Source organism: Zingiber officinale, chromosome 3A (assembly GCF_018446385.1).
Source record: "Zingiber officinale cultivar Zhangliang chromosome 3A, Zo_v1.1, whole genome shotgun sequence".
NCBI classification, from domain to species: domain Eukaryota; kingdom Viridiplantae; phylum Streptophyta; class Magnoliopsida; order Zingiberales; family Zingiberaceae; genus Zingiber; species Zingiber officinale.
Window position 1 is genome coordinate 31,704,457 of NC_055990.1, and position 72,089 is coordinate 31,776,545.

At 37.5% G+C, this 72,089-nt stretch overlaps 1 protein-coding gene across 1 annotated transcript; it reads right to left on the minus strand.

The window, feature by feature from the left end:
- Positions 1-33,129: 33,129 nt before the first annotated feature.
- Positions 33,130-37,498, minus strand: LOC122051656 (dr1-associated corepressor-like). Its single transcript, XM_042612873.1, has 6 exons — positions 37,191-37,498; positions 35,984-36,056; positions 34,717-34,810; positions 34,086-34,202; positions 33,920-33,980; positions 33,130-33,841 (listed from the first exon to the last, which is right to left on the minus strand). The coding sequence occupies exons 1-6, from the start codon at positions 37,221-37,223 to the stop codon at positions 33,458-33,460; spliced, it is 762 nt and encodes a 253-aa protein (XP_042468807.1). The 5' UTR covers positions 37,224-37,498; the 3' UTR covers positions 33,130-33,457.
- Between the last annotated feature and the right edge of the window lie 34,591 nt (positions 37,499-72,089).

Here is a 72,089-nt window from a genome sequence, read left to right on the forward strand (position 1 = left end):
AGAGCTCAAAAAATTGGCGCACTTAAAGAAATGGGAAAAGAAGAGGAGCACAAGTTAAGGAGGAGCTTCAAAGGTAAAAGGGAAGGTAATCCATATTTTGAAGTTTAATCCAAGATCTAATTCTTGTTGGGACCAAAATGTAGCTAGAGGGGGGGGGGGGGGGGGGGGGGAATAGCTCGTCACGTGCTCGTTGTCGGCGTTGCTTGTTTCTTCAAGGATGTGCAGCGGAAATACAAGAAACAACTACAACAACACTAACAAATGGATTTTACTTGGTATCCACCTCACAAGAGGTAGTCCAAGGATCCACGCACACACACACCTCCACTAATAAACACTCCTTTTCGGTAACTACCGAAGGCGGAGAAACCCTACAAGACTCTCAATACAAAAAGAAAGGAAAGAGAACAAAAGTATAAGTAAAGCTTACAATGAATACAAGAGACCCTAACCCTAGTTTTCTTCTTCTTGCTTTTGATCCGCCTCTTGACTTGGAAGAGCCTCTAAGAACCTTCAAGAACTGGCGATCTGGAGCTTAGAGAGAGCTGTGGAGTTGCTGTCGAGGATCTGGAGTGAACAGTGCAAAGTCTACCAAAGAAGACACATGCCAACGACCTTTATCTGCGCCAACGGTCGAATCCCGATCGATTGGATTGCTCCTAATCAATCGGGGAGGCTTTGGATCGATCAACCGATCGATCCAGAGCGCCTCTGTGCTCTCTGAAATAGCTTGGATCGATCGGCTGATCGATCCAGCCTTAATCGCGCAAAAACGCGATGCCCCAATCGATCCACTGATCGATTGAGGTCTCTGGATCGATCGACCGGTCGATCCAGAAGCGTTCTGTGCGCTCTATTACTTGCCCACTCGAGGCTTGCCATGGGGACCTTCCCAATCGATCGGCCGATCGATTGGGCATCAGCCAATCGATCGGCTGATCGATCCAGACATTTGTTTTTGCCCAAAACCAAATCCCAAGCCCCCAAACCAACATCCGGTCAATCCATGATCTGTTGGTTCATAAGACCTAGCATCCGGTCACCCTTGACCAGCTAGGACTCTCTCACCAAGTGTCTGGTCAATCCCTTTGATCCACTTGGACTTTTCTGCTCTTGCCAAGTATCCGGTCAATCCCTTTGACCTACTTGTACTTTTCTTCCTCGTGCCAAGTATCCGGTCAATTCCTTTGACCTACTTGGACTTTCACCAGATGTCTGGTCAACTTTGACCCATCTGGATTTCCCCGTGTCTGACTTCACTCACCAGGACTTCCCTTCTGCCTAGCTTCACTCACTAGGACTTCTCTTCTGCCTGACTTCACTCACTAGGACTTTCCAATTGCCTGACTTCACTCACCAAGACTTTCCAACTGCATGACTTCACTCACCAGGACTTTCCTTCTGCCTAGCTTCACTCACTAGGATTTCCAATCAAGTATCCAGTCAACCTTGACATACTTGACTCTCCTTCACAATCTCCCCACATGAACAATTGCACCTGCAATCTTCATGTGTTGTCTACATGTATTGTCAAACATTGAAACCCAAACATCATGACTCGAGCTTGACTCAATTCAAGCTCAATCAACCCGATCAACCTTGACCTAGGGAATATTGCACCAACAATCTCCTCCTTTTTGATGTTTGACAATACCTCCTTTAAGTTAGGCTAATCCCATAACCTCAACTTCCTTCATGCCAATATGTGAATGATGGTTCCCTTCATTCTCCTCCTTTTCTAGAGGGCAAACTCCCCCTTTAGGTAATGAAGGGCTAACTTAACCACACTCATTCTCCCCCTATTGGCACACATCAAAAACATTTCCCATCTTTGGGCACTCATCAAAAACAAACTCTCCCCCTGAAGAGTTACCCTTCGTTGTTCACAACTTCACTCGTTGCTCACAACACACTAACGAAGGTCCCATACCCTTCATTATTATCACATGCTCATCCATGAGCATGCACCACTTGAACAATGAAGATATCCACTCTCCATCATAGTCAAATGCCCAACCTTGAGCATTTTCACGACAGAAGGTTAACTACCTTCCAAGGTGTATGAAAATTGAATTTTCATGTCCTTAAAGAGTAACTCCCCCTAAAGACATGGTCATGACTTCTGTCATTGTACTAACAATGAATTGGAATCCCTAAACCTTTAGGAAACCCAAATTTGGAAGTTTTGAGGTTCGAAAGTTCAATATTGAAACCAAACCTCAACCTAACCTCTACTTAGTCTTCCTTAACCAATCCATCCTTATTTTCATCATGAAAACTCCCCCTAAATGTATACAAATATGTTTTGAGGGGTTAGGAATGGTTACCTAGACTAAAAATGGTCCAAAATGCTGAAATAAGGCTTTACCAGCCAAAATCAACATTCCCAATCGATTGGAGTTGGGTTCCGATCGATTGAACCCTTCTGAATCGATCCACTGATCGATTCAGGATGCATGGATCGATCGGTGGATCAATCCAGCGAGCTTCTGCTCGCAAGAAGTGCCTTCTCAATCGATCGCCCGATCGATTGAGGCACTCCAATCGATCGGGTGATCGATTGAAGCTCTGAAATTACTGAAATACCATTTCAGTCAATTTCAGAAACCCCTAGAAAAATCTACAAAATTCCAAAAATCGTGAAACTTGTTGTAGACATTATTTAGGGTATATATAATCATGGAAAAATAGTTTTCTAAGAAAATGTATCATATTTTCAAAGATTGACACAAACTTGAAAACTTGCAAAAACTTTAGTGTTTTCTTCAAGTTTGTGTTCAACTATTCAATGATGATTACTATAAAAAAGATAGCCTTCATCAAGGTTTTCCAAAATATATTTAAAATCATTTTCAAAACCAATATCCAACCATGTTCCTTGGGCTCAATGTACATGATTTGTACATTAGCTTTCCCAATGATTGGAAAACACATAACTATGTATTTTGATGAATCTAAAACTCGAAAGAATGCATTAAATCAACATCTTGAGTTTTGTTCATCATTCTAACACCTCATTTGTATCTAATGTGCACTAAAACACATACAAGTCACCTTATGGGTCTTTGTGGGATGTAAAGTTTGGTTTTACCCTAATCTAGGGATCATGCATATCTATCTAGGCATTTTTGAATTTTAGACATCTATCAAGGATGTTACTTGTTAATTAATTCCATTAGTCCTTAATAAACAAGGAATTAAAATGATGCATGATGATGTTATGACATACATCAAAAAGACATACTTTTCAAAAGAAAATTTCCTATAACTATATGATGTATGGATGACATGACATGATATTTTTATGTTTTTCATAATAAGGCATGAGTGCAAACACAAATAAATAAATATGATGTCATGGAATTTGATGAGCAAGCAAAGCATGACAAGTTAGCATAGATAAAATACCTAGATTACCTACCTAAGTATTCTTAACCCTTAGCTAACTTAAACATTTAAACCCTAGATTGCCCACTATTTCCCAAGAAAATGTCAAACACCAAATTTGACATTTCTTTTGCTTTTTCTAATTTGTGTCAATTTAAATTAAGCATATTTCTCAAATTTTGGCACAATTTACCCTTTTAAGAGTAATCAATTGAGTTAAGGCTTAAATTTGCCTTTAACTTCCTAAGATCATACCAAAATCCCAACTTGGTAGTTCTTATGATTTTCTCAAATTGTGTCATTTAAATTTCATCCAATTTCTCAAAATATGACACATTTTACTCTTTCCAAGAGTAAACCCTTCATCCTTTTCATTTTCAAAGGTTAATAATAACCTTGAAAATGCTCCTTGAGTGTCAACTTCATCATGATTGGATTAACTACCCTTTCACTTAGAGTTGACGCTCTCTAACCCATCTATGGGGTAGAGAAGATGCTCCTAGGAATCCAAAACCTATTGATGCTGTTTGGATGCTCTAGGTACTCACTAGGGATAACTTCCCTAGATACCTTCCTAGTGACCTTGTTTGGCTTCTTACAAGCCTTGGTCACATTTTCTAGGTCAACTCTAGGGATTGCTTCCCTTGTGACCTTCTTTGTGACTTTCTTGGACTTCTTAGAAGTCTTAGTCACATTTGTTGCAAAAATACTCTTAGGAATAATCTCCCTAGTATTCTTGACTTGACTACTAGACCTAGGGTTTGTTCCATAGCTATATGGAACCCTATGGTAAGAAATTATATTCTTCTTAGCCTTAAGCTTGTATCCCAAACCTCTATGGCCCTTGGATGACCCTTGTTGTACTCCTAGACCTAGGTTTTGCTCATTTTGCCCTTTTAGGATATTTTTCATCCTTTTTAGGGTCTTTTTCATTTTATCAAGCCTTGACCTTAAGACTTGATTTTCTATCATTAAGTCCTTAACCTTAGGTTTTTCAATGAATCCTTGAGCATTTTTTTTTCTAGGCTTATAACTATCATCCTTAGTGTTGTTGCCTAGATTTTTACCTACCTTCCTAACACTAGGTGTGGTAGTCTTCGCATGAAGAGCCATATGTTTTTCCTCAATACTACCATGCTTCCTATTTTCATGGTAAATAGCATTGAAATGATATAAGTTTGAACTAGCATGCTTTTTACCATTATTTGAGGGGATAGGTTCAATAAATGATACCTTTCTTTTTACCTTGGAGGCTCCCCCTTGACTAGTGCTTCCTCCAAGAGCCTTGACCGCTTTCTTCCCCTTGGGACATTGGCTCCTATAATGTCCCTTTTGGTTACACAAGAAGCACACAATGTGTTCCTTGCTCTTCTTTATTCCAGGAGCGGTCTCCATGAGCTTCTCCTTTCCCTTAAGTGCCACTTGACTCTCCTTCTTGGCCAATTTGTGGCACTTACTCTTGTAATGCCCATGTTCCCTACACTCAAAACATATAATATGATTTTTACTATTAATTGAACTAGTTATACCTTCTTGTGTAAGGATGGCACATGATCCTCTTTTTGATCCGGAGGTTAAGGCTTCCTCTTGATCCAAAAATGATTTTCCTCCCATTGATTTTGCTTGACTTGTGGAGGTGGAAGCTTCTTTATCCTCTTCTTCTCTTGACCTGGATGTGGAGACTTCTCCTTCTTCTTGATCCGGTGTCAATGGAAATTGCTCCCCCTCAATCCTAGAGGTGGAAGCTTCTTCATCTTTATCTTGTGTGTGAAATAAAGAGTATGCTCCCTCTTTGCCCTTTTCATTTAATTTCTTTGAGGATAAAGCTTGTTGGACTTCTTCTTCGAAAGTTGAGCATCTCTCAACTTCGGAGTCCTCTTCCTCTTGATCTTGCTCCAATGAGTCTCCCTCTTTGGATTCTTCATGAATTGGTACAGTGGAGGGGATCTCATGAAGTATTGCCAATTTGCTCCAAAGCTCCTTGGCATCTTTGAATTCTCCGATTTGCTCCAAAATGTGGCTAGGCAATAGATTGACCAAAAGCTTGGTCACTTTGTCATTGGCCTCACATCTTTGGATTTTTTCTTGGCTCCATTTGCTTTTCTTGAGGAATTTGCCCTTGGAATTTGTTGGAGCCTCGAAACCTTCCATTAGAGAAAACCATTGCTCTATTTCCACCATCAAGAAATTCTCGATCCTTGATCTCCAAAGATCGAAGCTCATCGTTGTGAATGGTGGAGGCACCCTTGTATCGAATCCAAGACCATCTTGGAATGCCATTTGAAGTTGAGCTTGATGATGAAGTCTTGACTTGATAGACTTTGCTCCAACTTCTACACCCTCTAGCTTTGTTGACCCTTCCGACGATGATTCCGGTGAAGAGAAACCTTGCTCTGACACCACTTGTTGGGACCAAAATGTAGCTAGAGGGGGGGGATGAATAGCTCATCGTGTGCTCGTGGTCGGCGTTGCTTGTTTCTTCAAGGATATGCAGCGGAAATACAAGAAACAACTACAACAACGCTAACAAATGGATTTTACTTGGTATCCACCTCACAAGAGGTGACTAGTCCAAGGATCCACGCACACACACACACCTCCACTAATAAACACTCCTTTTCGGTAACTATCGAAGGCGGAGAAGCCCTACAAGACTCTCAATACAGAAAGAAAGGAAAGGGAACAAAAGTATAAGCAAAGCTTACAATGAATACAAGAGACCCTAACCCTAGCTTTCTTCTTCTTACTTTTGATCCGCCTCTTGACTTGGAAGAGCCTCCAAGAACCTTCAAGAACTGGCGATCTAGAGCTTAGAGAGAGTTGTGGAGTTGCTGTTGAGGATCTGGAGTGAACAGTGCAAAGTCTACCGAAGAAGACGCACGCCAACGACCTTTATCTGCGCCAACGGTCGAATCCCGATCGATTAGATTGCTCCCAATTGATCGGGGAGGCTTTGGATCGATCAACCGATCGATCCAGAGCGCCTCTGTGCTCTCTAAAATAGCTTGGATCGATCGACTGATCGATCCAGCCTTTATCGCGCAAAAACGCGCCAGCCCAATCGATCCACTGATCGATTGAGGTCTATGGATCGATCGACCGATCGATCCAGAGGTGTTCTGTGTGCTCTGTGACTTGCCCACTCGAGGCTTATCGTGGGGACCTTCCCAATCGATCGGCCGATAGATTGGGCATCAGCCAATCGATTGGGCATCAGCCAATCGATCGGCTGATCGATCCAGACATTTGTTTTTACCCAAAACCAAGTCCCAAGCCCCCAAACCAACATCCGGTAAATCCATGATCTGTTGGTTCATAAGACCTAGCATCTGGTCACCCTTGACCAGCTAGGACTCTCTCACCAAGTGTCTGGTCAATCCCATTGACCCACTTGGACTTTTCTCCTCTTGCCAAGTATTCGGTCAATCCCTTTGACCTACTTGAACTTTTCTTCCTCGTGCCAAGTATCCGGTCAATCCCTTTGACCTACTTGGACTTTCACCAGATGTCTGGTCAACCTTGACCCATCTAGATTTCCCCGTGCCTGGCTTCACTCACCAGGACTTCCCTTCTGCCTAGCTTCAGTCACTAGGACTTCTCTTCTGCCTGGCTTCACTCACTAGGACTTTCTAACTGCCAGACTTCACTCACAGGACTTTCCAACTGCCTGACTTCACTCACCAGGACTTTCCTTCTGCCTAGCTTCACTCACTAGGATTTCCAATCAAGTATCCAGTCAACCTTGACCTACTTAACTCTCCTTCACAATCTCCCCACATGAACAATTGCACCTGCAATCTTCATGTGTTGTCTACATGTATTGTCAAACATTGAAACCCAAACATCATGACTCGAGCTTGACTCAATTCAAGCTCAGTCAATCCGGTCAACCTTGACCTAGGGAATATTGCACCAACAATTCTTATATGCTTGTTAGAAATAATGTAGATTATTTACCCAAGCATAATCATGGATTTAGGTATAATGATAGAAATAGGGTTAAAATGGTAGATAACCCTAGGAAATCATACACTAAGGTTAGATCTAATAAGACCCAAACTACTTTGCCTAAGGGAAGGAAAGTGAGTGAAAACCTAAGCATTAATCCCAAGAAAGGGATACATATGTCTAGGAAGGTTGGTGGGTCTAAGGATGCCCAAGGTGGACATGTTGACTCTAGGGTTAGAACCCTAGAGTTGGAAAATCAAGCCTTGAAGGTAAAGCTTGAGGAAATGGAGAAAGTCCTAGAGAGGTTCATTATTGGACCTAAAGGACTTGACATGTATTTGGGTGATCAAAGATCTAAAAATGTCAAATTTGATCCCTCCAAGATCAAAAGGAGGTCAAGTGCTAAAGTGACACATGACATTGGTAAGGGAGGTGCGACAAAGGACAGAGGAGAGTCATCCAAGGCCAATAAGAAGAAATATAGTAGGGTGTCATATAATTATGGCAAAGATGAGGTGTCCAAGGTGAAGGACAAGAAGAAATTAACCAAAGACAATATGTCTAAGGTTAAGAAAGTTAAGTTTGTAGGTCAAGTGTCATCTATGATACACCATGTGGGTGTAGATATAGTGGATGAGTCACCAAGGAAGGTGACTAAGGTTAGGAAGAGGCTCTGGGACCCATGGTAGATGGGTTATCAAATGTGTCAAGTGGTTAGGAGACGGATTTAAGTCTCTAACCTAATGGGTTGAGACAATTGAGATGTGTTTCATGCATGGAAATGTGAAGTGAGTTCATATTGCATGAAAATTAGTTTTTGATATATATATATATATATATAAACTAATGCTAGGGATGCATTATGGTTTAGTATGGGCAGATACATCAAGAGGAAGACAAAACTAGGACTTTAAGTCAAGGTTCAATTGAACCATTTAGATAGTTTTGAGTTTTATGTCAATCTTGGGATCCATTATAAATTTTTTTATATATATATTTTTCCCAAGTAGACATTGGTAAAGCAAATATCTCCATAAAATTTAAGAATTTTTGGAGGTTTGTGGAATTTCTAGTGCATTTCTGAAGTTGGGTTAGAAAGGTTGATTTTTATTGAAATAAAGTGTCAGTCAACTGGTGCAGTTACTAGTCGACTGGTGCAGTTACCAGTTGATTGGTAACAGTATTTTTAAGGACAGAATGTCTTTGTGAGCTCATTTTGATGAGGGCAGTCGACTGGGGCTTATACCAGTCTACTAGTAACATTATTTTTTAGCACAAAATGTCTCTGTAAGCTCGTTTTGATGAGGATAGTCGACTAGGCCTATGGCAGTCGACTGGTAACAGTAATTTTAAGCATATAATATCTCTGTAGGCTCATTTTAACGATGGAAGTCGACTGTGACTTATGGTTGTCAACTGATACGGTCTGGAAAAAGTTTTTCAACATTTGAAAATGCCCAAAAGAGTGGTGAACATGTATGTAATCTTGTGGGGGATTAATGCATGATGTTTATGGTCATTAGAGGTTAAATAATCCAATAATTGGGATATTGTTAGAGCTCTTTTTGATGTATGACAAAGGAGGAGAAGTGTTAGGTTTAAGTGGGAAATTTAAAATACCTTTGCAAGAAATCCTAACTCAAGAGGGAGCTTAGGTGAAGGGGGGAGCGATTGCTCATTTATTTGCAAAGGGGGAGAAGTTAGCCTTTGCGGGGGAGGTTAGGTGAAGGGGGAGCCTAGGGTTAGATTCCATGTTTATGCATGTGTGATTTGCATAGTTACTTTGCATTGTTATTGTATTTATGTTTCCTTAACTTAAACAGGTTGCAAACATCAAAAAGGGAGAGATTGTTGGAGCAATCTAGGTGCCCTAGGTTTTGATGTTTGGGCAAAGGTTTAAGTTAGGTTTATTGTTGTATTTGATATGCATAGTGAGTGTGCAGGATATAGGTACAATAATGTAAATCCAAGTGTGACTTGGTAATGGATGAAGTCCCGAAAGCATGACCTCTTGACAAAGGAAGACTCGACAACAATGACAAGGACAATGGAAGCTCCAGAAGGTAAGGCGTGAGGAGGCATCTGAGGGATGCGAGACTGATGAAGGAGGCTAGAAGGCTAGGTCTAGGTTGTGCGGACAAGGATGGGTGCATGAGAGATTCTACTCAAGGTAAAATTCCAGTGTATACTGTAACGTCACTGTAGCAGTCGAATGGTATTTTCATCAATCTACTGATAGATGACCGTTGACTTGTAACGATCGAATTTCACTTAGGACCAGTCGACTGGTGGTTGTACCAGTCGACTGATGGTTGTACCAGTCGACTGGTGGCAGGAAACACAGCTAGGTGTTTCCTCCCGATCTCTATTTAAGAGAGCTTGGGGTGCTTGGACATGGTTGATGAAATAGATGTGGTTAACCCCTATTAGAGTCTCCAAAGTGCTCTTGTGTGCCTAGCGTGCTTGTGCGAGTTTATGGTGAGGTTTCTCCACCCACAAGGAGCTACGTAAGCTAGCCGGAGATTTTTCGGGGAGTCATCCATCGATGGATCAGGATTGTCCACCTTACGGACAGCCATGGAGTAGGAGCTTTATCTTCGAATCACGTTAAATCAACGTGTTAGGTTTGCTTTCTCTTGTTAGTATTTGTTCTTATATTTCCGCTATGCATACTAACCATTATAGGAAGCAAACGTTGGGTGAGCCGCTATTCACCCCCCTCTAGCAAACGTCAAGGTTTCAACAAATTGTACGTCATAGAGCAGCCCATTCCTAAAGCAGCCCCCCACTACTGCCACTAGAGCTACCATGAACTCTGAGCTTCAGAAGAAACATGAGAACATGGATGCTTATGATATGGTTGAACATCTTAGACAACTATATCAAGGGCAAGCAAGGCATGAGAGATTTAAGATCTCCATGGCTCTATTTTAATGCAGAATGCAAGAAGGAAGTCTCGTAGGGCCTTATGTGTTCAAAATGATCGGGTATGTGGAGAATCTATAAAGGTTGGGATTCCCACTAGGCCAAGAATTGACCACTGACCTTATTCTACAGTCATTGCCCGAGAGCTACAGTTAATTTGCCATGAACTATAACATGAATAAAATTGACAAACCACTGATTGAGATGTTGAGCATGTTGAGAACTGCTGAACTCAACCTTAAGAAGACAAAGCCTTGTACCATTTTAATGGTGCCAAAGGGCAAAGGCAAGTGGAAGCCTAAGGGTAAGGATAAGACCCAAGCCAAAGGCAAGGGCAAGACTCATACACTAAAACCCAAAGATGGGGTAGCTAAGGAAGGAACTTGCTTCCACTGTGATGAGACCGGACATTAGAAGAGGAACTGTAAATTATACCTAGAGGAAGTGAAAAGGAAAAGAAGTGAAACTTCTACCTCAGGTATATATGTTATAGAAGTCAATATATCTATTTCTTCTTCATGATATTAGATACCGGGTGTGGATCTCACATTTGCACTAATGTACAGGGCTTGAGAAATAATAGAACATTGACAAAGGGCGAAGTTGACCTATGAGTAGCAATGACGCAAGAGTTGTTGCTGTCACTGTAGGAGCATATTCCTTATCTTTGCCCACTGGACTTGTTTTAGAACTTGAAGAATGATGTTATATATCTGCCTTAACTAAGAACATCATCTCTGTTTCTTATTTGGACAAGAAAGGATTCTCATTTATAATAAAGGACAAATGTTGTTCTGTTTATTTCAATGAAATGTTAATTGTAGTGCACATCTCATGAATGGACTCTATGTTCTAGGCTTTGACAACCCCAATCTATAATATGCATACCAAACGGTTAAAGTCTAATGATTTGAACCACACATATCTCTGGCATTGTCGCTTAGGTCACATAAATGAGAGTCACATATCCTAACTCCATAAGGATAGACTTTTGGACTCATTTGATTTTGAATCATATGAGGTTTATGTATCTTGTCTTCAAGAAAAGATGAGAAAGACTTCATTTAGTGGACATAACGTAAGAGCTAATGACTTGTTAGGACTCATACATACTAATGTATGTGACCCTTTCAAAATAGCAGTTAGAGGAGGTTATCATTATTTCATTACTTTCACTAATGATTTCAGTAGATACAACTATGTGTATTTGATGAGACACAAGTCTGAATCCTTTGAAAAGTTCAAAGAATTCAAGAATAAAGTACAAAATCAACTTGGTAAGAGTATTAAAATGCTTCGATCAGATCGAGGTGGGGAATACCTTAGCAAAGAGTTTCATAACCATCTCGTTGAGTGTGGGATCATTTCTCAACTCACTCCACCTGGAACACCATAATAGAATATTATATCAGAAAGGAGAAATAATATCTTATTAGATAAGGTATGATCGATGATGAGTCAAACAGATCTTCCTACTTTCTTCTGGGGACATGTTATAGAAACAGTCATTTTCACATTTAACCGTGTTCCATCTAAGGTTGTCATAAAGACACCATATATGATATGGACTGGGAAGAGTCCTAATATGTCTTTTATGAAGATTTGGGGTTTTGAGGCTTACATTCGACGACAAGTCTCAAATAAACTAGGACCCAAATCGGACAAGTCCTATTTTATAGGATATCCCAAGGAAACAAAGGGATACTACTTTTATAATCCCACACAAGGTAAAGTGTTTGTTATCAGAAATAGTGTCTTTCTAGAAAGAGAGTTTATTTCTAGAAAACTAGTAGGAGTCAAGTCGATCTTGAAGAAATTCAAGATACACAAACTAGCACTGACGCCTTGATGGAAACTGAACAGGTACCACAAGATGTTGTGGGTCATGATTTTGTTATACCATAAGATGTTATGGAGCAACAACCTGTTTAAGTAGAACAAGCTCTACGCAGATCTGATAAGACCCATCGTCAGCCTGAGAGATATTTTTTTTCTCTTGTCTAACAACGATGATGTAGTGCTAGTTGGTCTCAATGAACCTACATCTTATCAGGAAGCTATACAGGGCCCAGATTTTGAGAAATGGCTAGAGGACATGAGATCCGAAATGGAATCCATGTATACTAACCAAGTATGGACTTTGGTTGATCCACCTGAAGGGATCAAGTAAGTGGGTCTTCAAGGTGAAGACTGACATAGATGGACATATGCATACCTATAAAGGTAGATTGGTAGATAAAGTATTCAAGCAAATTCATGGTATAGACTATGATGAAACCTTTTCACCAGTTGTGATGCTCAAGTCCATTCGGATCATGCTTACTATTGCAGCTTACTATGATTATGAAATCTGACAGATGGATGTCAAAACTGTATTTCTTAATAGAAATCTCCTCGAGGATGTGTACATAACACAACCTAAGGGTTTTGTAGATCCAAAGAATACTAAAAAGGTTTGTAAGTTGTAAAGATCTATTTATGGATTGAAGCAAGCTTCTAGAAGCTGGAATCTTCAATTTGATGATGCAATCAAAGCGTTTGGTTTCATAAAGAATGAAAATGTACCTTGTGTCTACAAGAGGGTTAGTGGGAGTGTAGTTATCTTTCTCATATTGTATGTAGATGACATACTTCTCATTGAAAATGATATCCCTACTCTTTAGTCAATGAAGACGTGGCTTTGGAATTATTTCTCAATGAAGAACTTAAGTGAAGTAGCCTACATTTTAGTCATCAAAATCTATAGAGATAGATCTAAGAAATTGCTTAGTCTAAGTCAAAGTGCATACATTGATAAGGTGCTTAATCGTTTCGCCATACAGAATTCCAAGAAGGGATCCCTACCTATGTCACATGGTGTGAGTCTTTCAAAGACTCAATGCCCCTCTTCTAAGGAAGAAAGGGATCGCATGGATCAGATTCCTTATGCATCTATTATAGGGTCTATCATGTATGTCATGCTTTATACTCCCCCAGATGTCTCGTATGCATTAAGCATGAAGAAAGATACAAGTTAGATCCAGGTGAAGGTCACTGGACAACAATCAAGAATATTCTTAAGTACTTGAGAAGGACTCAAGATTATTTCTTGATCTTTGGAGGCGATGAAGAGCTTATTGTAAAGGGTTACACCGATGCTAGCTTCCAAACTGACAAGGATGATTACAGATCGCAGTTAGGGTATGTATTTTGATTAAATGGTAGTGTTGTGAGTTGGAAGAGTTCAAAGTAAGACACAGTCGCTGATTTTACAATAGAAGCCATGTACATTGCCGCTTCAACTACAACTAAAAAGGCTATTTGGATCAGGAAGTTCATTATAGAGCTTGGTGTTGTTCCTAGTATAGCGAACCCCATAGACCTCTATTGTGATAACAATAGGGCTATTACTAGGCTAAGGAACCTTGCTCTCATCAAAGATCCAAATATATACTATGGTGATTCCATCTCATTCGAGAGATCATCAATAGAGAAGATGTGAGGATATGTAGAGTAACGACCGATGTTAACATTGCGGATCCCTTGACCAAAGGCTTTGGCGCAAAGGAAGCATGATGATCATACTAGGTCACTGGATATTAGATATTTTAGTGATTGGCACTAGTTCTAGTGGGAGATTGTTAGTATTAGCCCTAGTACCAATTATGAGATGATTGTAAAGGGCTCCTTTTATATCATATTTTATTATTAATAAAGGCAAAGTTTGTTATTATATTTACTTCAATTCATTACCGAATGAATAAGTATAATAATGTCCTAGAGTGAAAGGTTCTAATCTACAACATATCAATTGGTTGAATTGATAGTGAGATATTGTATATATACATAGAACATTACTCTTAACTATTCCTAGTCAAGCATTAATATGCAAGGACAATATTAATGCATTGAGACTAGCATATAGGTCAACAGACGACTTAATCTCATAAGTCATGGATATGAGATATCAGGTTGACACATGAGTATATATTAGAGAATATATACTAAATGACCTGCCATAAGAATGTTTCATGGATCGTTATATGAGTGTCATAAATATTCTCATGTGATTATTAGTATAAATAGTCCTTATACCTGAAGTCACTACGATTTCCTACATAAGGAGTTGTATACTTTGGTATCGATAAATGTCACCCGTAACAAGGTGGACCATAAAGTCGATCACTGGGTATGTAATAAGTTATGTGGAGGGATGTGAGTGATGTAGATGGGATCTATTCCTTCTATATAACAGAAGTGATATCTATGGACGGCTTGATTAGACACAAGAATGCATGGTCATGCTTAAATGAGTCAATATGCGATATTGAGCTTATTTGATTGAGTGTGTCTACTTAGAGATCAAGAAAAATAAAGATTGATAAGAGGATGACATAATTTATGCCTCATTGATCAATCTAGATATCAAGAATAGAAGGATTGAGTCATACAAGATAATAGACATGGAAAGGCTAGGTAAGATCTCAACATTCTCATCACTTGGGTAGCAATGATGTCTTACTAGATGTCACTCATTGTTTATGCATCTAAAATAGTTTTAGAAATATTACCAATGTTACGAGAACCTATTGGGTCACACATAAAGAACAAGTCAATGGAGATGGATTCATATGATAGATCATTGGATTAAGTCTAATTCAAATTGGGCTCATTAAGTTAGACTCAATTAGATCCAACTATTAGATTGAGTCCAATTCGAATTAGACTCATTGAGTCAATTGGATTAATGATTAATGAGTTGGACTCATTAAGTGATTTCATGAATTTGAATTCATGAAGAAAGAGGAGTGTACAATTTGAATTACTCATGTATTGGATGCATTGGATGAAGAGCGAATAATTTGAATTGCTCATGCATTGGATTCATTGGATGAAGACAAATATTAATGTCAATTAAGGCAATTGACATTAAGGCATAAGACAATTGAGATTAAGGCATAAGGCAATTTCATGAATCTATAAAAAGGGATTTTTGGATTCATTTTCATGATGAGATTTTTGTGTTCTTGCTCTTCTTCCTCCTCCTCTCTTCACTTGGCTGAAACTTCCAAGAAGGGTTGCTAGCACAACCTTTGGTTGTTTCATTCTCCACTTTGTGAGTTTGTCAGACAAATGAGGCTTGTTCATGTGGATACTGATAACATATATTTTTGTGTATTATTTTGGCTCTTATTACTTAGCATTTTTATCTTCTCACATGCTAATTTTATGTTTATATTACATTTTGTGAGTTGAATATATTTTAGACTTAATTGTAAATTTTCTATGAATTATGGAATTTAATTTCATATTTTATGTGATTTTGTAGGAAATATAAAGAGTCATTGATTAGGGTTGAGGCGGATCGAATTAGGCTTGATTTGGAGCTAAACGGAGGAGATTAAGCTGAATTAATGTGGATCGTTGATCAAGATCCAGTGAGATCTTGCCCCTTCAGTTAGATCAAGTGATCCAGCCCTTCATCCTCATTTAAAGAGATCTGGACCATCCATAAAGATCATCCTCATCCAAGTCCAATTCATCTCCAATTTGGATCAAGAGAAGAGCCCAATTTGAGCCAACAATTCAACTCTTAAAGCCCACTCTTCAAGCCCAATTCCAAAAATCCAATTTCAATTTCTTATTGGATTCGGATCTAAGCTCTAATGGATATCCTTTCCTTAACCCAAACCCGAAACCATTAAGAAAGCTTACCTCTTCACGCGGATGCACAGTAGCCCCGACCCTTCTTCTGATCGCGCGATTCTTCTCCGCGCGACAACGCTAGGGTTCGCATAAACTTTCCCCACACCACCGCCCTTTCCTTCCCTCTTTCTTCCTCCAGCCGACGACTTTTCCCTTACCTTTACTGTCGCCGGCCGACCAACCAACCACAGCCCATCACTCCTCCTTCTTAGATTCCATCGGCAACGGCAGCTAGCAGCAACCGGCAGTGAGCTATGTCCACCGGCTTTCAGGGTTCGGAGTCGGGTCCTCGTGTGACGACGAGGGTAGTTGTTGGAATCGGTAGATGAAGTGTGAATTGTGGTTGGAATTCTTAGTTTATTTCATGTTCATAACTTAGTTTAATTCTGTTCATTGCTTAAGTTTGCTTGTGTTGAAGTTCTTTCATTGAATGTTTGTATTGAATATGATTTTCCATGTTTGAGTTGTACTTACTACGCTTAATTAGTTTCACGCATACAATGTGTTCGATCAATTGCTTCAACCAATAATTAGGTTTATTTTGATGCATTTTGGTTTGTTTAATTCTTACTTTACCTTGTTATTTCAATTTTGTTAAGTTCTAGCTTTGATTGAATGCAATTAGGATAGATTAGTTTAGGTTTCATTACATGTTTTAGATTTCGTTTTATGCTTTATTTCATATTGTCTTTTATTTCTGTAATGGTAGTTAGGTTAGACTTAATTTTAATTACTTGCATTGTCTTCATTTACTAGATTAGGTTTCATTTAATACTTTTCTATTTCGATCCTTAGTTTAATCGTGTTGATGATTAACCCATAGCGTAGAGTGACAATGCGTTGTGGATTAATTGTTGGCACCTAGTTAGATTTCATTCCAGCATTTGATTAGTTTCCTACTTGTCTTGCTTTTAATTTGTTAGATTTAGAATCAAAACCCCAAACCCCTATTTCCATATTAAAAATCTCAAAAAAGTAGAAATAATATACGACCCTAAGTTTACCATCCTATCGTTACTTTCGTTGGCGGACGACCCGAGTCATTCCTATGCTACATTAGCGTAGGAGGGGTTTGGTACTTCATTGTTTGATGCCCAATTCGTGACAAAATTAGGTCGAAATCAAATTAGCGTCATTGTCGGGGACAAGTAGTAGTGTTTGATGATCTTAGGAGTGTTTTTCTGTTTTCTCTCTTGTCTATTTTCTTCTGTGGTTGCAAAAATTCAAAAATATTGTTAGGGGCTTAATTATTTCATATCTTGTATGCATGTGTGTTATCTTGTCTATTTCCTATGTCTTTTGATGATATTTGCATGAGTGTTTCAAGTAAGACCAGGAAGTCTCTTGTATCAGTAGCAGTTTCAGAGTTTCAGTGTGTTCAGGATCTCAGACTTGATGAGCAACATGGAGAAGCACTCTGAAAAGACTCTCAGAGAGCTTTGGGCACCAGATTTGTCAGTTGATTCATTTTGCATCAGATATTTTTATTTGGAGGTAGACTTCGAGTTATAGACTATTGTACATCTTTTACCGAAGTTTCATGGACTTTCTGGTGAAGATCCTAACAGACATCTGCATGATTTGGAGATGGTTTGTTCTTCATGGAACCCACTTGGCATATCAGAAGAAGATGTTAGACTTAGATCATTTCCATTTTTAGTAGCAGATTCAACAAAAGATTGATTGTATTGTCTTCCACCCAATTCAATTTTCAGTTGGACCAAGATGAAGAAATTATTTCTGGCGAGGTTCTTTCCTGCTTCTAAGATTGTAGCTATTCGAAGGAGTATTTGTGGAATCCAACAATTCACAGGAGAACCATTTCAACAGTATTGGGATAGATTTAAAGGACTTGTTGCTAGTTGCCCTCAGCACCAGATAAGCGATCACCTACTGATTATGTACTTCTATGAGAGATTGTGTCCCATGGACAGGAGTATGGTTGATGCAGCTAGTGGAGGGGCTCTAGTAAACAAGACATCTACTCAAGCCAGAGAACTTATCGAGATTATGGCTGTAAATTATCAACAATATGAGACTAGACCAATGATTGCTTAAGATGTTCATTCATTTGCCAGTGTACTCCCGACTAGGATCCAATATTACCAGCCTGATCCTCAGTATTATCATATTCATCAGCAGGACAGGTCTAATTCAATTACAGGATTCGGGTATGGGAATACACAACAAGGGACTTCTGAGTGGCCCCAATCTTACCAGCCTTACTTTCAGCACCATCAGCCTGAGCAGCATTTTAGGGAGAAGTTACAACAACTTGTACAACATCAAGAAAAACAATTTCAGCTAAGGACACATTCATCGACACAGTTACAATTGCATTTAGATCAACCTACCGCATTAATTCTTGAGGAGATGGATTGTAGAGTTTGTGATATTCCTGACTTTGATTCTACAACTCTACATGCTTCTTTTAGTATTTTGTATCGTGATGTTGTAGTTGATTCTCATTATGTTGTTGTAGATGATATTGTTGTTTCAGATGTTCTTGATGGTGCAGGTGATATTGATGATGATGGAAGTGTAGGGGAGACCCAAGAATCACTTCCAATGATTATTCTACCACCGGGTAAGCCTTTTATTGTACCTAGTGATGATGGAAGTGTAGGGGAAACTCAAGAATCACTTCCGTTGATTGAACTTGATCCAGAGCCAGTACCTTTACATGATTAAGATGATGCCACATTCCCTGTTCTAGAGCCTCCAGGTACCTTTTAGGATGGTAAAGTTGATATTTCTTCTGAATCTTTAGGAAATTCCATGGAGGTAATTCAATTTGATTGTAGTGGATGTGATAGATCTCTTGATTCATGCTTTATTGATTTTGATATTGTTTATAGTTCATCTCACACAGTATGCATGCAGGAATTGCATCCTCTTTTTAGTGTGCAGGATTTCTACAGATATTTCATTGGCAGTCATTCACGCAAGGATGCATTCTATCACTTGAAGAAAGCCCTAACACTATATGCAATAATGAAGCTTCTGGAGTGGACACTCCAACTGAACCGTCTTCGGCCACCGGAGAAAATTTTTAAGGAGGCGAAGCTGGAGGAAGCATTCTTCACTTCATCTACAACCATTCCACTTCCAGAATGGCTTCTGGAACTGAATCGACTCTGACCGTCAGAATTTCAGGGGAGTCTGTTCCATCTCACTTTTCTTTTTCTTTTTGTTTGTACATATTGCCTTGCTTTATTTGCTTTTGCTTGGTAGTTCATTTTTAGTTTGTCTAGTCGGGTTTTACATAATAAATTCCCTACGCATTCTTTTTATCATCTTAGAAATTATGAAAGTCAGTTAAATTTGATTGTCGAATTTGATGATTTATTTTCATGATTGGATTCTTGGATTGCATGTGATTACAACTTGGTAATGGATTCTATGTTGATAGATTGAGATGATAATTTTTGATATACCTAGTGAGGATTTTTAAGCCTATTATTCATATTGATGTGTGATGCACTTGTGGTTAATGCTACTCTAGAACTTACTTAATTCTTTTGAGACCACATTATCATAGATTTGCATGATTTTAATGAAGGCTATCTCACTTTCTTTTATTCATTCCTTTTGTTATCACATGTTTCTTGAATAAAATCCATGTTATTTATCATATCATTCTTTTCTCTCTTCATTTATTTCCCTCGATTCTTCTTTTGGATGTGGATATCTTGGATATTACATGATGAGTGTTTTGCCCAAGATGGACAAAAATTTAAGTATGTGTGTATGTGTGTGTGTGTGTGTGTGTGGGGGGAGAGAAATAGCTTAGTAGAATTTAGGGGAAGCATAGGTGAACCATGCTTGATCACCATAGGTAAACCATGCTATTTATCTTTTTATTTGAACTATTAATGATGTTGTATAATGCTGCACAACATATTGAAAAAAAATAAAAAAATAAAAAAAGAGAGAAAAAAAGAGAGAAAAAAAACATAAATGAGAAAAAAAACAGAAGTGAAAAAAAAAAGAAAAAAGTGAAAAAAAAAAGAAAAAAAAATTGAAACAAAAAACTTTAACATGTTGTGCCCTTTTGTATTTGTGTGTGATAGAACTTTTTAGAGAGACAATCTTTATTGTAGCAACATATAGATTTTATGCCTATCATGAGTGATATTTTTATTGAAAAGCTATAGTAGAGGTTGTCTATATGTTTATTAGATTTGTGAAAAACATTGACATGTGATATTTTGTAGTCATTTGCAGTAGAATTTTTATGAGTGATAATTTTTACTTTAGCAATATTTAGATTTTATTGTATATTATGAGTGGATATTTATTGAAATGCTAGAGTAGGAGTTGTTCACATTTTTATTGTATTGGTGAAAGGTGATAGATTTTTTTTTTGTGAGTGTCAATCTTTATGGTAGCAAAATTTAGACTTTATTGTGGATCATAATTGGATGCTTATTGAAAATCTATCGTTGAAATTGTTCACATTTTTATTGATTTTTTAGAGCTAGCTTGGAAGTTTGGAGGAGATAAATTTTTGGGCATTGTTTTCTTATACTCATTTATGTAACATTCCAATATATCAATGTCTTCCACTATTATCTTACTTTATCTCTTCATCTCTTTTCTTAGCCTATCATTTGCTTTGATTCATGTTTCCCTTATATTTCAAATAATGCCTTCATTATTTTATTGTGCACTCTTATGTATATAGTGGTGGAGATTAGAAGCAAAGCAAGCTTATGGTAGTGCATAAATCATGAGTAGCTTGAGTGAGCTCCACTATTACATGTACATGAGAGGAGAGCCACCATTACTTACCTTGTGAGGTTATTTTGTTATCATCCTCAACTTATTGATTATGGATTGAAATTGTCGTGTTTGTTAATTAATGTATGAATTGAATCCATGAATACTTTGGTCATTTGAATTGGACAATCCTAGATAACTTTCTTTTCACTATTTTCTATGTATGATTGAGAATTGCTAAGGGAATGCATCTTAATTATTTTCTTGTTTTATTTACTTTCACGAGATGAGCAAGAATAAGTGTGGGGGAGTTGATAACATGTATTTTTGTGTATTATTTTGGCTCTTATTACTTAGTGTTGGTGCAGCAGGGCCGGCAAGAGAGGGGTGAATTACCTACAATCAAAGAGTATACCCTCCTCAAAGAACTTCAACTCAAAAACAAAAGCAACAAGAGTAATTAAATTAAGTAACAGAAACAAAAAGAGATGACTCAGTGGTTTTGACTTGGTTACAACCAAGAGGGTTGTTAATCTAAGGCTGTGGAAAGGCGTACTAAAAGAGTCTCCTTCTCTGAGGCGGAGAAGCCTTTTACACAATTGGAAAACATAGAAGTTGCTTAGAAAATGAAAGTACAGAGTTCATATTTTCGTTGCTGTTTGAGGCCCCTTTATATAGGGGTTCCAGAACTTATCAGATCACCTGATCTTCGGGATCAGGCTTTGACTCAAAAGGGATCGGTCGACCGATCCCCAGGTTCGGTCGACCGAACCTGATGAACTCTCCCAGCTTTCCGTGTGGATGCAAGCTCTGTGGATCGAGCTTAGGTTCGGTCGACCGATCCTTGCGTTCGGTCGATCGATCAGCCAACGGTCTCCTTGAGCTGGCCCGATCAGCACGCTCGACTAGGTCTTCTGGTCTATCTCCAGTTCGGTCGACCGATCAGAGGGTCCGGTCGATCGATCAACCAATGGCTTGTTGCTGACATAGCTGCTGGTTGCCAATGACTGCCTTCTGTTGATAGGGGTTCGGTCGACCGATTATGGCGTTCGGTCGACCGAACACTTGTCAAGTCAACTCCCGGTTGACTTGCTCTGATTCGGTTTGCTTGGGTGATTTCGGCCAACCAGAATAGGGCTCACCTAAACCTAATTCTTGGTCTTCTCCTCGAGCAGTCTTCCATCCCGGCTTTATGTCCCTCGAACTCCGCACACATTCTTCACGCCCACCGGTGTACTCTTCCGCAGTTGTCTTGTCCTTCGGGCGCACCGAGCCCGTCGACTCCCTTCCCGTGCCGTCATTCTCGCTAGCTACGTCTTCCGCTCAACTTCCGGCGCTCCTAAGCTCCTGCACACTTAGACACAGGGATCAGACAAACAGGACCTAACCTAAACTTGGTTGATCATATCAAAACAACCACGGGGTCCAACAATCTCCCCCTTTTTGATGTGCATCAACCCAAGTTTAAGTTAGGGTGAAAACAAACAAATAGTAATTTTAAGAAAATTACTAAACTAACATTTTAAGTACAAAAAATAAAGTTTGCAACATAAGTTCAAAAAATATTTTAAAAAATTAATTATCCTAACTTCCCCTAAACTTGTTACTTAACTCTCCCCCTTTGATCACAACAAAAATGGGATAAAGATAATTTTCTAAGTCATTTTGAAAAAATTTGCTAAGATAATTTTAACAAATCTAATTTCAGAAAAGATCTTAATTAAAGAAAAATGAGAAATTTTTAATTAAAAATTTCAAGAAACATTTTTCTAGATAAAAATAATTTTTAAAGAATTTCTTAAGGAAATGTTAAAAAAAATTTCAAAGCATTATTTAATTCTAATTTTAATGTTTTTATCAGAAAGTTAATTAAACATTTTATTTCGATTTTTCGGCTTCCAGGTCGTGGCGAGGCACTAGGCCTTCTTGGTTATTGGAGCAACAATCACTTCCTTAGACAAAGCTTCCATAAAGAAACTTATTGTTTAATTTTCTCACTATAAGCTTTTAACTAAAAGAAAATTTTAAACTAGCAAAGATTTTGGAACCCAGTAAAGGTTCCTTCCTACAGGGTTGGTCAAAAACTTAGGGGGTACATATCCTTTAGGTATTCTTCTAAGTTGACCCTGATGTTTTCTTATATACCAGTTTATTTTTCCATAAACATTAATTTTTTATTTTGAAAAGCATTAGTTTTTAAACATGCATTTTTAGTTTTCAAGTTTGTAATTTCCAAATTTAATTTCTTATTTTCTAAATTCAAATTCTCTAACATTGTTTTTAAATTGGCAATTTCTTTTTCTGATTTGACTAAGTCTTTAGAAAGAACTTTGATAAACTTAAAGGACTGAGAAGGAGTGAGATCACGTACCTTACTTACCTCACTTGGTGATGCTCCCCCTTCATCGTAGCTTCCTTCTTCTGTTCTCCCCCTTGATCAATGCTCATCTCTGAGTTCGAGTCATCCTCAAAGAGATGGTTGGCCACCAGTGCTAGTCCTGAGAAAGCTTCAGCTTCTGACTTGGAGGATGAAGAATCATCCTATATGGCCTTCAGGCTCTTGCATGTAGAGGACGTCGGTTTTTAAGGCTTCTCTTTGTTCTTTTTCTTCAGTTTAGGGCAGTCATCCTTGATGTGCCCTTCCTCGTTGCTGTTGTAGCATCGGACCGTCCTTCTGTTGCGTTGATGCTTTCTCGATTGCGATTTAAATTTATTAGTTTTAACAAATTTATTTAGCTTTCTTACCAATAATGCTGCTTCGTTTTCATTGATCGATGCTTCGGAGTCGAAATCATCCTTTTTGGCTTGTAGGGCAATGTTGAGGTTCGACTTCTCTACTGGTTTCTCTGCAAGTCGAGACTCGTGAAGTTCGAAGGTAGAAAATAAGTTTTCTAAACTACTTACCTCAAAGTCCTTAGAGATGTAGTATGCATCTACTAAGGATGCCCAGTCTGGAGTTCTGGGGAAGGCATTGAGCGCGTACCGGATTGAGCCCCAGTTCGTTATTTTTTCTCCAAAATTGCTTAGTTTAGTTATGAGCTCCTTAATCCTTGTTTGGAGTTGTGCTACCTTCTCGTCATTGTTCATCCAGAGGTTCGTAAGCTCAGTCCGGAGGATGTCACGTCTTGCAAGCTTCGCTTCGGAGGTACCTTCGTGAAGCTCTAGGAATTTTTTCTAGAGGTCTTTCGCAGAGTCATAGCTTCCGATCCTACTTACCTCCTGAGGTGGCAGAACGCTGAGCAGGTGGAACTCAGCCTTTCCGTTGGCGACGAAGTTTGCTTGTTCCTTCTTTGTCCATTGGTGCTCTTCTTTGTCTTTTGGAACTGCAAAATCATATTTCATTATAATAAGAATGTCAAAATCCGTTTTAAAGAATACCTCCATTTTTCGCTTCTATGTAGCGAAATCTCCGTCGAACTTTGGGGGATAAATGTTCGCGTCGGCCATTATCCTGATCTTTGTGCTTCAGATGACGGTTAGTCCTTCTGATACCACTTGTTGGTGCAGCAGGGCCGGAAAGAGGGGGGTGAATTGCCTGCAATCAAAGAGTAAACCCTCCTTAAAGAACTTCAACTCAAAAATAAAAGCAACAAGAGTAATTAAATTAAGTAACAGAAACAAAAAGAGATGACTCAGCGATTTTGACTTGGTTATAACCAAGAGGGTTGTTAATCCAAGGCGATGGAAAGCCGCACTAAAAGAGTCTCTTTCTCTGAAGGCAGAGAAGCCTTTTACACAATTGGAAAGCACAGAAGTTGCTTAGAAAATGAAAGTATAGAGTTCATATTTTCGTTGTTGTTCGAGGCCCCTTTATATAGGGGTTCCAGAACTTATCAGATCACCTGATCTTCGGGATCAGGCTTTGACTCGAGAGGGATCGGTCGACTGATCCCCAGGTTCGATCGACCGAACCTGATGAACTCTCCCAACTTTCCGTCTGGATGCAGGTTCTGTGGATCAAGCTTAGGTTCGGTCGACCGATCCTTGCGTTCGATCGACCGATCAGCCAACGGTCTCTCTGAGCTGGCCCGATCAGCACGCTCGATTAGGTCTTTTGGTTTATCTCCGGTTCGATCGACCGATCAAAGGGTCCGGTCAACTGATCAACCAACAGCTGGTTGCTGATGTGGCTGCTGGTTGCCAACGGCTGCCTTCTGTTGATAGGGGTTCGGTCGACCGATCATGGCATTCGGTCGACCGAACACTTGTCAAGTCAACTCCCGATTGACTTGCTCTGGTTCGGTTTGCTTGGGTGATTTCGGCCAATCGAATAGGGCTCACCCGAACCCAATTCCCGGCCTTCTCCTCGAGCAGTCTTCCGTCCTGGCTTTACGTCCCTCGAATGTCGCACACATTCTTCATGCCCACTAGTGTACTCTTCCGCAGCTGTCTCTTCCTTCGGACTCGCCGAGCCCCTCGGCTCCCTTCCCGTGTCGTCCTTCTCGCTAGCTATGTCTTCCGCTCGACTTCCTGCGCTCCTAAGCTCCTGCACACTTAGACACAAGGATCAGACAAACATGACCTAACCTAAACTTGGTTGATCACATCAAAACAACCACGGGGTCCAACACTTAGCATTTTTATCTTCTCACATGCTAATTTTATGTTTATATTACATTTTGTGAGTTGAATATATTTTGGACTTAATTCTAAATTTCCTATGAATTATGGAATTTAATTTCATATTTTATGTGATTTTGTAGGAAATATAAAGAGTCATTGATTAGCATTGAGGCGGATCGAATTAGGCTTGATTTGGAGCTAAACGGAGGAGATCAAGCTGAATTAATGTGGATCGTTGATCAAGATCCAGTGAGATCCTGCCCCTTCAGTTAGATCAAGTGATCCATCCCTTCATCCTCATTTAAAGAGATCTGGACCATCCATAAAGATCATCCTCATCCAAGTCCAATTCATCTCCAATTTGGATCAAGAGAAGAGCCCAATTTGAGCCAACAATTCAACTCTTAAAGCCCACTCTTCAAGCCCAATTCCAAAAATCCAATTGCAATTTCTTATTGGATTCAGATCTAAGCTCTAATGGATATCCTTTCCTTAACCCAAACCTGAAACCATTAAGAAACCTTACCTCTTCACGCGGATGCACAGTAGCCCCGATCCTTCTTCTGATTGCGTGATTCTTCTTCGCGCGACAAGGCTAGGGTTCGCGTAAACTTTCCCCACACCACCGCCCTTTCCTTCCCTCTTTCTTCCTCTGGCCGGCGGCTTTTCCCTTACCTTTACTATCACCGGCCGGCCAACCACAGCCCATCACTCCTTCTCCTTCTCAGATTCCATCGGCGACGGCAGCTAGCAGCAATCGACAGTGAGCTATGTCCACCGGCTTTCGGGGTTCGGAGTCGGGTCCTCGTGTGACGACGAGGGTAGTTGTTGGAATCGGTAGATGAAGTGTGAATTGTGGTTGGAATTCTTAGTTTATTTCATGTTCATAACTTAGTTTAATTTTGTTTATTGCTTAAGTTTGCTTGTGTTGAAGTTCTTTCATTGAATGTTTGTATTGAATATGATTTTCCATGTTTGAGTTGTACTTACTACGCTTAATTAGTTTCACGCATACAATGTGTTCGATCAATTGCTTCAACCAATAATTAGGTTTATTTTGATGCATTTTGGTTTGTTTAATTCTTGTTTTACCTTGTTATTTCAATTTTGTTAAGTTCTAGCTTTGATTGAATGCAATTAGGATAGATTAGCTTAGTTTTCATTACATGTTTTAGATTTTGTTTTATGCTTTATTTCATATTGTCTTTTATTTCTGTAATGGTAGTTAGGTTAGACTTAATTTTAATTACTTGCATTGTCTTCATTTACTAAATTAGGTTTCATTTAATACTTTACTATTTCGATCCTTAGTTTAATCGTGTTGATGATTAACCCATAGCGTAGAGTGACAATGTGTTGTGGATTAATTGTTGGCACCTAGTTAGATTTCATTCTAGCATTAGATTAGTTTCCTACTTGTCTTGCTTTTAATTTGTTAGATTTAGAATCAAAACCCCAAACCCCCATTTTCATATTAAAAATCTCAAAAAAATAGAAATAATATACGACCCTAAGTTTACCATCCTATCGTTACTTTTGTTGTCGGACGACCTGAGTCATTCCTATGCTGCATTAGCGTAGGAGGGGTTTGGTACTTCATTGTTTGATGCCCAATTCGCGACAAAATTGAGCGGAAATCAGATACCATAGAGGTGCAACCACTTGATCGTGCTATGATCCATATCTAAAGAAATGTTGCTGCCGGGATTACGAAGAACACGCAACAAAGGTATAACCCTCTCATGTAAAGCTTAGTATGTGGTTTTCCTTCGCATGGATCTTCTAGGAGGAACTAGATGTTTTCCGCTGCTTTTTGCGTGTTTAGCGCCCTAGTTCCTTACACATAGCCTCGCTCAAGGTGCCTTTCGTCGAATGGAAGGCGCCTTGGGTACTGTTCACCCTAGACAATTTGTGCTCCTTTTGTCCTGTAAAAAGTGTTAGTCCAACAAAATAAGGTATAACATACAAGATAACGTTAGCATAATAAAAATGTTGGTCTCTTGCGGCCGACAAGAGGGGGTGAATTGCCCTACTCGATAGAAAAATAAAATACCTTTCTCAACTCCATCGGGCTTTATAATAATTACACACTTAATTGAAAAAGAATAATATAATTGAAATAAGTACGAGACACAAATTTACTTAGTTTGCAATCAGAAGATTGCTACTCCAAGGCAAGTTGTCTCAGTAAGAAAATCTCCTTCTCAAACAAAACGTTAGAGGTGGAGAAGCCTAGTACACGAAACTGAAGTTCGAAAGTGAAGAACTGAATAGAACTTGAAGTACAGAGTGTGTTATTCGAAAAGGAGAAGACTAGAGCTCTATTTATAGTCCACTGGTCGAAAATGACCGTTTGCTGATGTGGCATTGTCCGAGCGCCCCTAGCATGGCAACTCTTATTGTCTCACAAATAGCTACGCGACGGGGTTTGGATAAAACTTTATCCCGATCTAGGCGCCTGGACCCGCTCCGAGCACTCGGGCCCCTGCTGATGTTGATCCACAACACCACAGAGTTGAGGCACCCTGGCTAGACCAAACTGGTCCTAGCGCCCAGACCAGAGTTAACTCTATGTTTACTTTCTATCCGAGTCTTCCGCTCCGGGTCTGCTGCCTTGGGTGATTTTGACCATCCGGAATAGAACTCACCCGAACTCATTTTCCGGTCTTCTCAAACAACCTTGCTCTGCCTTCTCCTTGCACACTTGGACACAAGGCATCAAAAGACAACAAGACCTAACTTGATTTAATTAATTACATCAAAACTATTATGGGGTATTCATAATCTCCCCCCTTTTTGATGTGAGCAACCCAAGTTAAGTTAGGGTAAACCAAAAAAATAAATAATAGTGAAATAGCAAGTACTTAATATGCAATAATAACATTTAATAAAAAAGTTTACTCTCCCCTTAGACTTAATCTCTAACTCTCCCCCTTTTATCACATTAAAACTAGGGGAAATGTTGGAAATAAATCTGAACTTTTGTTATTTATAAAGCAGTTTTGGAAAAGAAGAATTTTAAATTTACTTTAAATTCGTCAAAAATTCTGAAAATTTTTATAACAATTAAACTGACATATCTAAAGTTGGGATAAATTTTATAAGCAATAATAAATTATTTTCATAAGAAGGTTGTATTTTCTAAAACATACTTAAAAATAGTTTTTAAGCTCAAAAAATCATGAAAAATTTTCGGAGAATGTAATAGAGTAAGTATTTTTGCAGAAAAAATAATTTTCAAAAATTGAATCTTCGAGAAATTTAAATATTAAAAATTAGCATTTGGATAAATATTCATAGAAAATTTTATAACGGTTAAAAATTTTGAAAATATTTTCTTAGACAAAAAAAATGATAAATTTTCACATAAAAATAAAGTTTGCAAAAATAACACTACGAAATATTTTTAAATTAAAAAATATAATTTTTTTAAAAAAAATTCATAAAAAATAATTCAACAATAAAAAAAATTGAAATTTTTTATACTGATAAGTAATGAAACATTCTTTCTTAGAAAAATTAATATCAAATTAATTTCAAAGAGAAATCATATAGACAAAAAAAAGTTAGACAATTTTAAGTAAAAATTATGAATTCAAATAAAAAATAAAGCGTGTATAATGATTTTTAATTTAATTATGATTTTGGAACTCAATATAGGTTCCTATCTACTAAATTAATTAGAAATTTTTTCAGAATATAGTTTAGTGATAATTTTCTAATTTGACCCTTATGATATCTAAAATGCTAATTAAGTCCTTGATAATTTCTAATTTAACATGGGAGCATGCATAATTCTTTAAATTTTTTATTTCTACTTTCAATTTTTTATTTTTTTATATTTATTTTGTTAAAATCTTCTAATTGACAAGATGTTGCTAAGATTATTTTTAATTCCTCATTTTTCCTTTTAAATTTTCCATTTCAATTTCTAATTTACAAGAATTTTTTGATAGTATATTTATAAATTTAAATAACTTATTAGGAGGTAGAGATCGTACCTGACTTATCTTGTCGATCTCATTATTTGATGCCCCCCTATAATGTTGCTTTTTTCTGACATTGCTCTCCTTTTATCAATGCTCTCGATGCTCATCTTGGATGAGCTTGCTTCTTCATCTTCATTGTGATTTGCCATCAGCTCAAGTCTAGTGTAGGCTTCAATTTCTGACTCTGACATTTCGTCCCATGTCACTTTTAGGTTCTTGTTCCTTTTCAAGGTCAATCTATTGTCCTTGCCCTTATCTTTGTTCTTTAGTTTTGTGCAGTTATCTTTAACGTGTCCTTCTTCATTGTAGTGATAACATCTCACTCTTCTTTTCTTCTTTTGGCCCACACTTGATTGAATTTATTTGCTTTAAATAATTTTTTAAACTTTCTTACCATAAATGTCATTTCGTCATCGTCAAGAGAAGTTTTAGACTCTAGTTCATCCATTTTTACCTTTAAAACTATATTCTATTTGGACTCCTTTAAATCTGCACATCTAGTTTCATGTATTTCAAATGTAGAAAATAATTCCTCTAAATTACTTACCTCCAGGTCCCTAAAGATGTAATATGCATCTACTAGGGTTGACCATTTAGGTGTTCTAGAGAAAGCGTTAAGCACATACCTTTGCGAATCTCGGTTGGTTACCTTTTCTCTGAGATTCGTGAGTTTGGTGACTAGCTCTTTTAGCTCTGCAGAGGAACTGTTTCACCTTCCTTTAGTTGCAAATTTGTCAATTGGTTCTGAAATAGATCTCTCCTTGCGAGCTTAGCTTCGATGATCCTTCGTAAAGCTCTAGGAATTTTTCCCAGAGGTCTTTTGCAGACTCGTAAACTCCAATTCAGTTTGCCTCTTATGGTGGCAGTGCGCTTAGCAAATAGAATTCTGCTTTTCCATTTACCACAAATTTGACTTGTTGCTTCTTCATCCAGTGTTCTTCTTTTTTTAACTCGTCGTTGTTGTCGGTAGGTACTGAAAAACCATTTTTAAGATAAGAACTATATCAAAATCAGTTTTGAAATAAACTTGCATTTTCTTCTTTTAGTGTGGGAAGTCTCTTTTGAACTTGGGCAGGTGGATGCTTGTTCGCCATCATCTTTGCTTCAGTTGGCAGTTAGTCCTTCTGAGGCCACCTTGCTCTGATACCACTTGTTGATCCCTTGCGGCCGGCAAGAGAGGATGAATTTCCCTGCACAATAAAAAAAATAAAATATCTTTCTCAACTCGATTGGGCTTTATAACAATTACACACTTATTGAAAAAGTAAAATATAATTGAAATAAGTATAGGACACACAAATTTACTTGGTTGGCAATCAGAGGATTGTTACTCTAAGACAAGTTGGCTTAGTAAGAAAATCTCCTTCTCAAACAAAATGTTGGAGGTGAAGAAGTCTCGTACACGAAAATGAAGCTTGAAAGTGAAGTATTGAATAGAACTCGAAGTACAGAGTGTGTTACTCGAAAAGGAGAAGACTAGGACTCTATTTATAGTCAATTGGTAAAAAATGATCGTTTACTGATGTGACACTGTCCAGGCGCCGGACCCTCTTCGAGCGCCCCCAGCGTGGCAACTCTTATTGTCTCGCAAACGTCTACGTGACGAAATTAGGATAAAACTTTATCTCAGTCTGAGCGCTTGGACCCGCTCTAGGTGTCTGGACCCCTCTTGATGTCGATCCATAATGTCGCGGAGTCGAGGCACCTTGGCTAGACCAAACTGGTCCGGGCACCCAGAGTAGCTCCAGGCGTCCGGACTCAGGGCGCCCGGAATAGCTCCAGGAGCATGAACTAGAGTCAACTTCATGTTGACTTTTTGTCCGGGTCTTCCGCTCCAGGTCGGCTCGCTTAGGTAATTTCGGTCATCCAGAATAGGGCTCACCTGAACTCATTTTCTGACCTTCTCCAGCAACTTTCCGCTCCGGCTTCTCGTCCCTCGAAAACGCAACGCGCTTCCTTCTCGTCCGCCAGCGTACTCTTTCACAGCACCTCATCCTTCGGACGCACCAAACCCATCAACTCTCTCTTATGTCATCCTTCTTGTTAGCTGCGTCTTTCGCTTGTCTTCCTGTGCTCCTAAGTTCCTGCGTACACTTAGTCACAAGGCATCAAAAGACAACAAGACCTAACTTGACTTGGTTGATCACATCAAAACTATCAAGGGTACTTACAAAAAATAACAGTAATAATTAGTTCCTGTCCTTCCAAGACCATGAACTAGTCAAGATCTCAGTTTAGTGATCCAAAATAGACTTAAATTGGACTAACACCTACTGTCCCCTCAAACGGGACACGTCATCACTGAGTCACTCTCCTCCAGTAACTTACCTTCACTTATCAAATGTCAAGTCACCTCCTTGATGTCTAATCTGATCCACCCGATCTTCCTATCAGAATCACACATCTGGACTTCAACCCATCAGGAATCGAGCATCCCAACCTCCTGCCAGAATCTCACATCTAGACTTCACTAATCAGGAAATACACATCCCGACTGGACTTCCTACCTGATATTTGGTCCTCTTAACCCATCAAATTAATCAATCCTATGCCTCAATAACAAGATTAGATCAATAACACATCTAACTTTAATCCACTTGTTATTCATCAAAACTTAGATTTGACCATTGATGTCAAATACATAACACCAATAACCAGAAAAAGGACATTACCCTAAGGCGGCGAAGGGTTCCTCACTTACCTTGGTCCCTTGCAACACTATCGAGTTGGCTAAAGCTATGAAGCTCTTATTATCCAACGCCTCTTTGATCTCCGACCACGTGCTTGCCAGTGGGTCGAAGAGAATTAGTTGAAGCCGGTAGTCGGAGTCTTCAATGGCCCCTTGCCCTAGGGATGTGGCCACAGTCACCAGGATGGGGTCACTATCTGTTCACTCTGGGGTTGCATTCGAGGTCACTAGGAGGACCTCTCCACCTACATCAGCGCGAGGAGATTCCATTGGGGCTACTCTAAGGAATCTGGAAGCCAAGGCCTAGGTGTGGATGCAATGAACTGACCTCGGCTTGGAAGCCCACCGACTAGGCAGGTGAAGTCAGGGTGTGGAGCCTCACTGGCAAAGCCAGGTCAGTTGGAGTCCTAGGTGAATGATGTCTTTTCCTGCTTATTCTCAAGGGCGTCCCTGACTCGCCTGATGATATTGATTCTATAGCTGCCAATTGGGAGAAAGCCTCTATCGGGGACATGGTAGGAGCAGGTGATGTTCTCTCCTCAAGTACCACCTCATCCATGGTTAAATTTACAATCGTCGTGGCTCTCTCCTCAGTCATCTTCACCACTTTATTAACAGAGACTTTCAGCATGGTGATGGCTGCAAGAATTGATATGCCTTTAATTAGATATCAAAACTTGTGAAGGTAAAAAATTTTATCGAATGAAGCTTTGAAAAGGATCGAGATAGGGCTCCGTCTGAATTTGTGAAGTAACCCCTGCTCGAGTACAAGCTACTATTGAATTTCATATCCTGCAGCTTTTGGGACGCAACAAAATAGTGTCACTCCAAATGATAACTTTTCAAGATAAGCACTACAAGTAACTCGAGTTGCCACTAAGTCAAGACATAGGACTCGGAGGCTTTAAAAAAAAAAGTGAGGCTTCTACCCCTTGTGAGAAGATAGAAATTTTTTGAAGAAATTGAACCCAACTCGAGGAAGAGAAGAATATCCTATATTTCATTCTCTTCGGGTAAATAAATAGTCACACTCGTTCAATATCCAAACGATCGACAAGTCACTGAAAAGGAAGTCATAGTCATTGTCATTATCCACAGCTATGGTATCGTGATTGTCATTATCCACAGCGATGGTGAACAACAGATTAGTCATTGTCATTAAACACAGCGATTGTAGTTTGAGAATATTGTAGCATTTTTAACCTTGTATTTTCCTGGAAATTCAAAAGACCTAACAATACATTATTAACAACAGTTCAAGTTTCATTACAAGGTAAAGAGATTGTAAACAGTCTTGGGTTGTCTCTCCTACTGAGAACCCTATACAATTGAGATTACAAAACATGTAGCAGTTGATCCAGCCAGCCAACAAGACAATTAATTACCAGCGGCCCACCATTTCTAAAGCGACTAAGTTACACTAGAGAGCTCGACCAAGGAAAAAACTAAATTAACTCTAGATTTCTGTTAGGAATGAGAATTATTTACAGGAGAGAGAGATTAGTTAGTAACTAGGAAGAGAAAAGAACAAAATAAATAAATAAATTCACTAATCTTCATTGTCATAATCCTCATCCTCGTCTATCTGCATGGTCACAAGTCTTGATGGTTCTATGCCCATGTTGCCCACTCCATCAGGCAGAGGCCATGCAGGATTTTGACCCTGCTTACTCTCCACTGCAGTTGAAGTTTCAGGTCCCCCCGTGACTGAAGTCGAGAGAGGAGGTGCAGTCTGTGGATTAGTCTCCTTTTCCACTCTTTCAGACTGTCCAGACTGCCCAGTAGGGCTCTCATCTTGCTCGTCACACATTATGTCATTGTCATCATCTTCACATTTCACATACCGTTCTTCTCTATGCTTTGTTGGTGGTCGACCTCTTCTTCCTCTGCCCCTGCCACGCCCTCTAGGGCTATTACTAGCATCCATCATAGCCTGTCGTAAAATAGGGCCATGCATCAGGAAAACTAACAAGGTGTTAACTTGTCGCTAAAAAAACCACTAGTATAATACCATCTTGGGGGACCTGAGTTCCTCATTGCCGTCAACTTCATCCCCATGTAGCAGTGCCTTCCTGAGCATTTTGATAAAATAGTCAGTCTCATTGTTGATAACTGCAAATCACAGCATTATTGTTTTGACATTTATCGATATCTACAATAAATAGGCAAGGCATTACCTTCTACGGCCAATTCCCTTGTCATCTTCAGAAGTTTCCATGCCACCAAGGGTTGGTACCTTGTTGACGACACCAGTTAAAAAATCATAAGCACTGTAAGTCTTCACACATTGTTTTCTGAAACAAACAAAACGAGACAATCAGCTTAAGTTAACATCTCCCTACGGTGGAAATAAAGAAAGAAAGATTTTTTTTTATCAAAATTCTTATCTACTTTCAAACAATCATTCATATTGCATTAGTAACCCAACGCCAAAGCAGTATTCCTCAGTTGGACCTCCTAAATATCTCCATTTTCCTTAATTCTTTGGATCTCTAACTCAATTCCAACAACCTTTCAATTCTTCTCAAATTGAAACAGGCAAGTATCTCGATCCATAGTTAATATTTCAATAAGATGAATATTCATTTGAAACCTAACATTAATCTCAGACAAGCAGTATATTTAGATTTAAGGTTATATTCACAATTTTTAAAAACATTGAAATAAAATGATTTCACAAGTAGGAATTGGTTATGAGAACCAAATTATAGATCTGGTTCCATCCACATAATTGTTAAGAAATGATTCAATATATTTTCAGGCCGCTGCTAATTCACTAAATAAAGAGGAAACAGCAAGTTATCTTACAAGTGTGAAGAATTCAATGTCTTGGCTCCCCTTTGGAGAGTAATTTCATATGTCCTATCACAAAGATCTTGCAAGAACAACTCCAATGCCTTTGCTGTAAGCCAACCAACAAAAAATACATTAGCTGCTGTCAAATTTATCTCTCGGCTAGTCTGTTAACTACTCTGTGAAAGATAAATTATGCATGCTATAACAATAAAAGAATATAGGCCATCAAAGTGGAGATGTAGATGCATCACAAGGGATAGATACATATATCCTCTTTTCATATATTTCTTTAAGAAAAACAACATGGATTACTGGAAATTTACATGAATTCAACCTATCTAAAAGTCTCCCATGATGTAGCTTCTCACAGAGACCATATGGATTATCTTGTAAAGGTTCCATTAGTATACTTTATTCAAACATAAGCAGCTCATGTTACTTTAAAAAAAAAATCTTCAGGACTGAAAACACATTGTTCTTTTTTCTTCCTCCAAAAGTTGCATGGTTATTGGACTCCAATGTATATCTTAACCTCGTTAGGTAGAGCATGGCTTTAAAGACTTCACTAACTTGAAATGCCTTTACTTTTTGAAGGCCTAATTTCGATATATATATAGTAATCAAAGAGCGATCAGGTATCCGCTATGGCAAACATGAGTAAGAAACAATCTTTAAAATATTTTATCAAGTTCATTTTTGGAGCTTGTAACTGTCAGTTATAGGCAAGACAAGGATCAAAGTTCAGGAGGTAAAAGAGGGAAGCCAAAGATAAGGCGCTGATGAACAAATCATTCAACTTTAAAAAACCCATGGCAAGCTGTGATAACACCAATGTGGATAGTGTCATCCTGCCAAATTTGTGTTCTAAACCAACTATAAACAATTACATGATTTACTTCACACATGCCATTTTTTCAAATGAAGAGATTCTAATTCTTCAGTGAATGTCAAATGATATGCAAAGGGGGATTGAAGGAGACATATACTAATGCCAAATAAATGCATCAAGGTTATAAACTAAACAAATTGGCTCCACCAAATCCTCATCAGTCAAATTGCCTTAAATTTACTAGGTAGACATTGACACGAACAACTTGAAAAATAAAATACATCATTGCATAAGCAATAGTCATTCAAAAGAGAAATGAGTAAATAAAATAGTCAGGCGAGTTAACATCTATTAGAAAGTATAGAAGTGTGCTAACATGATAATCTGCTTAACCAAAACAAGAAAACAATTCTGTTGCATAGAGAAATTCAGAAATGCACAGAAACTTACATACAAGAAGAGGCACAGCCGAGGCAATCTTGCCAACATCTTCATCTGTCTGCATTATCTTTTTTATTCTTGACTGTAAAAACAAAAACATGTGATGACCATGAGTGTCAACTCATGGTGCAAATATAGCCCTGTAATTTCTGCATTTAGTATTAGACTGTTGCAATCATTTAACAAGAGTGGTAATTGTATTAGAATAAATACAGATAAATGAAAGAGGATGGTGTTCAGAATAGTTTCTTCTGATTTTTCTTCAGGAATAAAAAATCCAAATCTGTAAGTTCTTTTCCCCAAATAAATAGAAAGGAATATATATATGTACATGTTATGATCTAACGACACCACATGAAATAATACACTAAACTACAAGTGATCGGAATGGTTATCAAGGGATCAAGGGAGGGATCTTAACTATGTTTGTATTATTACATTTACATAAAAGCAACAAACAAAGGAAACCATGTATAAATAGCAAGGCACTAACTGGTAAAAAAATTAAGCAAATGATGGTAAAAAAACCAGTAGCATCTTAACTGCATGAGACAACTGGTGTATAAAAAAAACGCCAGTGACCATCAGAACAATGATGATATGGACTGGCATAGATTCACCTGCTCACCCTCACCCTGGGCAGTCGGCACTGCCCCGACTCACGCCCAAGTGCAGACCACTACTGTCCAAGCTCAAGAGGAAGAGTAAGAGCTGATTTCACCCTGATTCTGCAGGGAGGAACAACGTCCGCCGTTTTGGAGTAGATGCATTCTGGGCTAAAAGCTCTCCGCGGAGGGACACGCCAGCCCCTCTCCGTCCGTTCTCCACCAGGGTGGACATGGGAGGGCTCCTTAAAACTGTAATTATTTTGACATGCAACGCCATAACGACTACTTCATGAGCGTCTGAATCGATCCAAGTCTATAATTCCGCTCCCCCAACCTCTCCGTCGAAAAATTAGATCGCTAATTAACCAAAATTGAAGAAACAAAAGACTTATTCAAGAATCAAAAAAAAATATAGAGTTTAGAACTACAACAGCAATTTCCTGTTAGGGTTTTCGTAATCAAACCGCCACGAGGCAACCCTAGATCTAATTAACGAACGGACTCCTTAAGAACATCAAATCACAGATCTGAATCGGGATACCAAATTCAAAGGGAAATCGAAAATTAAAAAAAAAAAACATGCAATAACCAGGAAAGGAGGAAAATACCGCCGGGAATCGGGTGCCTAACTTCTTCCTCATCTCCGGGCTCAGCTTCTTGATTACAACTCCTTTCAGAAAGGAACCAAATCAACCCAGATCCACCTGGAAGATGGGGAATATGAATTGGTTTAGAGCGATCCAATTGCCGCTGCCTCTGACCGCGATCTATCGATCTAACGACTGGTCTCCCCTCCTTTTCTTCCCAGTCTTTTCAAGTTTCCCTCTGTTTTCTTCAATCTACCAAATCTAACGCAAGACTCGGAGCGGACCGGACGATAGACGGGAAACGCTCTCGAATGGATTCCCACTGTCGTTTCACTGACTAAACTACTTAATATTGGATGCTTTTTATATCGATTTAAAAATTCAATGTTAATTATAATATTGCAGAAAAAAAACGTTAACAATAAATGATTAGAAACTGACTTTATTATTTTAATAAAATTAAGATAATAAATTAATAAAAAAAATTTCCAAAAGATAGAATCATTGCTAAATTTCTCAATATTATGATTTTGAGTAATTTAATATATTTGGGATGTGCCTTTAATTTTATATATTTTAAAGTGATTATATATGCATTGTATTTTCTACTCTTTTTTGTTTGTTAGTGCTTAACAAGCATCATTAATAGATTAATTTTTTTCAATTCGATTGTGTGTTAATTCAATTCGCATAAATTATTTTAATATATATATATATATATATATATATATATATATATATATATATATATATATATATATATATATATATGCGCTAGGTGACGCTTCGTGAACGACTGTGAGCGACACACAGATTTGACGTTGTCAGCTCGATTTCTTTGTAATAAAATATTCATTTTATTCTCTCTCCCCTTATGCCCTCTATTCAAAATAGTAGGTAAAGGTATTTTTCCAAATCTAAATTTTCCTCACTCTCTCTCCCTCTCGCCTCTTCCTTTGTCGTCGTCTTCCATCGCAGCGCGCTCCTGCCGGGCAAGCAAAAGCAAAGACGCTACAAGCTACTTGGACAACATATAGTCACATGTTTATTCTTGAGCTAGCTGAAAGCTCGAGAAACTGCCACCGAACACATAGTCGACGATGGTTTGCTTAGCACCCCTCTCTATTCTCAATCGAAAGCCTTTCCACTCCACTGTGTGTTTTTCAACTCTGTACAATATTTTTTAGCTCTGATATATCCTACAATGCACAAACCCTAGCTGTTTTCTTATCAGTTTTTGCTTATATAATTTGTAGGGAACTTCCCAAATGACCCAAACATCAATTCATAATCAATGGTAATTTGTTTCATTTTAAGTTATAATTTCTGACTGTGATCCTAATATATATTAGAAGGAAGGATTTATGCTACAATGTACAAGGTTGACGCCTGCTGCCACTTGGACAGTCAACTGCTACACATTGTAGCAGCTATTTTAACGGTTAGCTGCTATACCTTGTAGCAGCTAAATGTCGAAGTACCTGCTACAATGTGTAGTAGCTAGCTATCGAAGTAGTAGCTACTTGGTCAGTCGTTTCATTTTAAGTTGTAATTCCCTCTATTCCTAATATATACTATTTATACATGTTTCTAAATGATCTATTTAATTAACATAGGGTAAAAATATGTTGTTTTTATTGGACAGCTACTACAATATTGTGGCAGCTACTTGGAATGTTAGCTGCTACAACGGTGTAACAGCTACTTGGAATGTTAACTGTTACAACAGTATAGCAGCTACTTCGATGGCTAGCTGGTATAACATTATAGCAGCTAGTTGGAATATTAACTGCTACAATGGTGCAGCAGCTACTTCGACGGCTAATTGCTATAATATTGTAGCAGCTACTTGAAATGTTAACTGCTACAACGGTACAACAACTATTTCGATGGCTAGCTGTTATAATGTTGTAGCAGCTACTTGGAATATTAACTGCTACAATAGTATAGTAGATACTTTGACAACTAGCTACTATAACATTGTAACAGCTACTTGGAATGTTAACTGCTACAACGGTGTAGCAATTACTTTGACAGCTAGCTGCTACAGCGTTGTAGAAGCTACTTGGAATAATGTTAAGTGCAAGAACAGTGTAGTAGCTACTTCGATGGCTAGCTGCTACAACAGTGTAGAAGGTACTTCGACAGCTAGCTGCTACAGCGTTGTAACAGGTATTTAGAATGCTAACTACTACAACAGTATAGCAGCTACTTCAACAACTAGCTGCTATAGCGGTATAGCAGGTACTTTGACATCTAGCTTCTACAACGTTCACTATAAGAAAATTGGACTTTTACAACACTTAAAAGACAATGCTTTTTTTAAAACGCGTTGTCATTTTTTTTAATAACGCTTTTAGTGAAAAGCGTTGTCTATTTCTATATTTTCTTACTAATAGACAACACTTTTTTAAAAACCGTTGTCTTTTAGTGATTTTTGTGGGTCAACGACAACACTTCTTAAAAAGCGTTGTCTATTACCATTTTTTTAATGTTGTCTATTGTCAAGTTCTCGTCTAAATTAAATCATAGAATGATACAAACTGTTGGATCAAGTAAGGAGTTGAAAACCCCCTACGTTTCACTCGCTCGCACCCACCTATCTTCCGAAAACCTCCCGAACCCCTCTCACGACTTCTCATCTCTCACCTTCTCCATCCAACTCCTCCTCTCACGCCCTCTCCATCCAACTTCTCTCTGGCAAACCCCTCTCTGGCGAACCCCTCTTTGTGAACCTCCCCTCCGAAGTCCTCTCCGTCAAGACCGCGGGCAAAATTTCCTCACCTTATCCCAGCGCTGAGGCGATCGGCCACTGCAGATCGACCCATCTCTTCGTCCCCGATGCTGAGGCGACCCCTCATACTGGCACGACTGCCTCCTGTATTCAGTTGCGACCGCCACTGGTGTCGTCTAGTATGCTACTGCAACCCCAATGATTCCTTGTCTTAGTACTTTTTAAGTTGTTCCTCCAAGCCTTGAAACTCTACTCTCTATTTGTTCTAGTTTACCTGTTCTTAGACTCTAATATCAATGGAATGGAAAAGCTATAAGTTTTGTGGTTATGCTTTCGGTAGCTTAATGTGTTTGATAATTTTCTTGTGAAAGTTCATTTAGAGAAGTGGCTTATCATACATCCGAAAGGCACAAGTACATTTTCTTGTAAAACTATATTTGGTGTTGGGGTTATAAGTGTAGGATCGTTGGGCCGGCTAGAGGGGGGGTTGAATAGCCCTGTAAAATAATAAAAAAAACCCTTCTCGAACTTTCAACAGAACACTTGCATCAAATAAAGTAAACAGAAAACAGAAAGTAAAAAGGCTCACAGAGAGTTGACTTGGTTACAACCGGGGAGGTTGTTAATCCAAGGAAGATGTCGTATTATTATCTCCTTCTGGCGGAGAAGCCTTTTTAAGCAGTGAAGTGCACAACTAGAGAAGCTAAACTAGAGAGAGCGTACAAGTGTTGTTACAATGAGTTGTTCTGAATTGATGAAGAGCCTCTAGACCAAGGCTATATTTATAGCCTTGGTCGGGGCGCCTAGAAGGGGTTCCGGGCGCCCTGGGAAGATAAAACTTTATCCCCAACGTTCAGATCGCGTTTAACGCGATCTGGTCAAAAAATCAGGTCCGAGCGCTCAGAAGGGTTCCGGGCACCCCGGGCTGCTCCGGGCGCCCCGGAGCCTAAAAGTCAACAGCGGCTGACTTTTTTGTCCGGGACCTCTGCTCCGATTCGGTTCTGCTCTGTCCGGGTCTTCTACTCTGGATTCGTTCACTTGGGTGATCTCTGCCATCCGGAAAAGGGCTCACCCGAACCCAACTTCCGGTCTTCTCGAGCAAGCTTCCCTTCGGCTTCTCGTCCCTCGGAATCGCCGCGTGTTTCCTTCTCGTCCGCCGGCGTACTCATCAGCAGTCTTCGTCCCTCGGACGCACCGCGTGTCGTCCTTCTCGCTAGCTACGTCTCTTGCTCCCTGAGCAATCTTCCGCTCCGGCTTTCGTCCCTCGGAACCATCGAACGCTTCATTCTCGTCCGCCGGTGTACTCTAACACAGCACCTCATCCCTCGGACTGTCGTCCTTCTCGTTAGCTGCGTCTCTTGCTCGCCAAGCAATCTTCTGCTCCGGCTTTCGTCCCTCGGAACCACCACACGCTTCCTTCTCGTTCGCCGGTGTACTCTTCCACAGTACCTCGTCCCTCGGACTGCCGTCCTTCTCGCTAGTTGCGTCTTCCGCTCGATTACCTGTGCTCCTAAGCTCCTGCACACTTAGACACAAGGTTAGAAACACACAGGACCTAACTTAACTTGTTGATCACACCAAAACAACCTTGGGGTTCCAACAATCTCCCCCTTTTTGGTATGATCACCCCAAGTTAAGATAGAGTTAAAATAGACATTAAATAAAATTAAGTAAATTAACTTAATTTGTAATTTAAGGGAAAAAAGATAGACAAGAAAAAAAAATTTAAATCTATCTACCTCCCCCTAGACTTATACTTTCCCTTCTCCCCCTTTGATCACAAAAAAATGGGGTTCCAAGAAAAACAATCTAAGGGTTAAAGACTTAGAAAAAATATTTCTAAAAAAGTTCTAAGTTTTTAAGAAATTTAGAAAATTTTTCTAAGTAATTTAAGCTGAGATTTCTAGTTTCAGGAAAAAGTTTTTAACTTAGGAAAAAATGATTTTTGAGAATTTTTCTAAGTTAAAAAAATATCCTAAGTAACAAAATTTTGAAATTAAAAAAAAATTCTAACTTAAATTTTTTTTTGAGAATTTTTAAGCACATTAAAAAAAATGACTTAGGCAATTAAAAAAGTTTTTAAGTAAGTAATTTCTAAATTGAAATAAAATATTTTGAATAACCTTTTTAAAGCACTAATTAATTCTTGTATTAATGATTCATTAGCAAGTTAATTAAACATTTATTTCAATATTTTAGTTTCCAAGTCGTGGCGAGGCACTAGACCTTCTTGGTTATTGGAGCAACAACCACTTCCTTGACAAAGCCTCATAAAGAAATTCTTTGTTTAATTTTCTCACTTAAAGCGCTAATTTTAATTTTAAAATTTAGTTTAAGCATGATTTAGGAACCCAATATAGGTTCCAACCTATTGGATTAACTAAAAAGTTTTTAGGGACATATTTTCTTGAAATGTTCTTAATTTGTCCCGGGTGATATTTAAAGTACCAATTTAAATTATTAAATCTTCTAAAATTGGTTTTAGATGAACATGCATAGTTTTTTAAGTTATCTATTTGAATTTTCAAATTTTGATTTTCTAATTTTAATTTTTCAATTTTGATTTATCTAATTCTTCTAAAGGGCAGGATTTAGCTAAAATTATTTTTAAATTTTTTATTTCCTTTTCTAATTTACATCAGTCTTTAGTTAATAACTTAATGAATTTAAAAAGTTTATCGGGAGGAAGAGAACGTACTTGACTTACCTTGTTGAGTTCGTTGTCCGTGTCTTCCCTTGAATTGCTGCTTTCTTCTGACGAAGCTCCCCCTTCATCGATGCTCTCGATGCCCATCTTGGAAGAGCTTGAATCGCAGTCGTCATCTTGATGACTCGCCATCAGTGCGAGTCCAGAGAATGCTTCGACTTCTGATTCGGCGACATATCGTCCCACGTCGCCTTTAGGGTCTTTCGCTTTTGAATAGGCTTCTTACCCTTTTCCTTGTCCTTGTTCTTCAGCTTGGGGCAGTTGTCCTTGACGTGCCCTTCTTCGTCGCAGTGGTAGCAGCGGATCGTTCTTTTCTTCTTTCCCTGTGGATGGTTAGTAGATCTGGATTTACAAAGTTTCTTGAATCTTCTTACCATCATTACCATTTCCTCATCGTCGAGAGAGGATTTCGATTCTGGTTCGTCTCTCGAGGCTTTGAGGGCGACATTATTCTTGGGCTCCTTCATTCCTGCACATCTTGACTCATGCACTTCAAATGTTGAAAAGAATTCTTCTAATGAAATCTTTTCTAAATCTTTAGAAATGTAAAATGCATCTACTAATGATGCTCATTTGGTATTTCTAAGAAAGGAATTTAAAGTGTACCTGAGCGAATCTCGGTTACTTACCTTTTCTCCGAGATTCGAAAGTCCGGTAATAATTTCTTTTATTCTTGAGTGCAGATGTGCGACTGACTCGTCTTCCCCAAGTCGCAGGCTGGTGAGTTGATTGCGAAGCAGATCTCTTCTGGCGAGCTTGGCTTCGAACGTCCCTTCGTGCAGCTCGAGGAACTTCTCCCAAAGTTCCTTTGCCGAGTCGTAGCGCCCGATCCTGTTGACTTCTTGAGGTGGAAGAATGCTTAGCAGATGGTATTATGCTTTGTCGTTCGCCATGAATTCAGCCTGCTCCTTTTTTGTCCATTGACATTTTTCCTTACCTTCTGGAGCTACATAGCCAGATTCCATTGTTAAGGTTAATTCAAAGTCTGTGGTAAAAAATACCTGCATTAGATTCTTCTAGGTAGCGAAATCCCCTTCGTATTTCGGCGGGTGGATGCTTGGTCCGACCATCTCATTGCTTCGTTCGGCGGTTAGTCCTCCTGAAGCGCCTTGGCTCTGATACGCCACTTGTAGGACTGTTGGGTCGGCTAGAAGGGGGGGTTGAATAGACCTATAAAATAATAAAAAAAACCCTTCTCGAACTTTCAAAAGAACACTTGCATCAAATAAAGTAAACAGAAAACAAAAAGTAAAAAGGCTCACAGAGAGTTGACTTGGTTACAACCGGGGAGATTGTTAATCCAAGGAAGATGTCGTACTATTATCTCCTTCTGGCGGAGAAGCCTTTTTACAGCAGTGAAGTGCACAACTAAAGAAGCTAAACTAGAGAGAGCGTACAAGTGTTGTTACAATGAGTTGTTCTGAATTGATGAAGAGCTTCTGTACCAAGGCTATATTTATAGCCTTGGTCGGGGCGCCTAGAAGGGGTTCCAGGCGCCCTGGGGGGATAAAACTTTATCCCCAACGTTCAGATCGTGTTTGACGCGATCTGGTAAAAAAACCAGGTCCGGGCACCCGGAAGGGTTCTGGGCGCCCCGGGCTACTCCGGGCGCCTCGGACAGCTCCAGGCACCTCGGAGCCTAAAAGTCAACAGTGGTTGACTTCTTCGTCTGGGACCTCTGCTCCGATTCGGTTCGGCTCGGTCCGAGTCTTCTACTCCGGATCCATTCGCTTGGGTGATCTCTGCCATCCAGAAAAGGGCTCACCCGAACCCAACTTCCGGTCTTCTCGAGCGAGCTTCCCTCCGGCTTCTCGTCCCTCGGAATCGCCGCGTATTTCCTTCTCATCCGTTGGCGTACTCATCCGCAGTCTTCATCCCTCGGACGCACCGCATGTCGTCCTTCTCGCTAGCTGCGTCTCTTGCTCCCCGAGCAATCTTTCGCTCCGGCTTTCGTCCCTCGGAACCACCGTACGCTTCCTTCTCGTCCGCCGGTGTACTTTTCCATAGCACCTCGTCCCTCGGACTGTCGTCCTTCTCGCTAGCTGCGTCTCTTGCTCCCCGAGCAATCTTCCGCTCCGGCTTTCGCCCCTCGGAACCACCGCACGCTTCCTTCTCGTCAATCGGTGTACTCTTCCACAGCACCTCGTCCCTCGGACTACCGTCCTTCTCGCTAGCTGCGTCTTCCGCTCGACTACCTGTGTTCCTAAGCTCCTGCACACTTAGACACAAGGTTAGAAACACACAAGACCTAACTTAACTTGTTGATCACACCAAAACAATCTTGGGGTTCCAACAATAAGTATCTTTGATACTGCCAGAGAATCAACTACAATCTTGAGTCTTTGTGTCCCTTCGTAGAATGGCACAAATACATGAAGAAAAACAAGTGCAATTTACCTTTAGACTCTACTATTAGTATTGATGAAGGAAAGTGGGAAAAGAAAACTCTCTTAGTTGGTTTTTTATTGATGAAGGAAAGTGTTATTCTAAAATATTTACAATTAACATGTTGTTTGCTGTTTTTTTTGTTTTTTTTTTGTTTTTGTTTTTGTTATCTGTTGTTTTCCTTTATTGTTGATATTCTAAAATATTTGCAATTAACATCTGTTGTTATTTTTATTTTTGTTTTTGTTATCTACCTTTCCTATGTTATCTATTGTTTTTAAAATTATGTTTGTGTTAATATTTTGTATATTATTTACAACTATTTTGAAGGTGTTAGCTCATTATTGGTTGTTTAGTTGATACAAGAATGGACAAAGAATGGATGTCAAAGGATAGACTATCACGTGAATACGAGTTTGGAGTAGAATCTTTCTTACAATTTGCAATGAAAAACGCTAATGATCCTAACACAATACCTTGCCCACGTGCAAAATGTGGTAATCTAAAGAAGAGAAATGTATAAACTATCAGAGCATATATGTATTGTAATGGTATAGTTTTGACATATCATATATGGATATGGCACGGTGAAAGAGCTACGATAGGGAACTCAAAGAATGATAGTGATCAAGTAGGGACAGATGAACAAAAATATGTTTATAAAAAATCATTAACGTATGAAGGACCTTAAGATTGTTTAATTCAAACAAGGGAAGGAAAGGTAGAAAAAAGGCTATGTGGGTAATAGTAAAGGTATGTGTAATTATATATAACATATATTTTAATGTGTATGTTTATCATTAATAATTTGTCTCTAATTACCATAGGCTCCTCGACAACAAGATGTCAAATAATGTGGTTACTATGTAATGCGATTTATGAGACAAATTGTTGAAGAAGTTGAAATTATCGAAAGATATTCACTACGATCTACAGTAATGTTTACTTGCTTATGTCTCAAATTATTTGAAATAAACTAGTTAAAATTTGCAAAGTCAATGTTGATTTTTTTTCCATTAATGTTCACAGTTCACACAAGTAGAGTATTTTCGAGAAAAAAGTAATGAGGTGCGATCGGAGTTGGCAGAATGTATATAAAATCATATTTATGAGTAGGTGCGTTCAAGTATATGTAAGTTCATTACCTTATTTTAGCTAAAGTTTATGTAAGTTCATTATCTTTAGCAAGAAGAAATTTGCTTCTTTGGAATCCATTTTTAGCTATGAGATGCAATCTACCCTTGTTTGTTATTCTCATTTTAATCTGTGATAAAGAGTCTTCTTGGTCAATCAATACATTTCTTATAATTCATTAACTGAATTATATAAACTGACCAAAGGGGTTACATACCTCAGATTCATCTTCCAACTCAAAATTGCTAAAGGTGTTAATTTAGTATATATCTTTATTTCTAGTATTAGTATAATGTTCAATTGCTTTTTAAAAGAGATGTGCTCCCATGAGATGTAATTGCTAGTAAATAAAATATTAAATTAAACTAGAACACTAGATATTGCTTCAAGAAACTGAATGGTTTAGTTAATGTGAGTGATCAAATCCTGCTAACTGTGTGGATGTTTGTTTGGCGTTGCATGATGAAGGTTCTTATTATTTGTTTGAATAGTTATTTATGGTTCTTTAATACACTATGATTTAAACCTTTGTTTGGCGTTGCATGCTGATGTTTGTTTGGTGTTGCATGCTGAGGCTGCCAAGGCTAATACACTGTGATTTAGACCTTTGTTGCTTATTATTTCTCTATCATTTACCTTTCTGCTTTCGATTTTGTTTGGATATCCTTTTTAACGTTGCATGACATCATTTTGTTTGTTTCTGCAGGTTTGATGTTGTTATCCACTTCGCTGGACTAAAAGCTGTTGGTGAAAGTTCATTTAGGAATACTTTTATCTGTCTATTCTGCAAGCTTTCTTTGCAAATATTCTGCAAGCTTTGTGCAAAATTTTTGCAAGCTTTCTGCAAGATTTTGGCAAGCTTTAAGTCTATCAAGCATGTTAAACTAAAAATTCTACAAGCTTTCCTTAGGAAGTTGGCAATTTTCCACTATTGGTTAAACTCATATTCTAAAGAATGTTTCATTTTAGCTTTCTTTCTGCAAATACTGTATGCATTTTAGAATGGAGAAATACTGTATGCATTTTAGAATGGAGAAATACTGTATGCATTTTAAAATGGAGAAATTGCAAGCTTTCTCTGCATATTAGAAACTGCATTTTATGAATAAACGTTTGATTTCTGCAAGCTTTCTTTCTGTAGTTTGAAGAAACGTTGCATTTCTGCAACAACAGTGCTTTTTGCAAGAAAGCGTTTGCAGAGAAGAAAGCGTTTCATTTCTGCAAGCTTTCTTTCTACAGTTTGAAGAAACATTGCATTTCTACAAGCTTTCTTTCTTTCTTTCTTTCTGTAAACATTTCATTTCTGAGTAATGAGTGTTGGTTCATTTATAGAAAATAGCTAGTAGAAGTAATTTTTTGGTTCAAACTATTGACTGTAATTTTTTGTTTATATTTCAGGCCAACTTTTCAATCTGTTCAAAGCTCACAAAGATCCTAGACAAAATCCAATTACTTATTCCTGTAATAAAATTGAGAAAGACAAGCTACTTCTTCAGTATTGCGCTAGTAATTACTGTATTGTTTTGTCCCGTTCTCAAGCCGATAATAATTTTTTAGTGTAGCTAGTAGAAGTAAACAGATCGTTGGCTTCGAGGTCGGCTAGTTATTTTGTGCTCTTTTGTTTTAAATGTGAATATCACTATCTACTTTGAAACAAAACTAGTTTTAAATTTGATATTTACTAGCTTCTCCTGTAAAATACTAATATTACTTCAATGTTAGAATTTTATTATTTTGGTATGAGTTTGAAATCATTAGCTGAGTTGACTAACTGCTATCATATGTAAAATTTGAATCTGGACATGGTAAAAGAAAAATAATAGTTTTGTAAATATAAAAATAATGATTTTTAAATAGTTTTTTTTAAATTTTTTTCTTTAACACGACAATACTTTTAAAGCGTTGCAAAAGTATTGTCTTTGCAAAAAACAACAACGTTTTTAAAGTGTTGTAATAGTGCTGTCTTTGTAAAACATGACAACGCTTTTACTGCGTTGCAAAAGCGTTGTCTTTTCTACCAACGAAAACGCTTTTAAAGCGTTGCAAAAACCGACAATGCTTTTAAAACGTTGTCTTCACAACAAACAATAACGCTTTAAAAGCGTTGTTGTTGAACAGACTTTTAACAACAGTACTTTTAACAATGCTTTTTCAGACACATAGACAACGCTTTAAAAGCGTTGTCTATTAGCTTTTTTCTTGTAGTAGTTGTAGGAGCTAGTTCGACAGGTAATTGCTACAATGGTGTAGTTCCATAATGTAGATAGTAGACTGCTACAATGTAACAACTACTTCGATGGTTAGCTACTACAACGTTATACCAGCTACATCGATAGGTAACTGCTACAATGTTATAGCGACTAATTCCACAATATAGACTTCTACAACATTGTAACAGCTATTTCGACAGTTAGCTGCTACACGTTGTAGCTGTTAGAATGTATACTAAAAGCCTAACTTTTTGTATAAACATTTATTTTGAAATGAGAATCACATTGGTTAAATGTTTGCATTTAGTTAAATACAATTGTTCATTTAATTTATATTGTAGATAACATGGTGTGTGGTGTCACACAGAAGATCATGTTATCAGTTCCTTATAAATTATAAATAGAAACTCATAACAAAGATGGATTGGGACAAACCGTTGGAATAGTTGTAGTATAATTTGGTATTAATTTATCTTGACTATAAAATTACACTAGTACACTATGTGTGTATAGAGCAGGACCATTTAAGGTTGTTCCTTTTATACTGACTGCATAAAAGAACAGAACATCTGTTATTATGAATGTGCGTACTCTTAATCCCGATATAATAATAAGTACATGTACTTAGTCTTTATTTCTTTAATTTATCAAAGGGTGAGATTTATTCATTAAATCAATAGGCCCGATAAGTTGGAAAATAATATTATTTATATGGTGTGTTGTTGATTATAGAAGGAAATTGTGTCCTATTTATTAGGATGATGATGTCCCCTTGAGAAGCTCATAAGGATTGTCATGTAAACCCTGTAGGTGGACTTAGTTCCGACATGACAATGAAGTTGAGTGGTACTACTCTTGGAGCTAGATGTTAATTAAGTGAGTTGTCAGTAACTCATTTAATTAATGGGCATTCGATATCTTAAACATAGGGAGATTAACGCACTCATGATAAGAAGGAGCCCATAATGTAATATTGGATTGGTGCGGTAGTTCAATAATAACGCTTTAGTGGTATGAGTTATTATTGATAAACTTGAGTTGGGTGTTCGGGTCGAACACAGGAAGCTCAAGCTCATCAAGAGGCCAAAACCAATTCCTCCTCTAGGTCCATATTGTAGCCTCTATGTATAAAGCCTCGCATCCACCCAAGTCATCCTTATGGCCGGCCACATCCTTGCTTGGTGTCCAAGCAAGGGGTCGGCTACCCCTTGCTTGGTGCCCAAGTAAGGGGTCGACCAAGATGGGTTTAAAAGTGGGGTTTTAATTTTTTAAATCTTTTTTTTTTGTAGCCATCTACAATATTTTAAAAGAGAGATTTTAAATTTTAAAAACTTTTCTTTTTGAAGCCATCCACATGATTTTAAAAGAGAGTTTTAAATTTAAAAATCTTTTCTTTTGTAGCCATCTACAATGGTTTTAAAAAGAGATTTTATTTTTGTTAAAACTTTCCTTTTTTGTAACCATGATTTAAAAGAAAGGTTTTAATTTTAAAAATCTTTCCTTTTTGTTGCCATCTATAATGTTTAAAAGAGAGATTTTTAATTTTAAAACTTTCCTTTTGTAGTCATCCACAATAGGAAATTTAAAAGAGAGATTTTAATTGTTGTTAAAGAGATTTTATTTTTGTTAAAACTTTCCTTTTTTGTAACCATGATTTAAAAGAAAGGTTTTAATTTTAAAACTCTTTCCTTTTTGTTGCCATCTATAATGTTTAAAAGAGAGATTTTTAATTTTAAAACTTTCCTTTTGTAGTCATCCACAATAGGAAATTTAAAAGAGAGATTTTAATTATTGTTAAAATCTTTCCATTTTAGCCATTACTAAGGATTATAAAAGAGGATAGATGGTGCCTTAGAGGAAATAATCATCTACACTATTTCTATTCCTCTTCTATTCTCCTTGTGGTCAGCCCCCTCATATTCTTATTCTCCCTTTGCTTTCTCACCTAAGGTCGGCGGCATTAAGAGGCTTCAACCATCTTATGGTCGGTGGGTTGCAAGGAAGAAAGAAGAACAAGAGGTGGTGTTCCTAGATTTGATCCCTTGGTGGCCGAAAGTCTTGGAAGAAAGAAGGACTTGGGCATCGACGCCTCTCCCACACTACCGGCAGCGAGTGCCTCAGCCGGTCGTGACTTCCAGCGGCCGTCAGCGCCTCCCGCCGGCCACGTGCCTTCTCTAGAGGCTGCCGCCACCGGCGTCTCCTGCTGCAGACACTGCCGCAGCCGTCTTTGGCGGCCAGCTCCTCCGGCGTCCCGTGCCGTCATCTCTGGTATCCACTGTCGCAGCCGCCAACACCTCCGGGCAACATCGTCACCCTCCGAGCAGTAGCCTGCCGAGGGCCCAGGTATCGTACTATACCTATATTCCGGCCTGCGAGCCGAGAATGCGTTCGGCCTTCGCGCCGTTATTGTATCCCGGCCTGCGAGCCAGTGTAGCGTTCGGCCTTCGTATAGCTGTTGTATTCCAGCTTGTTAGCCGAGGTTGTAGTCGGACAGGGCGTCGTCCTGCGGATCCATATCGCGCCCGGCTCCTAGCCACCAGAGCCAGCTACTCACTTGATGGACATTTATCTACCATTCAGGGTCACGACGACTCGGTCAGTATCCCGATCAGCTCACCCATCTATCCAAGGGCGCCCCCCCCGGGGCCAGGGTACGTCACCGTACCTTTCCTGCATTTATTTCACTATTCTTTTATTAGTATTCGATTGCTTATATATTTATGGGATTCGCCTTGAGCACCGAGGTACCAGAGACCGGGGCGACCCGGTCACTGGTTGCAGACGTTGTTGACCAGAAGACATCGGATGACTTGGTCAACACAGGAGACAACTCATCAACCGAGTCATGGGGATGCGGCCAACCTTCCAGACACGTCACACCGGCAGGTTCGTCTTCTCAGCTTCTCGACAGGATCAGTTTTGATTCTTCTTCTCTTGTTTTAGGGTTTGATTTTTTTAGAGTTTTGATTCTTCTCCTAACTTCTACAATGGTATTTAATGATTATAGGTCTTTGGATTGAATATTTACTTTTAGGAATAGTGGTTTTAAATAAAGGTTATAACGTTGTAACGACTACTCGATAGTAGGTGTTACAACGTAGTTAAACCCTAATGATTGATACAACATGATTAAACCCTACCATCTATATTGGCTTCTCATTTTTATAGCAGCAACTTGATCCAAACTGCTATAACATCATAAGTAGTCATATTGTAGCAGCTACTAATCACATTGTAATATCTAGGAGAAATTATAGACTATGTAATGTATCATATTATGATTAAAAAAATAATAGTGTAATGTATCATATTAGGGTCGAAAACTAACAACATTATAATGAATTCAAATGATTATCACTAATATATGATGTATTTGTTTCACAGAATTAAATGGCGAGCCAGAGAACTTCTGCTTCCCGTGCATATTATAAGAAAGTGTATTGGAAAAGTAATTACCCTCACTTCAAGGCTTTTTTATCATCACTACATATAAATGACCGACAGATGGAGTTGATAAATAGAAGCTCATTTGCTTTGACTGCAGCCATGCTTGAAATTGTAAATATCTAAAGCCTTATACAAAATATATTTAACAATGGGGATGTTAAAGTCAGATGTTTCATCTTTCATAATAAGAAAATTAGTTTTACAAGAAAAGATGTTTCACTGATTCTAAGACTCCCAGACCAAGGCGACGAAGTAAATTTATAGCAACATGCAACCCCACCCCACTATTTCTTCAACACTTTAGTAATGTGGAGTGTACATAGAAGGAACTAGAGAACAAGATGATCAACCTCAGTAAACAACCTTCATCTGCTAAATCTGATACTCTCTTTTGTCAATTTTTAATATTGTATTTCTTTGTTTGTGTTTTATTTACTACTACTAGTAGTATATCTAGATTACCGGTACAATCACTAATTGATTATGTAGATGATTTTAAGAATTTAGGTAGGTATAATTGGTATAAGGCTGTATATGACTATATAAGCTCATAGTTGGGACCATTGGTGTGATTCATTCACAAAGGATGAACCTAGAGGGCTTTGAAGGAAATCAAGCTCCCATGCTCAAAGGGTTTGCACATCTCCTTGCTGTAAATTCTTAAATTTAATGATAGATTCATATATTTTATGCATAAAATTTCATATTTAACTATTTTTATTGTATTGCAGGTGTGATGTATGAATATGTCAGAATAATAGATCCTTACAGACAACATGCCCTTCCAAGAATATGTAGATTGAAGTGGTCAGGCTCCCGTGTGGAGACAATAAAATCTAGGATTTCAGAACTACCCGCTACCAAAATAATTGTTGATTTAAGTCCATCGGATCTAGAGACACAACTGCTCTCAAATGATTCCTTGAAACATGTTGTAGAGCATATAGATCAACAAATTAATGAGGGGTTTATACAATCAATTTCTGAGGAATTCTTGAACAAGTGCTTGAGCAATTTTCTAAACAAACAGCCGAAGCTTAGGAATTTGCTACAGAATGTGTTCAGGAGAAAGAGTCTTGTACAATTTGCTAAGCAAGGGAGGGCGAAATTGGTCATTTGGAGTTTGTTGTTAAAGCCAACATCTAGCTCATTGTAAAGATGGATACCAGAATTAGTGAGTTAATTAATGAGATTAAAATCTGTGCCAGTGATTCAGAAACTACAATAGCTGACAAGGACAAAACAATTAATGAAAAGAACAAAATTATAGTTGTAAAAGATAAAATTATAGCAGAACAAGAGAGAAAAATCAAAAATCTTTAAAGTCAGTTGTTTGCTAAGGATATTAAGGCATTACCTGCTAATCGGCCAATAACAAGGACAAAGAGGAGTGCTACGAAGAGAATCACACCCCCTCCTGTAAAAGGGATTGAGGGAGTGCTCGTGGCTAAAAGAATAAAAAAAAAAGTTAGTTTCCAAGATGACCATGAGACGGAGATGGCCAAGGGCAAAGGAGAGGATATTGAGCATCATGTTAAAGGTCAAGAAGCCCCTTTCTCATCTGCGGATGTAGCTCTCATATCTTCATCTTCTAAACTCTTGCATATGCTTATCAAACACAAATCCAAAATCATGAAGGTACAGTTTAGGTTGGTTAAATGTTTTATCTTTTATTCCTATATCACATATAATTACTCATGGAGAAAACTTTTGTCTATGTATTTATTCAGCAAGCAAAATCATATTTTAAGAAAATAAAGATGGTGCAGTGGCAAAGGCATTATTAAAACTGAGTCAGCTAAAGTGAGTCAAGTGTTCATTGATTCATACACTTACTGTAATGCAAATATAATGAATTATGTTAATACTTCTATAGTGAACACAAAGATAAATTACATTGGAATTATCTTCTTATTGTATAGTCAAACAAACATTTCATAATCTTAAATAAAATCAACCATGCATATTTAGAAGTTGTTATAACACATGTAATTTCCGTAACTACTCCAATTGTAGTAGTAATAAGTACTAGTGTATAGGGCTACGACAAAGGCAATATGGTCCAATAAAATGATTAAGTGAATATGACATCTTTCCTAAGTGTTTTTTATTAGACCGTAGCCACAGATGTTGATTGTATAAATACATATTTTGCAATCATTGCAAAGGAAATCAAAACCTCAAGCATACTATATTGGCCATATATATTTTGTGTTGTTGGTTTTGTTGTAAGTATTACACCAACTGCTACTATTGAGTTTTTTTCTCCATATATTACTCTTACAATGTTTATGTGTATACACAAGATTTGTTTGAAATGATGTCGTATGAGGCATTTAGTTTATCAGCAAATACTGATAATGATGAGGCAATCAGATATATATTCTGTCCATTAAATAACACAGATGATCACTGGCATCTACTGATCATAGACCTCCAAGAAACTCACTATATGCATTATAACTCCCTTGGAGCCTCAGAATTGAATACTTCTAAGTTTCAAAGTTCTATAAGTACCTGTCATGTTAAAGAAATCAATATGTATTGACTTTTAGTATGTATTAGTTACAAACTTCATCCTAATGCAGGTGGACTTTTTTAAAAATATGGAACAATCTTAGTATCTTACTACGATATGTGGTATCCAGGGTTACATTCGTTAATGTCAAAAGATTTGATATATCTATAATCCCGAGTCCAACATAAGTAAAATCGTAAGTATATGTTTATTCATGTTTTTTATATATCTCCATATTCCTGTTTGTAATTAGATTATTAATAATGTGAAAAAAAATTATCTTTTAGGTAGGTTGTGCATTTTTTGCTATGCAGTACGCCGAGAGTTTAATGTACTGAAGACCAACAAATTTTGGATAAGCTGGAATAAGAGAATTTATATTTTATGTTGGTCATAAAATTTTTACTAGCAAATACTGGATTACTAAAAAGCTAATGGTGTAATTTTATTGTAAAACTGATGTCAATTTAAGTTACCACATCAATTTTGGCAAGGCAATGTAAATATTTTGTAAAACTACAACAATGTATGGTCAAGCTGCTACATGGTGTAGCATCTAATATCGAGTAACTACAATACCATGTAGCAACTACTCCCGAGTAGCTGCTACAGTATGTAGTAGCTACTACTAACATTGTTGTAGCTACTATATCCACATTGTAGTAGCTAATCGGCAATAGCTACTACAATGTGTAATAGCTTATCGGAAGTAACTACTACAGGGGTCAAATTATTGGTTGCTACTCGGAAAACCTAGAGGTTCCACTGTACAAAAATTTTGTACAAAGGTCTGAACCTTTTCCTAGCTACCATGTGTTCTTTTAAATTAAATTTTGGATCGCCTACGGAACTTAACACGTTTGATCCAAAACTTAATCTATTTGTTCTTTTAGGTTTTGACTTGGATTTCCTGCGGAACTTAACACGTTCGACCCAAATCACCTTAAGTTATTAATTCCATTAAATATTAATTTCCATAATTGGTTCCCAGTACTGACGTGGTGAGGCACACGACCTTCTTGGATATGGGAGCAACCACCACCGACTAGACAAAACCTTTTATAGAAAGCTAATATTTAATTTCCTAAAATAACTTTAGGTTAACCGAAAAGAACAATCAAATCACAAGGAAAAGAAAAAACAAAAGAACACAACATCGAAAAATATATTCGAAATTCTAGAATCGTAAGCCTCTTGTATTTGGTATTATTTCCATAAATAACTAGTGTGATACGGAAAGAAAAATTACTAGTTATACCTTGTAGAAAAACCTCTTGATCTTCTACCGTATTCCTCTTCTAACCTCGGACGTTGTGTGGGCAACGATCTTCCGAGATGAGAAACCACCAAGCACCTTCTTCTTCTCCTAGCTAGGTTCGGCCAATCACAATGAAGCTTCACCAAGGACGAAGAACAAAACACCAACCAAGCTCCAAGGGATACAAGCTTTCTCTCCTTCTTCTTCTTCTTCTCCAAGTAGTATCCGGCCACCACAAGAACTCCAAGCAAGAGATAAGTTTCGGCCACCACAAAAGAGGAAGAAAGGAAGAGGATGGCCGGCCACAATAATTTTCTTCAAGGATGAATAATTTCGGCCACCACCAATGCTCCAAGGGATGCTAGAGATGAGACTTGCTTTCTCCTTCTTCTCCTTCCTTGATCCGGCCACAAACAAAAGCTCCACCAAGAAGATAGGTTTCGCCAACAAGAGGAGAAGAGAGAAAGGGAAGGGCCGCCACCACACCAAGGAAAAGAGGGAGAATAATAGAGGTTGTTCCCCATGAAGGCACCCCTACCCCTTCTTTTATATTCCTTGGCTTTGGCAAATAAGGAAATTTATTTATAATAAAATTTCCTTAACTTTCCTTGACAACAATTAATTAATAAAAAATTAAATAAATTTTCCTAATTAATTGTATGTGGCCGACCACCTCTTGTAGAGCAAATAGGATAATTTTAATCAACAATTAAAACTTCCTTTTTTGTCTTTGGAAATTTTAAAAAATAAAATTTCCTTTTAAAATCCCTTTATGGTTGATAAAAAGAAATTTCTATAATTTTAATTTTCAACATGTGAATAATTTTTCAGAGAGAAAAAATAAAATATCTTTCCAATCTACAAATAAGGAAAGAGATCTAATCTCTTTCTTTTAATCCTTTTGTAGATCTTTTTAAAGAGAGATATTTTAATTTTAATTCTCTGTAAAAATTATATCTTCCACATAATAAAAATTAAAATTAAAATTCTTTTTAATTTAATGGGGGCCGGCCACCTAAGCTTGGGTTCAAGCTAGGGCCGGCCACCGCTTGGCTGGGCCTAGCTTGAACCACAAGCTAGCTTGGCCGGCCCCTTTCTCATGGGTATGAAGGTGGGTATAGTACTCTATAAATAAGAGGCTACGATAGGGACCGAGAGGAGGAATTAGTTTTGGTCTCCCGATAAAATTAAGCATCCCGTGTTCGCCCCGAACACACAACTTAATTTTATCAATAATAATTCATTCCACTAGAGAACTATTATTGAACTACCGCACCAATCCCAAATTACATTTTTGGGCTCCTTCTTATTATGAGTGTGTTAGTCTCCCTGTGTTTAAGATATCGAATGTCCACTAATTAAGTGAGTTACTGACAACTCATTTAATTAATATCTTAGTCCAAGAGTAGTACCACTCAACCTTATTATCATGTCGGACTAAGTCCACCTGCAGGGTTTAACATGACAATCCTTATGAGCTCCTCTTGAGGACATTATCAACCTAGTATCTCTAGGACATAGTTTCCTTTTATAATCAACAACACACACTATAAGTGATACCATTTCCCAACTTATCGGGCTTATTGATTTATCGAACTAAATCTCACCCATTGATAAATTAAAGAAATAAATATCAAATATATGTGCTTGTTATTATATTAGGATTAAGAGCACACACTTCCATAATAACCGAGGTCTTTGTTTCTTTATAAAGTCAGTATAAAAGAAACGACCTCAAATGGTCCTACTCAATACACTCTGAGTGTACTAGTGTAATTATACAGTCAAGATAAACTGATACCTAATTACACTACGACCTTCCAATGGTTTGTTCCTTTCCATTATGGTCGTGAGCTACTGTTTATAATTTATAAGATACCGATAACATGATCCTCTGTGTGTGACACCACACACCATGTTATCTACAATATAAATTAATTGAACAACTACATTTATCATAAATGTAGACATTTGACCAATGTGATTCTTATTTCTAGATAAATGTTTATACCAAAAGCTAGGCTTTTAGTATACACTCTAACAATCTCCCACTTATACTAAAAGACTAAGCTGTCATATCTGCTCCCATACATCTGATTCCTAACCCTTCAACATGTCCATCAAAAGCTCTTGCCTTAAGGACCTCGGTGGAAGGATCTATAGGTCATCACCTGATGCAATCTAGGCAGCAACAACTTCTCCTCGTTTATACGATTTCTCGTATTGGGTGGTACTTGCGCTCTATTGTGTTTACTTGCCTTTATAGACTTATGGTTTCTTCGAGTTTGCTACTGCACCAATATTATTACAATAAATTGTAATAATCTTTGGACAAACCAGAAATCATATCTAAGTCTATCTTGAGATTATTGAGTCATTCAGCTTTTATAGCTACCTCAGAGGCTTGCCATATACTAAGCTTCTATGGTGGAGTCCAGAAAAACACCTATGCTTATCACTCTTCCATAGTTATGACTTTACCTCATAAAGTAAACACAAAACCCCGAGGTTAACTTATTATTGTCCCTATCCGATTGGAAGTCAAAATCCATGCAACCCACAAGGACCAAATTAACTGCCTTGTAAGTTAGCATATAATCTCTAGTGCCTCTAAGGTACTTCAATATATGCTTTACTGCAGTCCATTATCCTTGTCCAGAGTTATTTTGATATCTGCCAACTATGCCCTTGGCAAAACAGATTTCTTATCTCGTGCATAGCATTCATTAGGCTTCCGGCAGCCGAAGCATAAAGAACTGCCTTTATTTCCTTTATCTCCTTTGATGTCTACAGAGACATATCTTTAGATAAATTTACTCCATCCTGAAAAGGTAAGAAACCTTTCTTGGAGTTTTGCATGCTTTAAAACGAGCAAGGATTTTTCCGATGTATGAAGCTTGGGATAAGTAAAATATTCTTTTCTTGCGATCCCTTATTACTTTGATCTCAAGAATATATTCATTTTCCCAAGTCCTTTATATCGAATTGTTTGGACAACCATACCCTTACTTCTGACAACATTTTGATATTGTTTCCAACTACCAAAAATGTTATCTACGTATAGAACAAGAAATACCACCACGCTTCCATCACACCTTTTGTATACACAAGACTTACCCGGTTACTAAATAAATCCATAGGTCTGAATTACTTTGATAAACCGGATGTTCCAAGACCTGGAAGCTTTGCCTCAGTCCATAGACTGATTGAGCTTTACACAAGATGCTCTTATCCCTTTGCAATGAACTCTTCTGGTTGCTTTATATGGATGCTTTCTTCAAGACTTCCATTAAGGAATGCTGTCTTGACATCCACTTGCCAAATAGATAAAAGAATCCGGATAGACTTAAGCATGGATACCAGTGAAAAAAGTTTCCTTTTTCATCAAGCCTTGCTTTGAAGGTTTCTACCTTCCTGTCTATCCCTCTTTTCCTATTATAGACCTTTTTATACCCCAAAGGCTTTTACACCATTTGGTGGTTCTACAAGCTTCCAGATTTTATTAGAATACATATATTCTAATTCTGTTATTCATTACTCTTTGCCAAGATATTGCATCTTTATCTTGGAGTGCTTCGTCATATGTCCGGAGATCAGGTTCATGTCCTCCAGGGATCGAGTCCAAAAACTCTCCCAAAACATGAATCTTTTTAGGTTGCCTAACAACCCTCCCACTATGACAAGACACTTTCTGCAATTGTGTATCATTTGTGATATGTGTTGCAGTTTTCTTGTGGTATCTCATCTTGTACAGTTGGTACTAGGTTAGACATGTCCTTTATTATTTCCTTAAGAACAAATTTACTTATGAGCACGTGGTTCATAGTCCTTTTCTAAAAAACAGTCATTGATGCTAACAATGACCTTCTGATTTTTAAGACTATAAACCTACTTTTGTTTATCTAGGATAACTTACAAACAAGTGAACTCCTATCCAACTTATCACTGTCTCTCTATAACATATGTGCTGGATTTCCTGAATCCGAATATGCTTCAAAATAGGTTTTCACCTATTCAGCAATTCTATATGAGTAGAGAGTTCTAACTTGGAAGGTACTATGTTCACTTTCGTTTTCAGAGTTTATCCTTAAAACAAATTTGGTAATTTTCTAAATAACTCATCAATCTACTTATTTCCATAAGAGTCCTATACCTTCCTTTTTCTACACCATTCTGTTGGGGTGTACCAGGTGCAGTTAGTTGGGATTGAATCCCTACTTCTGATAAGTTACTCCTAAATTCTCCCAAGAGGTACTTGCCACTATGTTCTTACCATAGTGACTTTTACTTTAACATTTCTCCGCATTAGCCTTGTACTATTTGAATTAATCAAAGTACTTAGTCTTGCGGTACATTAAGTAAATTTATTTGTATCTTGAATAGTTGTCTATAAAATAGACAAAATATTCAATACTACCTCTTGTCTGGATAGTCATAGGATCACACAAATCAGAATGAACCGATTTCAACATATCTTTGACTCCATACCCCTTGGACTTAAAAGCTTCTTGGTTATTTTCCTTCCAAGTAAGACTCCCAGGTTGGAAATATTTCCACTACCAATGAACCCAAAAGTTCATTAGCTACCAATGAATCCTACTCAAGTATAACCTAGCTTTTAGATGCCAAAGATATAATTGGTTCATTTCCGAAGGTTGCTTTTTCTTAAAATTAGAAGATGTGTTACTAATTTCCATTTGTTGCATCGTGGGAGTTATTGGATTATAAATTGTCAACCATCATACCAGAATAGATAACTTCCCTATTTTTCTTGATAACAACTTTGTTATCAAAATAGACACAATATCTATAATAGTTTAGAAACTGAAATCAGGTTCTTTCTAAACTTGGTACGTAAAGACAATTACTTAAAATCCAAATTTTATTCTTATCAAAAGATAAACATCTCCCACTGCAACAGCTACCACTTTTACAGTAGTGCCCATGTGGATGGTGATTTACCTTTCATTTAGTTGTCGGGTTTCCTGGACCCTGCAATGAATTACAGACATGATTAATGGCATCTTGTATCTACACTCCAGGTTCTGGTAGATAACACCACTAGACATGTTTCAACTAATAAATTAAATACACCAAAATTGTTCTTAGTTCTAAGAAGACAGTCTACCTTAATGTCCAAGTCCTATTTCCAATTATTACAATTGAGACTAGTAAGTCTTTTTCTATAGTATGACTACTAGGGATTGACAAACATCCTAAGAATCACAAAAATATTTGGTCAAGATCAACTCCTTAAAATCTCCATGAATTTTGTGTATACAAAATCGAAGAGGAGATTTTATTCATTAATTTTATTATCTCGTCAACTTTACTTTATGACGAATAAAATTAATAGTTGATCGGTCTTTGATCAAATATTTGGTCAAAACTCTTTGAATTTAAAATAACATTGATTCCTCAAACAATATTATTTAAATTCACCAACACCTCAAACACCGTGAATTTTGCATGCCACGTTAGTATGGACGTATACAAATTCATCATTTGTAAGAGGAGGGTTTTACCCATTGACTATCTTGTCAATATAACTTTTTGACAAATAAAATTACCTCAAACACCATGAATCTTGTATGCCACGTTAGTGTGGACGTATACAGATTCAAACATTTGTAAGAGGAGTTTATTAATTTTATTATATTGTCAATCTAGTTTTATGACAAATCAATAGTTGGTTTCCCTTTGGTCACACAAGTGATAGTAGTGACTCCGTTGGGGAGGATACTATTAAATGTGTCTAAGTGTATACCATTACTTGACACTAAGTCCATTAATAAGATTATGCCCCTTCCGTTGGGGAAGATCACACGCTCTTAATTAACTTCCTATAGTCATCCAAAAATGGAAATCTGTTCTAGTGATCCACAAACAAGCTCATCTGTTATGGAGGAAGGCACTCAGAGCCAACGCGCAAGCTTGTTTGCATCACTTACAAACCAGTAATGGAGACCATGAGATTTACTTAAAAATCCCTCTCCCACTTAGTTATTTATAAATGAGGAATTTTAACTATGCTAGCCTACTAAACTTGTAAACTAACATGCACACACAGCACAATATAAAAACAATAAATAGAAAATCTAATTTTCAACTATTATGTCTTTTATCTCTAGTTGTCCTCCGTGTGTTGTCATCCCAAGCTGCTGCCATATTTGGCCACCGCCACCGGGTCTAGCTGTCGCATCCATCTTGCTCCTAGTTCCGCTGCGCCTCTGGTCCTTAGAAGGTTCCACGCTTTGCAAGATTTGACCCGCGACATAAATAGAATTTTACATTTTTGATCCTATATTCCATAAAAGGAATGCACATGTATCTAGATCAAAAATAAAATCCTAATAAAACTAAATACAGCTCCTGCTGTATTTTAATACAATCATGCACACACATATAAATGCCCTTGACATGTCCAAGGGTCCAATCACACACATAATAACTAGAAGCCATAATAGTTGGATCCTGCATCCACAAAGTTAGCACATCCTACTATTAACCTGCCTAAATTATGTATGACATGTGCATAATTAAACTAATACCAAATACACAGAGGCAAAACCCTAGCTCTGATACCAATTGTTGGTTGCTACTCGGAAAACCTAGAGGTTCCACTGTACAAAAATTTTGTACAAAGGTCTGAACCTTTTCCTAGCTACCATGTGTTCTTTTAAATTAAATTTTGGATCGCCTGCGGAACTTAACACGTTTGATCCAAAACTTAATCTATTTGTTCTTTTAGGTTTTGACTTGGATCTCCTGCGGAACTTAACACGTTCGACCCAAATCACCTTAAGTTATTAATTCTATTAAATATTAATTTCCATAATTGGTTCCCAGTACTGACGTGGCGAGGCACACGGCCTTCTTGGATATGGGAGCAACCACCACCGACTAGACAAAACCTTTTATAGAAAGCTAATATTTAATTTCCTAAAATAACTTTAGGTTAACCGAAAAGAACAATCAAATCACAAGGAAAAGAAAAAACAAAAGAACACAACATCGAAAAACATATTCGAAATTCTAGAATCGTAAGCCTCTTGTATTTGGTATTATTTCCATAAATAACTAGTATGATGCGGAAAGAAAAATTACTAGTTATACCTTGTAGAAAAACCTCTTGATCTTCTACCGTATTCCTCTTCTAACCTCGGACGTTGTGTGGGCAATGATCTTCCGAGATGAGAAACCACCAAGCACCTTCTTCTTCTCCTAGCTAGGTTCGGCCAATCACAAAGAAGCTTCACCAAGGATGAAGAACAAAACACCAACCAAGCTCCAAGGGATACAAGCTTTCTCTCCTTCTTCTTCTTCTTCTCCAAGTAGTATCCGGCCACCACAAGAACTCCAAGCAAGAGATAAGTTTCGACCACCACAAAGAGGAAGAAAGGAAGAGGATGGCCGGCCACAATAATTTTCTTCAAGGATGAATAATTTCGGCCACCACCAATGCTCCAAGGGATGCTAGAGATGAGACTTGCTTTCTCTCCTTCTTCTCCTTCCTTGATCCGGCCATAAACAAAAGCTCCACCAAGAAGATAGGTTTTGGCCAACAAGAGGAGAAGAGAGAAAGGGAAGGGCCGGCCACCACACCAAGGAAAAGGGGAGAATAATAGAGGTTGTTCCCCATGAAGGCACCCCTACCCCTTCTTTTATATTCCTTGGCTTTGGCAAATAAGGAAATTTATTTATAATAAAATTTCCTTAACTTTCCTTGACAACAATTAATTAAGAAAAAATTAAATAAATTTTCCTAATTAATTGTATGTGGCCGGCCACCTCTTGTAGAGCAAATAGGATAATTTTAATCAACAATTAAAACTTCCTTTTTTGTCTTTGGAAATTTTAAAAAATAAAATTTCCTTTTAAAATCCCTTTATGGTTGATAAAAAGAAATTTCTATAATTTTAATTTTCAACATGTGAATAATTTTTCAGAGAGAAAAAATAAAATATCTTTCCAATCTACAAATAAGGAAAGAGATCTAATCTCTTTCTTTTAATCCTTTTGTAGATCTTTTTAAAGAGAGATATTTTAATTTTAATTCTCTGTAATAAATTATATCTTCCACATAATAAAAATAAAAATAAAAATTCTTTTTAATTTAATGGGGGCCGTCCACCTAAGCTTGGGTTCAAGCTAGGGCCGGCCACCCATGAACCAAGGCTTGGCCGGCCCTAGCTTGAACCACAAGCTAGCTTGGCCGGCCCCTTTCTCATGGGTATGAAGGTGGGTATAGTACTCTATAAATAAGAGGCTACGATAGGGACCGAGAGGAGGAATTGGTTTTGGTCTCCCGATAAAATTAAGCATCCCGTGTTCGCCCCGAACACACAACTTAATTTTATCAATAATAATTCATTCCACTAGAGAACTATTATTGAACTACCGCACCAATCCCAAATTACATTTTTGGGCTCCTTCTTATTATGAGTGTGTTAGTCTCCCTGTATTTAAGATATCGAATGTCCACTAATTAAGTGAGTTACTGATAACTCATTTAATTAATATCTTAGTCCAAGAGTAGTACCACTCAACCTTATTATCATGTCGGACTAAATCCACCTGCAGGGTTTAACATGACAATCCTTATGAGCTCCTCTTGAGGACATTATCAACCTAGTATCTCTAGGACACAGTTTCCTTTTATAATCAACAACACACACTATAAGTGATACCATTTCCCAACTTATCGGGCTTATTGATTTATCAAACTAAATCTCACCCATTGATAAATTAAAGAAATAAATATCAAATATATGTGCTTGTTATTATATTAGGATTAAGAGCACACACTTCCATAATAACCGAGGTCTTTGTTTCTTTATAAAGTCAGTATAAAAGAAACGACCTCAAATGGTCCTACTCAATACACTCTGAGTGTACTAGTGTAATTATACAGTCAAGATAAACTGATACCTAATTACACTACGACCTTCCAATGGTTTGTTCCTTTCCATTATGGTCGTGAGCTACTGTTTATAATTTATAAGATACCGATAACATGATCCTCTGTGTGTGACACCACACACCATGTTATCTACAATATAAATTAATTGAACAACTACATTTATCATAAATGTAGACATTTGACCAATGTGATTCTTATTTCTAGATAAATGTTTATACCAAAAGCTAGGCTTTTAGTATACACTCTAACACAAATAGTCTACAGATTTACAGATGTTGCTACATTATAAGATTGACATTGTAATCAAAATATATTCTTATTGAAAATTTTTTGTTGAAGTTGGTCTAAATGTATTGTAAAACTGCTATAAAAGCTTGTTTAATCTATTGTAAACCACCTGTAAATGTATTGTTAAGTTGTCTAGTGCACGTTATAGCAGCTAGTCAGCAATTGCTACTACAACATGTTGCAGCTACTACTACACGTTGTAGTAGCTAGTTGCCAGTTACTGCTACACCATGTAGGAGCTACTCCTGAATAGCTGTTTCAATGTGTAGTAGCTATTGCTAACATTGTTGCAGCTACTATATTCACGTTGTAGTAGCTAATCAGTAGTAGCTACTACAACGTGTAACAACTTATCGCGAGTAGCTGCTACAAGGGGTAAATACTCTATAGATTAACAAATACTGCTATATTATGAAATTAACATTGTATTCAAAATGTATTCTTATTGAAATTTTTTTGTTGAAGTTGGTCTAAATGTATTGTAAAACTACTGTAAAAGTTGGTTTAATCTATTGTAAACTACCTGTAAATGTATTGTCAAGTTGTCTAGTTCATGTTATAGCAGCTTGTCGGCAATTGCTGCTACAATATGTAGCAGCTAGTCAGTAGTTGCTGCTACATCGTGTAGCAGCTACTCCTGTATAATTGCTATAACGTGAAAGCGAGAGACTAATTACCCTTCTACCCGCATTTCCACTACCAACTCTAACCCATACTAAGTTCGCGAGCCACCACTGTTACTTCGTCTCTCAAACTCACCGCAACGCCTGGTTTCAGCCTTCGAGTCTTCATTCTTGTCGTTATTTTAATATGACTCTTCACCTAACGATTAGGGTTTAGACTTTTAGGATTTATATGGTTTTGAATCGGCTTCTAGAATAGCATAGTTACTTCTACGAGCATTTAAAATTTTTTGAACCTATTATATTTTCTCCTTATTATTCTTCATATACCATTGAAATATTTAAAATTATTTTGAACTAAATATGTCATTCTCTTACAATAGAAGAAATAGGTTTTGATAATTAGCTATACATTCCTCAAGTTGGTGAAGATCGAAAACCAAGAATTAGGATGGAATTTGCATTAGTGGAGGAGCCATTTTTGTTCTATACCCAATATGCAACAGAAGCCAGATTTAGTGCTAGATTAGGCAACAATAAAAAAAAATAAGAGAACAAATGAAGTTAGATAGAAATAATTTATATGCTTTAAAGAAGGACATACATATGATAAAAGGCTAAAGGAAGCACAAAGTCAAAGTAACAAGGAAAGAGCATGTAATGAAGTTAGGACTAGATGTAAGTCAAAAAGTTCACTTGTTAAAGAACAAACCTGGCCAAATTGGATTGTCACAAACTTCATGGAAAATCATAATCATCCACTCTGCACTCCTTCAAAGGTGCATTTGCTTCGCTAAAATCGTCTTGTTTCTACAGCAAAGAAAGTATTAACTCAATAGTTTTCGAAGGCTAATATGCCAACTTGTCCACAATTTGATTATTAGAGATAAATTATAGAGGGCCTGAGAATCTAGGTTGCATAGAAAGAGATATTAGAAACTTTGAGAAAGATATAAGGGCTGAACAAAAGGGTATTGATGCTGAAACACTAATTGAGTTATTTACAATTGAGAAAGAGAAGAATTCAGTATTTTTCTTGGATTATGAGACTGATTCAACTGATAGATTCACTAGGTGCTTTTATACAGATCATGTATTAAGGAGGTCATACAGTGTCTTTGGTGATGTAGTTGTATTTGATATAACATATAACACCAACAAATATAGGCTGATTTTTGTACCTTTTGTAGAAGTTAATCATCATCATCAAACTATTGTGTTTGGTTGTGACTTTCTAAGTGATGAGAAAACTGGATCTTTTATTTGGTTGCTTAAGAAGTTCATAGAAATGATGCTTAAAGGTCCATTAACCGTGATCATCACTGATCAAGATCCAGTGATGACGAATGTCATTGCACAAGTTTTCCCTTAAACAGTGCATCGATATTGTTTGTGGTATATACTCAATAAATTTTCAAATAAATTATCCCCTATAACTTTCTGCAACTACTATCAAACCATAAAGGATGTCATTGTGAACTCCTCAACACCTGATGAATTTAAGAAGTCGTAGGAAGAAGTTATCAAGTGTTCTAACTTGGAAAAAAATGATTGGTTGTCATTGATGTATAGATTACGACAAAGGTTGGTCACATTATATTTTAGTCATGTATTTTCTACTGGAATGTCAAGTAGTCAGCAATCTGAAAGCTCAGATTCATTTTTCAAGAAGTATGTATTAAATAAGAACTCATTGATGAATTTTATCATGTGTTTCAATAGGGCATTGCGACACCAAAGACATAATAAGTTAGTTGTCAACCATATTGATATGAATGAGCATCCCAAGATTAAGAAAAATGGCCTGTAGAAACTCAAATGGTTATGTTATACACAAAAAAGAAATGGTTGGATTTTTAAAGTGAAATGAGTGTGAGTCATGGTTATTATGTGCAATAAGCGTCTATAGGTGGTGAAATAGTGGTTTATCATGTTATGAATTTTCAAAGTGGTTCTTCCGTAAAACCAAGGGTGCTCATGCATGACAACCATACAAAGTATATATCCTGTAGTTATAGGAAATTTGAGTTCGAGGGCATTCTATGTAGGCATATGTTAGCTTTTTTCGTATCAACCAAGTGTTTCTACTGCCTTATAAGTACATACTCAAACTATGGATAAGAAAAACAAAGGTTGGAGCAATATACGCTTTAGGTGTGCAAACTTTCATCGATAATCCAGATATAAATTTAATGCCAAGACACTCGAGGTTATCCTATAAAGCTTTGGTAGTGATTGATGATGCATGTTTGACTGATGAGAGGATAAACTTCTTCGATTATATATAGTAAAATTCAAGAGATGAACATTAGCAGAATAAGTGACAATCAAAGTCAAAGAAAAAAATCTATGGATGGAGTCCCCCTCTATTGTTGATCCTTCTCTAGTAAGGGCAAAGGTTTGTGGCAAGAGATTGAAATCATCAAAAGAGACGTCAACCTCAAAGTCCAGGCTATGTCATGGATGCGGTCAACGAGGTATCTCACAGGACAAGCGTGACTGTCCAGTTTTACAGCAAGGGTATGCGCCCATTAATTATTCATTTGTAGTATAATTTTATTCTTGAATCAATAATTTTTATTAATTAATTGTAAATATGATGATGAGTTGATTGCCAGACCAACTACTACAGAGAATCATCATACCAATAATGACAAATCATATGAAGAAGATTTAACATCTATAGCTGGTACTAACAAAGTTTTATTTTACTTTATTACTGGATCTTAATAAATTTTGGCTTATAATTATCTTTGTTGTTGCAAGTTCTAACAACATGCTCTTTAAGTTATGAAGCTGTGTTTACTAAACTCTTGGCGAGTGGTTATTAGTTATTATAGATAGATTGGACAAACCTCTGTGATACTGTCGACAATAGTTATTGTGATATTTTGTTTGTAGAGTGGCATATGTATATGCTCCCTTGGCGATAATGAGAGATTCTGAGATGTATTACATAAAACCTCCCTTTGTGTTGTAACAGCTACAAATAGGTAGCTGTTACAATATGGAGTCTATGTTGTAGCAGTTATGGACACGTAATTGCTACAACATCAACTGGATTAAAATATGTCATTCTCCTACTCCTATTGCAATTAGTGTGTTATCTGGAAATGATGCCTCGGTTGTTATACATTAGTGTAGCAGCTAACCCATACTAGCTGCTATAACATGGACCTCACGTTCGCTGTTCATGAGCTTGAAGTGGACTTATGAGTCCACTTTAATTTACCACATTATGATAGGATAACATACTTAAGAAATAAAATATCAATAATATATAAACAATGATTTTATTAGGTGATTAAAAATATTAGAGAACAAATGCAAGTACGGTGTTTAACATCTACCACATAGAATAATCACAATAGCTAATTGGCAGTAGCTGCCACAAGATGTAGCAGCTACTCGGGAGTAGGAAAACAAGGTGTAACAGCTAGTGCTGACTAGCTGCTAGCCAGCTTGACAATACAATTACATATGGTATATAATGGATTTAACCAATTTTTACAACAGTTATACAATATATTTATACCAACTTGACACAATATTGTCAATAAAATTATATTTCTATTACAATATATTTCGAATATATCATCAGTTTAATATTGAACACAGTGTTCACAGTGTTTTGAACCCCATGAGTGCTCACATTGTTCTCATATTGTACAACGTTAGTTTCATATTGGCCGATATACATCTGTGTTCTACATGAGCGATCATCCTTGATCAACATACATAATGATCTGACCCCCAAGCAACATCTGTTGTTTTTCATCTCTCTCATATCATTTGGTCACAGATGGCAAAAGTTCATGGAGGCGAGCATCCTATGGCTACTTCATGAGCATTCCTGAGGCTCTTTATCACACACACAAGATTTTGGCCTAACTTAGACCACTCCATGAGCGGCCTAACCTCATCAATGTACGTTGATTGGGGCTAGACGCTGGTGTTCACATTACAAATATTCCTTTACAAATATGGAAGCTTACACTAGACCATCGAAGGAAACTTGACTGCATTATCATTCCTACTTTGGGAGCAAGAAACACTTCAAGATTTATAGTGGATGCCATGAAAAAATAATGAAGGTGGTGTCAGGAAAATGACACCAATCCATTATTAAGCTACTTATTTACCTTTGGATGTCATGAAAGGAGCCTCCCTCTATTATATAGGAAAATAGAGGCGCTATACTGTTGGTGCAGCGAGGCCGGCAAGAGGGGGTGAATTGCTTACTAAAAAAAATCCCTTTCTCGATCCTTTGATTAGATTAGACTAGTACAATAATAATAATGAATTAATTGAACAACTAAATAAAAGAAAGTAAGAGGATAATTCTATTTACTTGGTTACAACCTAGGTGGTTGTTAATCCAAGACATTGAAGAAAGCTCCACTAGAATTCTCTTGTGTTGCGGCGGAGAAGCCTCTTACAAAAGTTGATAGCTCAAAAGAAAGACTAGGAAAGTGTGCAATACTTGTTGTTCAAGTTGTTGAATTATTCCTAGCTCTAGGGGTCTTTTTAAGCCCCTAGAAAATTCTATCCGAAGCTAGAAGGCACCTTCAATAGGGTCGAAGGCGCCTCCAACGTGGTAAATCTTATCACCGAATATAAAATTTTATCTTCGGCTAACAGCTAGGGAAGACACCTTCAATAGGCTGGAAGGCGCCTTCCATAGGGCAACTCAGCTCAAAGCTAATCTCTTCGCATATTTCTTTGCGTAGGTGATTCTCCGGCTAACCGGAGTTGAGCTCACCCGAATGCAACTCCGACCTTCTCCTCGAGTAGGTTTCCTTCCTGGCTTCTCATCCCTCAAACGTCGTGCGCATCCTTTTTGTCCACCCGTGTACTCTTTTGTAGTATCTCGTCCCTCGGATGCACCAAGCCAGTCGGCTTCTTTCTCGTGTCATCCTGCTCGCTAGCTGCGTCTTCCTCTTGACTTCTTGTGTTCCTAAACTCTTGCACATTCAGACATAAGGATCAAATACAACATGACCTACCTTAACTTGATTGACCACATCAAAACTACCATGGGGTACTTACATATACAATAAAATATGGGAATAGTTATATTCACCAGCCGATAATTGCCCTTCTAACAAAGCAGGATTTTACTAGTATTCATGAATCATGATTTATGACAGATATGACTAATCATATGGTTTATGATAGCTATGAGTGGACATTCTATGGATGTCACGGATCAATGGACCATATTTGAATTATTAATAGAGATTAGGGGTTGTTAGTTGCATCAGCATTAGCAGCTACATGGCAAATAGTGGCATTCTTCTCTCGAGCACCTGCTACACAGTATAGCAGCTACTCTTGAGAAGCTACTACACGACTAGCTGCTACAACGTGCATCAATATCTACTATAATATGTAGAAGCTACTTGATTTAACCTAGATAAAAATCTGAGATTAATATGATCTATTAGTGTTTAAAAATATAGAGTAAAACATCTTGTTGAGCATAAACGAAAAAAGAATTGGAGACTTTAGTTGGGTTGATATACATGAAAGCAATAATATTATTATTCTAAACAAAGACAATAACATAGGACAAACAAGATCTTAAGAAAAAAATATTATTCATTGTGGGTTGATATTTCATTAATAATTTGAGATGCATCACATTATTACATAAAACCTCCCTCTATGTTGTAGCAGCTATGGCTAGGTAGCTGCTACAACATGATGTCTATGTTGTAGTAGTTACAGGCCCGTAACTGCTACAACAATAATTTCACCAACTCCACCCGTTGCTACAACATGAAGTCTGTGTTATCTGAAAATGATATTTCATTTGTTATAATTGTGTAGTAGCTACCTCACACTAACTGCTACGATGTGGACCTCACATTTGCTATTTGTGAGCTTGATCATGACTCATGAGTCCAATTTAATTTACCACATCATGATAGGACAACATATCTTATTGGGTGATTCAAAATATTATATAACAAATTTAAGCACGGTGTTTAACATCTACCCCACAGAATAATCATAGTAGCTAGTTGGTAGTAGCTGCTGCATGTAGTAGCAGCAAGTGTTGACTAGCTGCTACAACGTGAACTAGCCAGAACTAGCCAGCTTAAAATTACATTTACATATGGTATATAATGAATTTAATCAGCTTTTACATCAGTTATACAATACATTTAGTCCAACTTGACAAAATATTGTTAATAAAATTGCATTTCGACTACCATACATTTCGATTACAATGTCAGTTTAATATTGTTCAAACTGGGAATATTTATAATCAGGAGGTCACAGTGGCCCTTCTAACAAAGTAGGATATTGCCAGTATTCACGGGTCATTATTTATGATAGACATTACTAGTCATATGGTTTATGATAGCTATGAGTGACCATTCTATGAATGTCACAGATCAATGGACCAGATTTGGTAGGTCACCATTAATTAATTGATGAGTCTCCATAAAATCATTAATTTCAAATTATATAAGCGGCCATTGAATTTTTAATATAGATTAGGGATAGATTAGGGCATGTTAGCTGTATTAGAAGTAGATGCTACACATTGTAACAGCTCACTTCTCTAGAGTAGTTGCTATAATTTATAGCTGGTAATTCATAGTAGCTGCTACACATTGTAACAATTACTCTTGAAAAGCTGTCACACGTTGCAGCAGCTTCTGCCGACTTGCTGCTACAACG

What these genes read in the sequence shown, in the direction of transcription:
- LOC122051656 (XM_042612873.1), bottom strand. Translation starts at nt 37,223, where the DNA reads ATGAGGAAGAAGTTAGGCACCCGATTCCCGGCG. An exon ending in TAGGCACCCGATTCCCGGCG is followed by an intron (nt 36,057 to 37,190) that starts GTATTTTCCTCC and finishes TTGTTTTTACAG; the next exon opens with TCAAGAATAAAAAAGATAAT. An exon ending in AAGGGAATTGGCCGTAGAAG is followed by an intron (nt 33,981 to 34,085) that starts GTAATGCCTTGC and finishes CAAAATGCTCAG; the next exon opens with GAAGGCACTGCTACATGGGG.